Here is a 71,914-nt window from a genome sequence, read left to right on the forward strand (position 1 = left end):
CCTGCGTGCGATCTGTCATCTTTCGTTCCTTGTTTGTTGCCGAAAATCTGTCTACAACCTGCCATGTCTGCTGCTTGTCTGTTGCCTACGTGCGATCTGTTTGGTGTTGCGATCTATCTATTTTCGGCTCCGGTAAAGAGTTATCTCGTTTTCGGCTCCGGTGGAGTCATGTCATTTTCAGCTCCGGTGGAGAGTCATCTTGTTTTCGGCTCTGGTTGAGTCATCTCGTTATCGGCTCCGGTGAAGTCCTGTCATTTTCGGCTCCGGTGGAAAGTCATCTCGTTTTTGGCTCCGGTGGAGTCGTGCGGTTTTCGGCTCCGGTGGAGTCATCTCGTTTTCAGCTGCGGTGAAGTCATGTCGTTTTCGGCTTCGGTGGAGTCATCTCATTTTCGGCTCCAGTGAAGTCATATTGTTTTTTTTTTTGCTCCAATGGAGTTATGTGGTTTTCGGCTGCGGTGAAGTTATCTCGTTTTCGGCTCTGGAATAGTCATGTGGTTTTCGGCTCCAGTTGAGTCATTTCATTTTCGGCTCCGATAGAGTCATCTCGTTTTCGACTCCGGTGAAGATTCATCTCGTTTTCGGCTTCAGTGAAGTCATCTTGTTCTCGGCTCCGGTGGAGTCATCTCGTTTTCGGCTCCGGTTGAGAGTTATCTTGTTTTCGGCTCCGGTGGAATCATGTCGTTTTCGACTCCGGTGGAGTCATGTCGTGTTTTACTCCGGTGGAGAGTTATCTCGTTTTCTTGTCAAATTCAAGTTGGTTTATGCTATACCATTTCAGTTTGAGAAGAGGTGTTTGAAATATTTTAGATATTCAATAGTATATTTATATTTAAATTTGATCTTATCCGTAGATTAGATTACTTAGATTAAATCTATCAAGTCTGTTTTGCCTTACCTATATGTAACCCCTTAGTTTGATGATCAATAAGATAATCTTATTATTTTCCCCAAAATTTCTAATAATTGAAATCTCAAATCCTTCTTAACAACTTAGTTTACAACTTAGTTTATTGATTCATGTCAAAATTTTACATCTTGGATATAGTTATTCCCAATTTACAAACCAAAGAGCAAACCAAAACTTAAAATCCAACCACCTAAATATCTTCGTAATCCTAAAAAAAAAAAAGTGTACCAAAACCCCCAAAAAAACCAACTTAATTCAAACATAAAACAACCAAACACTTAAATGTTAATTAGGCTGTCTCCAATCCGCGCCCACATTTTCTGTGGCCGAGTTGAATCACAACTACTTCGCCGGCGCCGCCGCCAGCCGCCACGCCGAGGCGGCAATCAGCGGCCGTGCGTGCCAACCCAACATCAAACACCCGGCATTCTCCTCGACGCTGTACCCGTCTCCGCTCGCCGACAGCGCCAGCAGCATACTCGCCTGCTTGTACGCGTTCGACCCCAAATTCACGGGCTCAAACCCGGCCGCGCCCATCCGCGCCCGCCACTGCCCCAGCCTCTCGTGCCGCTCAACGCGCTCCTCGCCGTCGCACGCCACGACGTTGCATATCTGCCGCCCCAAGTACAGCTCCGTCATCACCACATCCTCGCTGCTCGCCTCGCCTGTCGCGGCGCACTCCAGCGAGTCGAACATCGTCGAGTAGTAGTGCAGCGCCTCGTTGAACCGGTCGACAAACGCGGCCCCGTTATGATTTGATTCCTGCTCGACAATCGTCACGACTTTCGGACTCAATCCCTTGATCGAACTGAGGAATTTCTCGACCGCGCCAGGTCGGGCGAGCAACCGGTGGAGCTCGAACACTGAATTCACCGCTAGCGTCTCGTCGTTGTGAATTTGCAGCGCAGTCGGATCGAAATTGGCGGATAACGATTCGAACTCGAATTCGACGCCGATCACTTTCGCCAACTGCGATAGCTTCCACCCGACGTCATGCCCGCAGCCGATGCCGACGCCGGTTAATCGGAAGCGCGGGGGGCCGCCGGGGCGGCAGGCGAGGGCCTGTAACAGAGCCGGCCATTGCATCCCCTGCTTCAAGCTGAAATCGATGACGTGGACTTTCGCGGCGGAGGAGAAAGCTTCGAAGATGGCCTGGTTGCTTGTGAAATGGGCGAACTTCAAATACGGCGCCGTTTCGAAGAAGTGCATCTGCAGGACGTCGGAATTGAGGTTTTCCGGCGGGTGGATGTTGTAGATCTTTCTGGCTAATGCTTCGGCGAAGTACGTCGCGACTTTTCTCATGGAGCCGATTTGGGACACGGCGAGGACGCCGACGTGCTTCACGAGGGCGTCGGCGAGTTTAAGGTTGTCTTGCTGGATGGCCTCTGCGCAGGCCATAAGTGTGTGGACGAGCCTAACGCCGGTTTCTTGAGAATCCACCACCACAAGCGGCGGCGGCGCCGCCGAGGAAGAGGCGGCGGTGGAGGAGGAGATTTCGAGAAATAGATCAGATCCGGCGGAGGATTTCATCCTCTTATTGCTCTCCGTCGCCGAATCGTTTGGGGAATCTTTGTTCTGGTTGTTGCGGATCGCCGTACGAGGAATCGCTGTCAGATCGTCGTCGTCGTCCATTAATTTTCCTCCGGCGGGTGTTATCTGGTTGCTGGAAGAAGATTCGGCCGGAATCCGAATCGGGTTCGGATCCAGGGAGTCGGAGGAGGTGCTGAGTTCGGATAGCATGGATTCGACCCACCCGGAAAGATCTGACGGGTTGTAATGAACAGTATCGGCGGCGAGGACCGACTCGCCGGCGCCATCGTCACTGGCCATCCCCATCGCCATCTCCAGCTGCTCGAGCTTCTCGGCGACCTCTGCCATGTCGGAAGACTTCATTTTGTAGCCCAAAACGGCGAACAGCTCGTCCATACCGGAATCCACTTCCATCGGCCACATTTTTCCGTCGTCGGCGCCGCCGCCGCACTCCGCCGCCGCCCCTTTCCCCTTCCCCCGATCACGATCCCTTTTCATCTCCAGAAGCAAAAATTACAGAGATTCAGTTTCTCTTTTCTTTTTCTTTTTTTTTCTGCAAATTAAATTAATTCAGTTTGGGGATGAGCAATCGATTGAAGAAACATGGATTGCTACGAGTGGGTGAAGTTGAAGCTCGTAAAAGCATATGGTTTTGCTTGGGTTTCTGCATCACTTTTTTTTGGGGGAATTACTTCGAATATTTTATTCAGAGTTTTGTAATAAGAGAAGGAAAGAGGAAAGCAGGCGTATGAAGAAAGGGGTCCTCGTGAAGACGGCTCGAGGTCCAAGAGAAGAACAAACTCATACACAACAGAAGGTGGGGTAGGGTGGGGGTGGGGGGGGGGGGGGGGGAGGAGGAGGTGGATGCCTGATGAGATAAGGAAGACAACCAGAGCCACAATATCAATGGATGGGTTTACTTTGTTTTTATATATATACATTTTAATCATATTCTCCTTCGCAATGGAATATAAAAGGCTGTGTTTATTTGGAATTGAATTGACAAGATTTGAGGGAGTATATTCGATCAAGAATTTATTTATAGGACTTTTTTTAAAAAATAAAATAAAATAAAATAATAAATTGAAGTATTCTGAATTTTTAAAATTATATTTTTTACAAAATTTTTTGTATTTTACATAAAAAAAAAAAAAAAAAAAAAAAAAAATTATTCAAATTATTTTACAAAACAACACACTCGAAAATTTTCCAAAGTTATTAAAATTATGAAATCTACCTGATTTATAGGGGTGTCAATTAAATTAGTGTTTTTGAGTAGCGTCTGAGATTGAGCCATAAAAAAAAAAAAAAAAAAAAAAAAATTCATCTGAACCCAAAATTTGACGTGAAAGTTTAGACCCGAATACGAAACGAATTCTTTCAGATGATTGACCTGAATTAATTTCAGGTCACCCAAAATTCGAACGAACCCGACACGAAACAGACCCGAAAAATTAAAAAATAAAAATAAATTAACCTAAAAAAATCATTTTTATTAATATAAATAAATTTTTTTTTAGGTCAATCCAAAACCGAAACCTGATCTGAATTTATATTTCGAGTTATGAGGTCAACCCGAAACACGACACTTATAAGTTCAACTTTGTACCACCAAGTTATTCCTGACGTGATCGGATTTAATTTTGATATTCCTACTGATTTGTTTGGTTATAGTTTAAAATTAATTTAAAATAGAATATATATTTAATTTTATTTTTCTTTTTTTTTAAAAAAAAACAATAGTATATTTTGTAATAACGAATAATAGTTTAAAATCGTTGATTTAAAACTCACATTACACCAAACAAGTCTTAAATATTCAACAATGTATAGGTTTGTTTGTTGTGATTTCAATTAAAAATCTACACTATTCACTGGTTGAATAATGCATTGTAGTATATATTGTGTTGTCAGATTTTTAAATAACATCAATTCAAAATTTTATAAGAACCACTCATTGTGAATATACTATATTTCATTTAAATTCTTGATCGGTGCTATATGAACAATTCCACGATACTTTTTGGTAAACATCATTTTATTATGTTCTCTTCTAAAATACTAATAAAATTATAGGCAAAATTGCTCATAACTCTCTTGTGGTTTTGAAACTCAGCATAAATTTCACATCTACTTTAAAAATTGCATGGTATCCTCTTATACTTTAAAAAATATTGCATGAAACAACTTTGTAGTTTCGAAACTCAGCATAAATCCCCATTTTACTTTCAAAAATTGCATGACGCTCATTTATACTTTCAAAAATATTGCATAAAACCCCCTGTCATGCAAAACATATAGATAGGAAATCATCTTCTTATCACATGAGGAAAGTTTCATGGTAGTGGGGTTTCATGCAAAAGTATAAGGGGGTACCATGCAATTTTTAAAATAGATGAGGAATTTACGCTGAGTTTCGAAATTATAAAGAGTTACGAACAATTTTGCCCAAAATTATATTGTACAAATTTTCTATGAACTATTTTAGAGTACCGGATCATATGTTGACCTGCATATATTGAGTTTAATCTCAATCTTTAGTTTTAAATTTAATTATTCTAATTAAATAAATAGTTTAGTAATTAAAAGTATTGATTAATTATTCTAAAATTTATTATATTACACTAAAATTAAATTTTATATTTAAAATATCACATTAATGTTTATATCACATCAAACAATTATTTCAATTCAAAATTTTACTATTCAAAACCAAAAAATAACAAATAAACACACCCAATTAATTTATTTATTTGTAAATTGTATTATTAATTTTGTGATTGATTATGTGACTATTGCATTGATTATATATTTTGTGTTTGCAAAATATTTTGTGTACTATGAGATTATTCGATAATTCCGTTCGCTTCAAACTTTAAATAATATTTGTACTCGATTTGATTTGAATATTTGATTTAAATTTTTAAAATACAAGGTTAATAATATAATTCAATCATTCGATTAAATTTTATCCTATTCCATTCAAAATTTTGTAATTTAAAATTTCATAAAATAATATTGGATGAACTTGATAAAAACATATGGTCTTTGTCCAACTTCAATATACTCTTTTGACTTCTTATTTTTGTAATAGTAGATTAAAAAGTAATACTTATCTTATTTGGTGAAAATTGTCTATTTAAGCTCGAGATAAAATTTTTTATTTTTATTTTTTAAAAAACATTTTATTAAAAACAAGTTATTGAAAAACAAATATTGCAAATGAATTGTAATTGATTCAAGATCAATTACATTAAAATTTATCGTGATGCTAATTTGTCAAAGTCGAAAATATTATCGTTGCATTGTATAAGAAAAATTAATATAATACTGATTGTGACAATCAATATATAAAAATTGGACTAACATATTAATTGAAATTATTTGCTAACAGCTCATGTGCTATTGGTTCATTTATATCATATGTTGCATTATTTTAGTCTAAATTATGTTTTGTTTGTTGTTATATTGTATGCTATCTATTAGTACTCTCTTAGTCTCTTAACGATTTAACCATTTTTTTTTTGGTTTGTTCCTTAATAAAATATTCATTTTTTTAACTGTATTTTATACTAAATTAAAAATACTCTTACAACTTATAATATATTACACAAATGTCATTACTTTTACATTACAAAATACTAATAAAATTATTTTAGTTTTTTATATTTTATTTATACTATATTCTAATATAATACTAATATTTTTAAAATTCCGTGCAAACAATAGGGCGATAGATAGATAAATGAGAGGAGGAGTAGTATCATACATTGTTAATACTATTCTAAATTATAAAATTCAAAGATAATAACTTAAACGCATATTATATATTAATTAAATATATTAAACAAAGCAATATATATAAGGAAGGTAATATTAAAATAAGTACTTGAAGTCTGATTTAAATTTCTTTTTACTATAATTTACATTAAAATATATTTTTAATAAAATGTTATATTCAAGTTATTGCTATTTAATTAAAATTTAAAATCAAAGTATGAATGGTGGTACTTGAACTCGAGATTTAGCTCTGATATCATTTCGAATTAATGATATATTAAAAAAATACATTATTAATTTATTTATTTGTAAACGAGAACTTCAAACAAAATAAATCCAAATATATATATAGTTAATATGCTCACTCAATAATATGCTATAGATTGTATAATAATTTATTAGTTACTTCAGCTTAGTTATCCTGACCATTTATATATATACTCTCTCCGTACAGTTATAAAATATATATATTTCTATTTTGGGACCTCTAATTACAAAATAAATATTTCATTAAATATCTCATTTATTTTTTCCACAAATACATTTACTTTACATCACATCATTATTTTTACACCAAAAAAACAACCGTAAAAACATTATTACACTAATTTTAACTACTCATTATAATTAAAATATTACTCCCTCTGTCCTATTTAAAGGATGTCATTTTCCATTTCCGTTCGTCTCAAAACAAGATTACTATTTTCTAATTTAGTAATTGTACTACCTACATAACATAATAAATACCCTTCCAACTTACAATATATTACACAAATGTCATTATTTTTATATTACACAATACTAATAGAAGTATTTTTGTCTTTTTTACTACAACCTATTATAATACTAATATTACAAAATATGTGTGCAAAAAGTAAACGATAACCTCGCACTATGACAGATAAAGTATTACTTTTTAAACACCGCGCCAAAAATAAATTTTTACTTTATGTTGATGGTGGGGTTTTAAGTTATGTAGTGGTGGGGCTCATGAGACAATTGAAAGAATTAAAAGAGCCGTGAGAGCACCGTAATACTTAAAAGATGATGCTTCGTATACCTACGCTATCTTCCTCTACCACTACAAATTCTTCCATTTCTTAAATATATATATATATATATACATGCATACACAAATATATACACACACGTCACTTCTTATTTAAGTGACTAAAAATCCAATTTTACATATTCATACATAAATGCAACATATTTAGAAATTTCATGCATGCATGGTTAAGGTTGAATTACATTGCATATGGTGTGTTTAATTATGAGTTGTATTTGTCTATTTTTTAAAAAATAATACTACCTTCGTCCCACATACCGTGTTTGCGACACTGTAGACACGGTATTTTAGGAATGAGTAATTAGTAGATAATTAAGAATGTATTAGTGAAAATAATTATTCTATAATATAAATAATTATAAATTAAGATTAAGATAACTAATTAGTTTAATTAAAAATTTTTTAAAAAAATTAAAAAGTTTAAAATGAGATTAAAATGTGTAATCATTTTCAAAAAAAAATGATATGGTATGTGAGACGGACAAAAACAACAACATAGACATGATACGGAGGAAGTAGTAATAATCGAAAGAGTTGTATTTATCTTTTGAAATTACATGATAATAATTTGATGTAATATTTTATAATATATATAATAATAATTTTTTTTTATTGAAAGTTGTATATGTAATAATTTGATGTAATATTTTATAATATATATAATAATAATTTTTTTTTATTGAAAGTTGTAGTTAAGCATTTTATTAAGAAAAATAAAAAATCAAATCAAACACAATATTGGTAAAATTATATATATATATATTAATAGATTAAAAAATAATAATATTTTATTAATTAGTGAAAGTATGTAAGAGTTTTTGATATTTTTATACTTTGACTTTATGTATAAAGTAATTATATATGTAATAACATATTTGTAATTTAAGTATAACTTAAGGGTATTTTGGTATTAATGTATAATAATTTTTTCTGAATTAGGAAATATATACTTTGAAGTGTGATGGACGATAATGATAAAATATATTACTTTGAATTGAGACGAAAAAAAAAAAAAATTTTTTTTAATATATTATAAAATTTTAAAAAACCTCTTTAATAATATAAGATGAAGGGAGTATAATATTAATATTAAAAAATTTATGTACTCCATCCGTCCCATAATTAGGTATCTTTTTATTTTTTGTACGTAAATATTAGTATTATATTATAATGTAGTAGGAATAAAATAGAAATGACTAAAATAACTTGATTAGCATGGTGTAATATAAAAATAATGGTATTTGCGTAATATATTGTAAGTTGTAAGGGTATTTGTAATGTGAGGTAGATAATACAAAAATTATTAAAAAAATAAATAGATACTTTGTTATAAAGACAAACAAAAATGTAAAAGATAAATACTTTGCTATTGGACGAAAAGAATATAAAAAATAAGCGAGATCATCTTGCAACATGAGATGGGGAGAATGAAAAAAAAATAAAAGAAAAATACATGGTTGAGCATCCCAACGCGCTCTCCAAATTTAGTCGGCAAAATTCCATAAGGGATGACCTGGCGGTGTAGGGGTTGGACTTGTGATCGTGAGGTCATGTGTTCAAACCTCCGACATCTTAGGTCACCTGCCACACATAGTTCGTTTAGTGTGATTTTTCCGTCGAGTCTGGTTTGCAAGGTATTAAGTTCGACCGGGAGTTTACCCAATGCACACTTTCGGGTCATCTAAATATATTTTCATTTTTTTTATTTAATTTTTTTTTTGTTTTTTTAAATAAAAGAAAATACTATTTTTCTATTTTTTTAATAAAAAAATAAATTCTTTTATTTTTACATATATTTTTTCAAATCTGTGCATCGATACGGACTGAGTAATACTGATAATAAATAAAAATAAGAAAAAGTAAAATTAGCGACTGAGAATCTGACGTAGGCCCGATTGGCCCATTCCGCACATGAACACTACGGGGACATCTAACTAATTCTCCCACGCGCTCAATTCGACTGTGAAAACAACCGCCTCACTTCAGTCGTCGATGAGGAGCGTGAGATGCACGTGCACACCTAATGGGCTCCACACCGTAATTAAGATGTCGACATCATCGATTGACGGGTACGGACCTTTCAACACATTTAGACAAAAATATTACGGGATATGAGGCAATGCGGCAGACGCCGTTACAGACTTTGCACAGAAGTCGTTACATTTTAATGTATATATTTAATTGGTACACTCTTCCGTTTTTAATAAATTTTGTAGTAATTAAAAATAATAAAAAATTTCGATATTTTTTTTTTTAATTTTATTTATAAAATAATTGTATAGATAATAATATATTTGTAATTAAATAAAGTTAATGAATTTTTTTTATATTAATTTATAATTAATTTTTTTAAAATAGAAAATGAATATTTATAAATGGAATAGACAGAAAAAATAAATAAAAAATGACACTTTAAATGGGAACTGAGAGAGTAAGGTTTTTGGGTTATACTCATAGTTTTTTATTTTAAATACTAATTTTAATACTCCCTCCGTCCACTTACAATGTTTACATGTTTTTATTTTAGGATGTCCAATTACAAATTTAACATTTCATTAAATAACCTGTTTTTTCCACAAATACCCTTACTTTACATCACATCATTGCTTTTACACAAAAAAAAAAGTAAGGGCAAAAATATCATTACACTACTTTTAACTACTCACTGTAATTAAAATACTATTATTTCTTAAATACCGCGCCAAAAGTAAATGTAAACATTGTAAGTGGATGGAGGGAGTATTATATTCTATTTAAAGGTAATAATACTTACTTCATCCTAATTCAAAGTATTTTTTTTATTATTATTTTTCGTTTGTTCAACTTCAAACTATCATTTCTAATTTTAAAAAAATTAATCATACACTTATACCAAAATACTATTATACATGCAATTACTTTATACATCAAATCAAAGAGTAAAAATGATAAAAATTCTTACACACTTTCACTAACTAATAAAATACTATTATTTCTTAATCTACTATAAAACTCCAAAATGCTCATTCGATTTGAAATGAAGTGAGTATATCTTTAAGCCGTCGGCGGCTACAGTGCTGAATTTTACTGTACTGAAAAACACATAGTGTCTGTTTGGCAGCACATGGTATTACTACATACAACACACAATATATGTTAATATAATACAAATCCATCTCATGAACAAAGACCACATACTATAGTCTCAACAGCACCTCGTGTGCTGTCTAAAAACACTCAGTATTATTACAGATAAAATATTGTATATATTAATAAAATATAAATACATGACATAAACTAACAGCACATATTATAATTTCATACAATATACACAATAGTTGATGTTAGCACATAATATACTCTAAAACAACACTTATTATTAAAAAAAAAAAAATAGCACATACTTTTATTATACACAACATATGTTGTATATAATAATATTGTATATTGTTTGTACATATAACACGTGTAAGTTGATTTTTTAAAATCATTACCCTAAGTAGCCTCTTTAAGAAATTGTAAAAATTAAATAATTATTATATAAAAGATCTTTTATTTTTGTATTTTCTTTGGTTGTTTAAGAGGAAAAAATTGAATGATTTTGTAGGTAGAGTTTCAAATTAAATAATTAATATATATATATAAATTTGTGTTCTTTCGTGCGTTTTATTATAAATTTTTACTATTAAATTTTTCTTTTTCAAAAATCAAATTAAATAATTAATTTTCTTTTTCATACTATTATATTACAAATCTATTTTACATTCAAAATATTACATCAATATCTATTTATATCACATCAAATAATCATTCAAAAATTCAAACAAAAAATTAAACTTATAAACATACTCGAGTGTGTTTAAATTTTTTACTTTAATCATATTTTACTTTAATTATGTTGTTCTTATTATTTTTAATATGCATAATATAATATCAATGGGCGAAGGTAGATACTGAAGCTTTGATTGAGCCCAAGGCCACGATAAACAATTAAATTTAATTTCTACGTATGCCTAAAAAAATGGTCGATTTAAATAACCAGAAATTATTTATGCTAAATAATGATTTGTTGCGGTATTTCATACAAAATATATTTTTTTTAAAGGTTTTCATTTGTTAATAATTTGCTATGAGTTGGACTAGTATCGGCAATATTCATTTCTCTACTTAATTTCGAGGTATTATATAGCCTTCCTATGAAATGGATTGGCTAGTAATAATTGGCCCTGATTTGAGGCCCAGTCCAGGCCCAATCACCATGATCCAATCAACCAAAAATGTTCGACACAAAAAAAATCTCCATTCGGCCCAAAAGCCCATTATAGGCTCAAGGACCAACAGGCCCCCAGCCCAATCCAAACCAAACCATACTTATGTCTTAAAAACTTAATAATTTTAATTTATATAATTAATTTAATCAAGGCATAAGTATAACGCTGAATTTAAAAAATTTAAGATTGCAATGCCCGAGATTGGAGTTATAAGAGATTTAACCAAATGAAATGATCAAGCTCTGAAGTGTCTTGTTTTGTAGTTGTTGTTAGTACGCGTTTATATAATATATTAAATAAAAAATAATTAGTTAATTTAATTATATTAATTTATTTTAAATATACTGTCATTCAAATTTATTCTATTTTTTTTTTGTTATCTAAATTTAATTTTATTTCTTCTAGTAAAAAAATACTCCCTTCGTCCCAGATACCGTGTCTGCTGCACTGTAGATATGGTATTTTAAGAGGGTGTAATTAATAGATAATTAAGAATGTATTAGTGAAAATAATTAAACTATAATATAAATAATTATAAATTAAGATTAAGATAAATAATTAGTTTAATTAAAAATAAAATAAAATTAAAAAATTTAAAATGAGATTAAAGTGTGTAATTATTTTCCAAAAAAAAAATGACATGGTATATGGTATGTGGGACAGACACAACGGCAACGTGTATATGATATCTGGGACGGAAGGAGTACTATTTATTTTTATTTTTTACCCTAAAACATAAAATTTTGTATTTTTATCTATTTTTTTTTTAAATCTTTGCCCGGTTAAATGAACACAATTGGACGAGGGAGATAATATAAATAATACAAAATCAAGATGAACTTAATATTAAAACAAAATAGATGGTGCCCCAAATTTAATTATAGATTGCACAATATGTAAAACAATGTCTTGATATTTTCTCTATATGCTACTAAATTAATCTCTATATATATATAAAAGAGATCAGTATGGGGTCCATCATATCAAATTTTTTTTGTCAAATTTTTTAATTTTTTGATTTTTTAATAAAATAAATATGTATTAAATATCATTAAGTATATCATAATTAATAAAATTATAATTAATATATTTTTAAATATAATAAAATAATTGATTTAATTTTATGATTAAAGTAAATTATAATTTTGTCTATTTATACCCCTAATTATATATAAAAGAGATCGGTGTGGATCACTCCACCAAATCTTTTTTTGTCAAACTTTTTGATTTTTTTTTATTATTTTTGATTTTTTAATAAAATAAATATGTATTAAATATCATTAAGTATATCATAATTAATAAAATTATAATTAATACATTTTTAAATATAATAAAATAATTTATTTAAGTTTATGATTAAAGTAAATTATAATTTTGTCTATTTATACCCCTAATTAAGGCTATTGAAAATGTAATAACTTTGAAATATAATTTTATTTATTTTTATAATTAAAATAATTATTTTAATAATCAATAAAATTAAAACTATCATTAATTATATTTTGTAATCTTAATATATATAAAAACGCAAATAAGTTTCATAATTATATAGTTTTTCTTTATTTTTTAATTCTTAAAAAAATTTAAAATTAATTTAATATTTTTTTTTAATTTTTATTTCTAATTTTTTCATTATAATTGATATTAAATAATTATATTAATTGATATAGTTATAATTGATAATTTATAAAATTATAATTAATTATGATAATTTGAAAATATATTTTAATTATATGTATAAAAAATGGATCTCATATCAATGTATTGTTTCTTTCTATTTTTATTTTTTTAAAAATAAATTTATATTAAATATTCATAATATATATACCATAGTAATATACATAGAAAATTTATAATTATCACAATCAATATATATAATTTGATAATATAATATAATATATATATAGAATATTTCTTTTATTTTAAAACTAAATAATTGATTTTATTTCATAATATTTGAAGTACTAATTTATTTTAAATTTTTTTTTACCTATTTATCTATATAAAAAAAAAATCTAACTCATACCATTTTTTTTTCTCACTATTAGTTTTTTAATTAAAAAAAAATTTATACTATTCAATTAAATATTCATAATTAATATACCATAACAATATACTTAATAATAATAATACTATTAATGATAATTATAATACTAATTAATGATATTAAAAATGAATTACTATTATTTTTAAAATTTTGGAAATTTTTAATAAATTTAAAACTAATGTAATATTCTAATCAAAATATATAATTAATGTTAATTATACTCATAATTAATAATTTTTAAATTTTTAAACTTTTATTCATTTTATAACTAATTTTTTAAAAAAATATTTTAAACATGCAGATTAATTATAATTATATTTGTAATTAACACATATCTTTTTAAATAATTAAATTTTATTAAACATAATTAAATTTATTATGAGTAAAATTAATTCTGACATTTATGATTGGAAGTTACCAAATATTAAGGACGTCAATTACGATCAATTAACGTCGGCATTAATGACGAATTTGATGAGAACCCAATGTCTATAAAAGACCATATCTTCACCCCATTTCAATCACACATCAACTTCTCGTCCTTTCATCCTCTCAATTTTCTTCATTTTTCCGATAATATTTTTTCAGCGAGTTTCCAGTTAATATTTAAATAACGTTTTTATTTTCCTTCACCACCCAATATAGTTGTTTTTTCCCTGCATTTTAATAATCGGAGTTCCAAAATGTTGTGATGCCACCTAATCTGAAGATGATGCTTCATATTAACGTATAATTTACTTATACTATATTATTTTATTTTTATTTTGTACTGTGTATAAATAATTTCATATAATTTTGTGTTTACAGATATTTTTGTATTATTTATTTTTAGGTAATTCATATATTAGTTTATATTTAATAATAAAATTAAAATTTAAAATGGATTTATTTTTATTTGCAATATTAATTATATTTTTGTATTATGCAGATTGCCCCCACATGACAAGATCAGTTTCTTATCCATTTCGGTCGCTTGTTCTGTAATTCTCTTAGTTTTTAGAAAATATTTTTCCTGTGAGTTTTTCTTCAATTTTTTGACAAAGTTTTTCTCTTCTTAGCCACAAAAACAGTTTTTTCCCTTAATTTTAGTTGATTGAAGTTCCAAAATATTGAGATTGTATCTAATCCAAAGATGATACAATAGTTTAAAGTATAATTTATTTATAATATTTTATTTTGTACTTTGTATATTAATTTCTATTTAATAATAAAATTACAATCAAATTGATTTATTTTTATTTATAATATATGTATTATATTATTAATACTTTTTCATTTAAATTAAAATTTCTCATTTATTTTAAATAAAAATAAAAATATTGATGATTTAATGGAGTTCTTATAATTTTATTCAAATATATTTGCGTATATATAAATTTTCAATAAATTTATACAATTTTTTTATTTTATTTCTTTATTTTTGATATTTTTATTAAAATAAATTTATATTAAATATCCATAATTAATATACCATAACTAACATATTTAACAAACTATAATTAATACAATCAAGAAATATTTTATAAATATAAAAGTTGATAAAATTATTAAGAATTTGATCCTATATATAGAATACTTATCTATTCAATTTAAAATTAAATAATAAATTTGAATTTAAAAAATAAATTTGCTATTATACATATATATATTAATTACATAACTATTGATTACATAAATTCTAATTTTTAATTTTTAAGAGAAAAGAATAGATGTGTTCTTTTAATAAAAATTTAAAGAAAACATAAAAAAAAAAATATATAAAAATATTTGATGAACAAAAAATAAAATATAAAAATGCCTGTATCGGTTTCCCACTAGTTATATGTAATGAAAATTTTCCATTTTTAATATTTATTATCGGTTAATCTCCGCCTATATTCTCATTTATTATTAATCAGATTTGGAAAAATATCAATTTTTTCTTTTTTTGCTTTAAAATTTCACAGACATTAACAATAAAAATCTAATATAGCAAATTTAATTAAATGTGATCGCTCAAATTTATGATCCTGCCATTATATAATCAACATTTGCAATACATTTTTTTTTTTTTAACAATTACATTAAAAAAGAAAAATTAATTTTATCATTTAAAATTTTCCACTAAACACATATTTACACCATATTAAAATTTTATTTCATTTTTTAAATCATTGACCAACCTGAAACGCAATCCCAAATTATAAAACAATTGGTTTGTATTTGAAGTTTGACTTTGAATATTAATTTAAATAGTATTTTAATTTAATATTTTATAAACAATCGTAATATATTTTGAATAATAAAAAATTTGGTTTGAAATACATACCAAAAACCCTTTGGTAGTTTGCAAATAACATTAATACATAATCTTCAGATTAGAATTTGCGATTCTATCGATTAATAATCATTAGAAACTCAATCAATGTTATCTACATTCCATTGTCGAGCATTAATCAGTTGCCTTTTTTTCACATTCACTCCTTTGCTTATATATATTATGTGTGTATGCGATTAATAATATAATATAGTATATTCCATAACCATATTTACATTTTCTTCATAAATTCAACACAGCCAGGTAAAATGATTTTGTTGCTTAATTTCATGTTCAATAGATGTTCAGACATACAATGTGGTTCTGTAATAACAAAAATTTGCAGGTTTTTTTTTTTGAGATACGATGAGCAGCATGAGGTATATAGATTTGTCGATCATGGGGCTTGGAGTGATCATTTCTCTACAACTTTTTCATATTGCCTACTCTCAGCTGGACGAGATTATAGAAGGGTGAGTTGGTTTAAATAGTCGATAAGTTTCTAGTTTATAAATAGAGTTTTTGTTTGACACTTGATTCATGTCGACTTTCATCGAATGGTATATATTAAGTTGTCAAGACTTTAGTTATGAATTTGTGAAATGGGATTTTGAAATTGAGTTTGAGATTGATGATCTTTCTTTCTTTTTTTTTTTTTTTTTTTATTTTGGGTAGCTTTTATTTACCCCTGAAATATAATTTACTTTTCTGCCTACTATGACATGTATTTATATAAGTACATACCAAAGTTTTGGATAATCAGACATGATTATTATGTATTGGCATTAATGTATAATTTCATCTGGATTGCAAACTTCAGGCAATTGCTGATGGAAAAACAAATCGAAGCTTCTGCCGCATATCGGTCTCAAAAGAACACCGATCATGTAAATTATTATTAGTGTAACTTTTTATTTATTTTTCGATTCATTTCAGAAGATATACCATGTCTGTAAATTGTTTTTTCATTCACTCCCTTAGGCTATTTCAATGCGATTAATTCGAGGTTCCATTACATATGTTGCATATCAAAATCTTGTAACACATAACTTATGTACTATGTTCCATTGCATATATTGCAGGTTGTAATAAGCAATGGGATTGTTAACTTAACATTGACGGTGCCAGAAGGTTATGTTTCGAGCATATCATACAAAGGGAGTGACAACTTGCTCAGTACCCAAAATCACGAAGATAATAGAGGGTGCGTGTGCGCACTAGTAATTAGCTCAATTTTAGATAATTTTTACTATAAACATTAATTCGAGCTACGAATATTTGTAGGTATTGGGATATGACTTGGACAACCGAAGGCAGTGGCGATAGGAAAGATAAGTAAGTTGTGTTCTTCAACATAATCATACTTTTTCATTGGCAAAAGACATATATAGATCATAAATTGTAATAGCCATTATACGAAAATCATTCATAGTGCAAAACATATATATATATATATTTGAAGAATATCACTGGAAGAAAAAAATATTTTTTGTAATGAAATATTTTTATCCTTAAATTTATTTTTTTCGTTACTAATGATATTAAAGGCGGAATTGATAACAGAATATATTAAATTTTATTCCTAAAGTTCACGTAACTAACATCATCTGTGTCTAATTTTCGTTACAAATATGTTAATATTATTATTATTTTGTAGTGAAATTAAGACATTATGTGTTACATGAAGATTTGTAGGTACAAGCTACAAGATTTTAGTGCAAAACGAGAAGCAAACCGAAATTTCGTTTACAAGGAAATGGTCAAATGGCAGCGAAGATGCTCCTCTAAACATTGACAAAAGGTTAAGAACTTCGAATCAATAATTTTTTATGCATATATACCATTTTCGCCTATTGAGCATTTGAATGATTTAGCAGATTTGTGTTGATGAAAGATTCTCCGGGATTCTATACATATACCCTAGTCGAGCATTTGGAAGGATGGCCTGCTTTTAGAATCCAAGAAGCAAGAATTGTGTTGAAATATCAAGAAAAGTACTTGCACATACTACCCCTATATAATTTGTTTCATTAGTAGATCCTTATACAGATTGATAGTATATGTGCTTTTCTTACATATATGATTATGAATTATTTATTACATATGTTAGGTTTAATTACATGGCTGTTTCGGATTCAAGACGACGCTTTATGCCAACACCCGAAGATCGTGATGAAGGAAGGTGTCAAAGTCTAGCTTTTAAAGAGGCTGTTCTCTTGACGAATCCATTGGAGAACGACTTCAAAGGAGAGGTACTTGTTGCATTTATTTGTCAGTATAACTTGATAATTAAGTAAAATGTATCACTATCTTGTAAAAGTCATTTTGGCATCGGAGATGTTGTACTAAGTTCGTGCTAATTTTAGTATATTGCCCCTTCTTTCTATGCTAATATACTAAACTTGTTGCTTATTTGGTATTGTGTCCATCACACCAAAATGACTTTTATGGGGTAGTGTATGAATACAACTTCTTGATTTCATTTTGGGATTAAGATGATACAACTATGGTTGAAGTGCGATGTGTGATTTAGGCGACACCTTTTAACTTATTTCGCGCAAAGATATTTTCAATAAATTTTTAAATATACACCTTGTACATTTGCATTATAGGTCGACGATAAGTACCACTACTCATCCGAAAACTATAAAAACAAGGTTCATGGATGGGTAGGTGATGGAGTTGGTGTTTGGATGATAACTCCGAGCAATGAGTTTCGCGGTGGAGGGCCATTCAAACAAGACCTTACATCACATGTCGGTCCAACAATGCTCAACGTACGTATTTTCATTTAACAAACTTCTCAACACGAGCAAATATGTGTTCTTATATCGATATTCTCTCTAACTATTTTAATAAAAGTTTTAGAGTATGCAAAAATCAAGAAAAACAAAAAAAATCTAGAAGTTCTTTACATTCTTTTTTCGAGTTTGGTTTCAATTTTTCTGATATACTTCACTACTTTTTATTTTCACTAACAAGCTCTTTGTGGCATGAATAGATGTTCACTAGCACACATTACGCCGGAGAATCTTTAGCCGTCGATATCCAAAGTTCCGAGAACTGGAAAAAGGTTTGGGGTCCTGTGTTTGTCTATCTCAATTCAAACTCTCCAGAAAAAGAAAATCTTTCCCAACTTTGGGATGATGCTAAAGAAAGGGTATTCACTAACATTTTTTATGATCATTTGAAGCTCAAACAAAATAAAACCTCACAAGTTATAACATTTTGTCTAATTTTTCTGTATATGTAATTGATTAGGCTCAAATGGAGGCAGATCATTGGCCATATGCTTTTCCACTCTCCAATGATTATCTTAAGTCGAACCAAAGAGGAACCCTAAAGGGCCAAATACTCGTGAATGATTGGTGTGTGCATAAATATATACATAAGTGTAATCTAGGGTTTATTAGGGTTTTCAAAATTTCTTCGATTAAATGAATTTAATTTGAAATTTAAATATGTTTGTTTTGCATTAGGTTTCGAAACAAGAGTGCCGTACCAGCAACATCAGCATACGTTGGTTTGGCCCGAGGGGGAGGCCTAGGATCATGGCAATATGAAAATAAGGTTAAAAATTCGAATATACACACATATATATATATGATAAGAGTTCTCCATTCTTATAATTCATGTCTAAATATTGCATAGGGTTCTAACTATAATTACAGGGCTATCAATTTTGGACACAAGCCGATGATGCCGGAAATTTCATTATAAAGAATGTGATACCTGGAACATACACCTTGTATGCATCTATTCCGGGGATCATTGGAGATTTCAAGTATTATTTAAACATCACCATTAAAGCAGGATCACAAGTTCAAGAAAAAAATATTGTTTTTAAAGCTCTGAGGAATGGTCCCACATTATGGGAGATCGGCATTCCTGATCGAACCGCGGCTGAGTTTTTCATCCCCGACTCAATATATAAAGTCCACAAATATCCACCACCACTTGAAAAGTTCGATCAATTCACAATTGATATTCATATATGATCAATGTCATGTGGTATTTATTGTTTTAGTCCTACATATATCTAAGCTTTCTTCTATGCACAATTTACAGGTTTAAAGAGTATGGGTTATGGACAAAATACACCGATCTTTTTCCCAAGGATGACCTAGAATTCACTGTCGGAAAAAGCGATTACGAACGGGATTGGTTTTTCGCGCAAGTTAATAGGTATGAACTACGAATCAACAGTTCAAATTCAGTGCTGGATCTGTTTTGTGAGAAGAAATAATAATTTTTGAAGAGAATCTTGAAGATTGAATAGTGACAAAATTGCTAGCTCAAGTAGCACATTAGTGAGCGATCAATGTTTGTTGATTGATCTAACAGGCAATCTGGAAAACAGTTCGAAGCAACAGTTTGGAAAATTGTGTTCGAGCTCAAACATGTTAACAAACAAGCAAGCTACACTCTTTGGCTAGCAGTAGCAGGAGCTCATGGTGCAGAAATCCAAGTAAGAATATTCATTCAATATACTACTTTACTCCCAAACTTTTGAGGGTTTTGATTATCATACAAAATTTTAGATGATATAGAAATCAGTACAAATTTATAGATAGAAGAATGAAAACAATAAATTATGTTCAATATAAAAATCTGTTAAAATTTAGACAAATCTCAAATACTTTAGATATATTGTTTTTTATTATATGGTGGTGAAATCATGCTGGATAATTATAAATTATATATATATATATTAATACTATTAATTAATTATATAAATTAAAAGTAATTAAAATATTAAGTATTCAACACAATATTGAATAAAAATCTGTCTAACATGTGATCTGTACTGTTATTATGTTACATTCGCTATATATAATTACATATATGTTACCTTTGCTACATATAATTACATATAGATACAAATCATGACCACACCATAAAATCATCTCTTACCGAATAGGAATAATATAAATTTTAATTGAAAGAGTTGTTGATATAATGTTAATGAATATATAAGTTTTTTAATGTAATATGAAATGAAAAAATAAGTATATAACTATGATATCTTTTAATAGCATAGTATGGTGTTTGAGTATCTCTCACTTCTAAAAAAAACAAAATGATTTTATATTTTCATTTGTTCATTAAGGTTTCAACAAAGTATCCATATGCTTGATGTTTAGTCTTGTATATTAATTTTGATTTTAGATTTTGGGTTTTTGCTTGAATAATAATTTTGATGTGATTTTTCTATGAAAACTAATATATATATATATATATATATTTATACGAAATCATAGTAATTTTGATATCATTTTTAAGAATAAATAAATAAATATTTATACGAAACCACGAACAATATAATACATAGTAAAGAAAGTTAAATCAAACTCCTAAGGGAACAAAACCAAAACTCCTTAAATATATATTCTTCTACCTCTTTTGTCTCGCTCGAAATACTAATTTCTGTATATATATATACAGCAAAACCCGCTTTCATATTTTTAATATACAGATTTGTGTAATGTTTTTTAAGGTACGGATTAATACTCCAAGTTCGCGCCCTCTTTTTTCGACTGGATTGATAGGCCAAGAAAACATAATAGCAAGGTCTGGTATTCATGGGATGTACAGATTATACAGCATTGTCATTCCAGGAAATCTTCTCGTCGATGGAGTGAATACAATATTTTTGAGACAAACTCGGGCTCTCGGACCCTTCCAAGCCGTCATGTATGATTACATTCGTCTTGAAGGACCAGCTGCCTAAAAGTGTATGAACATAAGTTGATCCTCTTAATTATGTATCCTACTCTTTTAATGATTAAAGAACATACAGTTTGCATTATTTCATTCAATTTTGAGCTTGATCATATGACATGTATTTTGCTTTTCATATGCACGATTATAATTATTTATATTATAGGATAATTATTTTCACTAATATATTCTTAATTATCTACTAATTACAGTCCTCCTAAAATATCGTGTCTACGTTGCAGCAGACACGGTATGTGGGACGGAGAGAGTATATAAGTAACATGGCATAAAATGACGACTTAGAGCATTATATCACAATAGTTGAAAGAAAAAACGTTTTCATTTAATGAGTTGTCCGGATACCTTTTGTGATCTAAGTGTTTTTTCATCCAAACATATAGAATAATACTTCCTCCCTCGAAGGTCACATTTATTGTATTTAACATTAAAAATATTTTTATATTTGTATAAATTTTAGTACAAATGTTTCTATTAGTATTATAAGACACTAACAGAGGTATTTTTATAAGTTTTTTTTTTTTAATTTATACTACGTTTTGATATAATAATTAATATTCAAAAATAAACTAAATAAAACTCTTAGAGCCGGGCGAATGTAGCAGCTTTTTCTCTCTTCGCACGGGAAGAGAATAAAAAAGAAAAAAAGCATGGATGTTACCTCAACTTTACCAGGTCTGACTCTGTGTACCTCGATTGTACATTATACTTTTGACAAAAAAAGAAAATACTTTAATTAAGTGTGAAACCTTCTGTACCATCACCATTGTGTTTGCTCTTTAATAAACTCGGATCCTTGTGCAACAAATTGCTTCAAATTCAATAGTAACCAAAAGCACAACATAGCATACAAAGTAACATATACTTTCTTCGTTCAATTTCTATTATTTTAAAGTATATTTATACGGGTTTTTAGGTTATTTTATTTTTATTATAAATTAACAAATTTGTCCTTAAATGTATGGTAGAAATTAAAAGTAATACACGAATGAAGGATAAAAATGTAAAATTTATGTTTAAAAAATGAAATAGGACAATAGTTGTTAGACATTCCAAATAAAAAAGTAGGATATTAATTTGTAGACGGATGGAGTATATTATTAGCTATATATACCCCTTAATTTAATTATCTACTTGAAAACTTTGTCGAGGCCGTTCACCATACCAATTCGACGACGACTTACAAACACTCCTTCAAACATTAATTATTCCGAAGAGATATATATATATATATATATAAATGTGTTCTAAGGGCATTTAGGACGTCCCTCTTGAGTCTTCCAGTTGTTGTAGCAAGGGCAGGTCTGCTTGTTGCCGTAAGTCCCCGGCGGCACACAAAGGCACGTTGTGCAGCATTTATGGCAGAAGAACATGCACGGCTTCCGGTGGGACGTCGCCGAGCACCGGTACGTGCATCGCGCCTTGCAATCTACATTTGTTTAGGAATTTGAATTTTTAGTTGAAATTTAAACAATAAAAAAAAAAATTGAATTAAAACAGTGTATGATATCGTACAAATAGTTGTTTATATAATATTTTGAATCTAAAATTAATTGTTAGTGTAATATAAAAAAATATATATATAGGTATTTGATTTGATATTTTTTTTTTAGTAAAAATTTTGAAAATTTGTCAAAACAACTACTCCCTCTGTCCCCCGCTAGCTATAGCGTCTCATTTACTGTAGACAACGGTGATATAATTGGTAAATAATTAAGAATCTATTAGTAAAAATAATTATTCTATAATAAAAATAATTTTAGATTAAGATTAAAACAATCAGTCTAAATAAAATTAAAAATATTTAATATGCTATTAAGTGTATAATTCTTTTGAAAAAAAAAAGTGACAAAATATGTGGATGGACTGAAATGAAAATGTGAACACGTAAGTGGACAGAGGGAGTAATAAATACCTTGAGGGCGAAGCCGACTGTATCCCTGACAAGAGGTGAAAGCAAATCGATGTTAATCAACTCGATCGTAACTAAATTAATATATATATATATATTAAATTTAAAAATCAGTTGCAGAAACTGACCTGAACAACGTCAGTGAAAGCACCCATTAGAAGCATGACTGCCATAACCATCAAGAACACACTTTTGTTGCAGGGTCGACAACTAGCCATGATCGATGATATATCTCTTTCTTTCTTTCTTTCTTGTTCTTGCAATATATGATCACACTAAAAATCTTGTCTTGGTGATGAAATAATTAATAGATCATATTCTGTGCCCAAATCTGTATTTAATTAATTTATAGGGAGAAAAAAGTGTAATTGGAAATTAGAAAGCAATATTTTAAGGCGTTGATTTGGGGAAGTTAAATTTGGACAATATGATGGGTGTAAAAGAATGTCCATCTTTTTGGATTTGGTTTTGTGGACGCGGAAACGTCGCCGTATTTGGTGTGCTAATTTAATTTTAATATTTTTAAAAAATTAATTTGATCACATTAAAGCTGTCTACCTTTGACCTTTGCCCATGTTAGTTGTGTCCTTCCTCCCTCCTTTTTTTTTTTTTTTTTTTTTTTTTTTTTTTTTTTTAAACAATTATCACAATGAAAGTCCTAACCCTTGACCTTTGTTCAATAATCAAATTAATCCTTTTATAGCACCAAATTAATTTCTAGAACACATCCCTTGCATATTATTAGATTTGTCAATTTGTCAAAACCTACCGTGTTAAATTTAAAATTCAATATTACGATGAATAGTACACAATGTGTCAATGAACAGTACGTGATATTACTACTTATCGTACATCATTTATATTAATATAATACAAATACAATACATAAATTAACAACACATGATATAATATTATTTAATTTTAACGCATAATATATTCTTATATAACACACATTGTATATTTTTATTACACACAACAAATCCTTCCCAACTCACAATACACTGTGTGTTCTTGTTATTTCATTACAATTTTATTTTTTTCAATACAACACACTTCTTACAAATAAAGAATGTGTTGTATAATTCATATGGTAGGTATACAAACTTTGTTAAATAAAAATATTTACTATCTATGTATTTTATATTCCCTCCGTCCGAAAAGAAGTGTCTTGAAAGTTAGCACAAGAATTAAAAAATAATAATATTTAATTGAAAGTGATATAAAGTAGAATGTAAATGACTAAAATGCCCTTGTTTTTTTTTTTAAGGATTTTAAAGAGTACGTTTAGAGTAATAATTAGATATAGTATGGAAAAGTAGGAATAATTTTGTTATAAAATAGAGACCACGGCTATTAAATAAGGAAACAAGACAATTATTTTAGAACAGACAAAAATAAAAAAACAAGACAAATCTTTTGGGACGGAGGGAGTATGTGCATATTAGTTCAGCGTTGATTTTCCAATCATTCAGTTTTAGATGATATTTAAAATACAATCCTATATGTATTTTTTTTTTCTTTTTGGATAATTCATGATTTGCTGATCCAGCCCGGTTGGAATCGGACAAGGCTTTCTGTAGGGATCCCAATCTACAAAACACCAAATACAAAGGAGGCGATTGTAAGGGGAAGAAAATGACGAAGGCCTTGGTGTGACTTGCTTTGTCGAGCGTCAGAGTGTTAGATTTGACCGAGAGGTTTATCCAGTGCCTGTTTTCGATAGCAACTGCGGATTCCACATCATAAAAAAATAAAAATAAAAATGATGAAAGCGGATAAGAAGACGAAAGAACTAACTCGTTACTCAATTAGATTTGTCACATTTCTTGGACTGTTCTTTTGTGGATTTTAGTATATGATTTTAATTCAAAATCTTTTTTCTTTTAAAAAATATCATATCAAGCAATTATTTTTTTATTTTTTTATATTATACTACAAATTTATTTTACTTTCAAAACATCACGTTAACCTCTATTTATATCACATTAAACAACTATTTAAATTTAATTTTTTATTATTCAAAAATCAAAACCCAAAAACTAAAAACCAAAAACAAATCCACCCTAAGTTTATTGGACTTAGAAAAAAAAATATATTATTTTTTTAATTTATTTTTTTATTCTATTAAAATTGACATAACCCAGCCCATTGTGAAACAAGCCCAATACAAAAATCTAATTCAGTCCAGAGTCATATTAAGCTCTTCGTCCAACTAAGAAATATACATTAACTTTTGGCTCGAAATTTAAAAAATAATAGTATTTTAATAATAATGGGTAGGTAAAAATAGTGTAATAATATTTTTACCTTTAGAAACAATAGCATTTTAATGATAATGGGTAGGTAAAAATACCTTTACTTTTTTTTTTTTAAGAGTATTATATAATTATTCAAATTTAAAAATTTAATTAAAATTTTGAACCAAAGTTCAAATTTCTAAACAAACATATTAGTTAGAGCTGACAATAGGTCGATTCGTGTCGGGTTGAATACTTTAAACGGGTTAAATTATTCAAATTTAACCCGACTCGTTTATTATCGTGTCGGGTTCGTGTTGACCCGTTAATTAAGTCGAAATTCTTGATTCAAATTTTTTTTTGTGTTGTTATGTTAAGCTAATTTTTATTAGTTTGAGTATAAATTAAATTGAATTATTTAAAATTGAATTTAGTTTAAATTAATTTATGAAAAAATTATTAAATTAAGATTATTTTATCTATATAATAAATATATTAATCAATATTAATATATTATAATCGGGTTTGAGTTGAGAACTTCAATCCTAACCTGACTTATTTATTATCGTGTGTCGAGTTCGACTTATTTATTATCGTGTGTCGAGTTCGTGTCCATCGTATATATAATCGGATTGAAATATTTAATCCAACCACAATTATTTGATGTTGAATTTGAATTGAATTGACGTGTCAGATAACTTTTATTAGTAACACGCCTAATTCGATCTGAGCTGAAAAATAATAATAATAAAATAAAATAAAATAAAATAAAAATTGTAATTATCCATATAATAATTACTCGTGGAGGTAAAATGCAGCCGTTGCTCAATTTCATGTGTTTATGGTCGCTGATGACGACCCGCCAAAATGCAGCCTTCTCTCGTCTCTCATTCCCTTTGTTGGCGTCTGAGGGGCCACAAGCTCTTGTGGTCGGAATTTCTTCAATCCTTCACGGGCCCGCTCGCTCGCTCTCAGTCCCACTATTAAATTATCGTCACTCATCTCACCGCTTTCTCGGATCTCACCCCTTCTTTTGGTCTTACCCACTCCAGGTGAGAGCGTTTCCTTACTTTTCAGCATTACTTACTGTTAATTTTGATTCTTCCATGTCACTTGGGTTTCTGAATTTCTTGCTCTTTTTGTTTGTCAATTTCACGTTTTGTGGTTTTTTGAAAACTCAAATGGAAGTCTCTTCGAGATTGTATTCAGATTATGATTTTCAGCAGCGAATTGAAATTATAATGCTGGTTTTGATACTGTGAATGCTTGGGACGAATTGTGTGCTCGATGCTATTTTAGAAAAATTTCAGTAACAGTTTAGGGTTTTCCGAGATTAACTATTTTATGCCGCTAGTAATATGTGGGTTGAGTGAATATTTATACACCTGCATAATTGATGATGCACACACACCCATAGGCTTGCAACATGTGCTAACAAATTTTAGTATGATCGAGTTTCAAAAAAAAAATAAAAAGCATATTGTGCCAATCTATAATATGAGTGAGGAAGTATGGAGCTTATGCTTATTAAATCCGAATTCGACGGTGAATTCGACCTTAGTCAAGGAGGTTGCGCCCCCAGTGGTAGTCCTGCTAGCCAATCAGCGGGCAGGGGTCGGGGAAGCCGGCCTTACGGGGCTTAGAACAGCGCCCCGAAAGCAAAAGACACTCTTATGGGCACATTTTGAATGAAAAATGTTTGTTCAGTCAAAAATGGGTGCAACCGCACCTATTTTAAGTTAAGGATTTTGGTCATTTACAATATAAGAACACATATAATCACAATTTTAAATTTATCATTCGATCAAAATTCCTTGTGTTTCATTTGGGTTATCTCGAAATTAAGTATTACAAATCCTAGGGGCGAATTATAGCACTTAAAAAGTATTTGTTTCATGATACAATCATTTATTCAATGTATTACCCGTGTGTTCATCTTAGCTGATGTGTAGGATGTTTACTGAATATTGAAGTTCATGTAGAACTAGAATTACCATCTTTTAATCATTTCCTTATACACGATGTTACTACATGAAATTGAATATGTTCTTGATAAAGATGATTATTATTTTCTTAATAACTATCCCTTTGCAATTGTTATTTGTATTTGCCTAAGTTTCTCATGGTTTCACTTTTATATCTTTAATTGAACTTCAAACAGTGAAGTAATTCTCTGGAAATGTCCAGAGTTCTAGGTGGAGTTCTGGCCTCTAAGCTTATTTGTGGTACATGTTTGTAGGGCCTCTTTTCAGTGGCCCGTGAGATTACTTGATTTCCAGTCATGTGCATTGAAGACCTCTAAATGCCCCCGGCAATGGAAGAAAATAGGATTCCTAATTCACATTAAAAGATAAGGGGAAATCTTCAAAGAAAATGAAGGAAAAAAGATGTGTTGTACATAGAGTGTGCTTTTCTATCACGCATTAAGAAAATTTAATTCCGATAGTGATAACTAAACTTATCTAGATGGTACTTGCTTTCACCAGTCTGACGAGACGTGCATATGAGATGTTTTCGAATTTTAGAGACTAAACGCTTTGTTACAGGGAAGAAAAGAGAATAGTTTTCTGCCTCTCTCTCTCTCTCTCTTGATTGAATAATGATTAATGCAGGAGAGATGGAGGGAAAACACAGAATATAATTTCATGTTTTAAAATACTTGTGTATGTTTAAAATAAACTGGAATGGCTGGGATGTCCACAGCATAATCCAATGCCAAATTTTTATCCGTACAGCTCTCCACATTTTGGCGTTAAGAGATTGACAATGGTTATTGATCATGTTGGTGGTGATGATAATGAGATTACTACTCTAAATATTTGGCTAGATTTAATGCTATAATATGTTATTGGTATCTTTGAATTCAGAGTATGACTTATCTGTTCTAATTTTGTTTAATGCCGTGTGCTTTATTCTGCAGCTTTAACTCCTGTGAAATTGCTGGTGTGGGGGACTCACTTTCTGCAACATTTTCCGGAGCTTCCACTGATCCAAGATTCATGGCAAAACCAAATGGGGCTGTCTGCTCTTCAGCGAAATCTCCTCAGCACCCGAAGTTATATGCCGTAAACAATAAACAATCCAGCAGATTTCTTTCACTATTGAAACTAAAGTTTTTGAGCAAGGGTGTCTCACCTCTAGGTGGAAAATTAAGTACTTCTGTTGGATCTCGCGGAACTTCTCTTGTTTGTAAGTCAACAGAGACACACAATACAGAAACGAAGGAGCGTCCCCAACTGTATGATGATAGTTCAAATATCTCCAGGTATTCCCGGCTTTCCTGAAAGAAAAACATTAAACTTGTGCATAAAATTGTTGGTTTTATAGTAGTAGGTTGGTTGCTTAATTCTGTTGTCAACTCTATCAAATGGCTGTCCCAAAAAGGTCTAAAAATCTAAATATAATTATCAAATTACATAATGGTTGCTTAACTTTTTTTCGTGGAATGGGCTGTGTTTGGTTTGATGATTCATTTGTCTGCCTGCTTCAGCTCTCAAAATGGAGCCGATCATATGAACATGTCATGGAAATGCATCTGTTACCATACGGGATTAGCTGAAGCATGCCGGTTTGTTTCCAACGATGCAAAATTCGTCAATGAAAGGGCTAGAAATGATATTGTCCTTCTTTCACGGTATGTGATTGTCGAATTGTCTAGCAAAAGTAATAATTCCATGCTCCAACACTCCCCGGATGCACACTGTTTCTAAAATTTTCATATATTTGCAATTTTCAATATGCAATTAAAATAATTTCTCTCTTCACAAGTTGCAAGGTGAAATCAAAATGAATATCCTTAGTTAACTTGTTCCTAATTCTCATCTCCTAATAGAGGAATAAAGAAGTTGGATGCTCGTGCTCGGAAAGATGTTGCATTCCTTGGTTCCGAGTTCCTTAAACTTGATGGTAAGGATTTCTTCGCTGGTGTGTGCTTTGTTTTAGTGAACCAAATTGTAAAACTTACTTTATGAATAATAGAGTCTGCATACTTTATCTTGATTGTTGGTTCTGTAATAAATAAATAATTGATGCGTATCCCTTAAAGTTTAAGATTTAAAGTGAGATGGTCAGAGATGGAATCTCCCGTGTTCGAGTCTCATTGTATCCATTTGCGGTTGTAGCTTTAAGGAATACGCATCATTTTTTTGTTTAGCTGTCCTAATTTTAAAAGATATGCATCATTTATTTATTTATTACAGAGCCAACCAACATGCCCACTCAAGTCCAAGATGAATATATGCAACATACAAATCTTGCGAATAGGGTGGTGGTACTCGAACACAGCACATTCCAGCTCTGATATAATGTTAAATGACCGTCTACTTAAAAACTTAAGCTTTAGAGGATACGCATCATTTGCTTTAAGGATACGCATCATTTGCTTTAAGGATACGCATCATTTAACAATGATTAATTTACTGGATCCATTGGCGCCCTTTTCTTTGGCAGCTCGGGCCAAGGAGGATACTGAAAAAATTGATCACAATGTGAAAAGAAGAGCCGAGAGGGTTCACCATATTGCCACTGTGAGAATCTCTCATTCTTTCCATAAAGCAAATCTAGGAAATACTTTTCGGTCTTGTTGCTGTTCTAACTATTTTCAGTTCGATTGCAGCTTCTGAAAAACAGGGCAGAATCAAAATTAAAAAGTGCTGCTGACAAGCACTGGAGTGATGGTGCATTAGAGGTGGTACAATTAGGTTTCGAATTTATGATGAAATCCTTATTTGAGTTTTGCTTCAATATTTCCGAGCCTATGTTTATTTTTCAGATCCCCCAAGAAATTGACCTTGCTTTCTCATGCGCAGGCTGATTTGAAGAGAGCAGACTTTGTTGCCAAGCAACGTGCAGTCGAGGATTCTCTGATGGCTTTGGAGGTATTATTCAAAGAGTGATTTTGATCAATTAAATCAGCACAAATAAACTTTTTTCCTGCACTACAATGGCCTCTGGATTGTTTTTATCAACCCAAGCCAGGCTACCCTGTCTATAAAGATATATATATATATATATATTGTTTTTTATTCTTTATTTAAGGATTCACATTTCTGTTTGTTGGAGTTGCAGTTTGTAAAAAATATAATAGATATGATGGTGACGAAAATGTACAGGTAAGTTCATTGACAATAATCTTTTATCATCATCTACACACATAATTATTAATCTAATTTACGTGTATTGAATGAATAGAAAAGAAGATTCTACAAACACCATCAAGAGCACAAGCCAGATTACACTCGAAAAGAATGGGATAAGTCTCGACTTTCCTCAGGAAATATCTGCAGATCGTATTAGCCACATTCAGGTTTGACTTATATTTAAATATAAGGAACTTCTAATTAACTGAAAACCCTTTTCGTGAGCCACTTTGTTTGTTGACTTATAGGAAGTTTATTGGAGTATAGCTTCTGCACTCTCCGAAGCTGACGGAATCGACTATACTGATCCTGAAGAGGTTTTAGTTCATTAACACGAAAGTTTGTTACTTCATAGCATTTTTTGTGATTCTTTTTCTACTTTGGTGGTTTCTGTTTGGAGCAGCTGGAATTGCTGGTCGCTGCCCTTATTGATCTCGATGCCATGGATAGTAAAAGTAGTGTATCCCTGCTAGCAGAGTGTTCAAGTTCGCCCGATGTCAGCACCAGGTAGATTTTTTAGTACTGGATTCAATGAGTCGATATTGCTCTTTCAGTGCTACTGTTAATCGAAAGAGCTTATTTAAAATGCCTTTTGAGCTAGAACATGTTCTAGTAACTTTCAATTGTGATGTTTTAATTTAAAATTGAATCATTTTGGGGCTGGTTTTATGAAATTAGGAACTACAAGACACTCCCCTTTTCGGTAGGATTGTTGAAATCATCTGAATTCTTATATATTGAATATTGTTAGGTATAAATTATTGAATTAGTAAAGCATGTAATTTGTAACATAAAAAAGTTGGATGCAACTGCATATTGCAATAGCTTGTGTACTATTTTAGGGTTCATTTACTTCGGGTTTTGTTTTTATGTATTTGTTTTAGTGTTTTGGAGGTGAGCGTTGATGTTTTGTATTAAAAATTCATTGCTGGATGCGATGTTTTGGGAGGAAATTCGAAGAGATTAAATAATAAAAAAAATAAATGTGAAAAGCTTTTGACGGCGCTTATAAAGTTTCTCAATTGTCTCTTAAGACATTTTGAAGAGCTTATAACCTCTCCTAAGCTTGAATAAGAACTACACAAGATTTTTGTTTGATGCAAATTCATAGCACCCGAAAAATATTTTCATACTTGTAATTTTGTTCTTGCTTATCTATATTGAGGTATATGTATATATATATATATATATATTTTTTTTTTTATTGAACGTGTTCTATTTTCATGACTTTAGCCTATTTCTCAGAGTCATTTCGACTCCACCTTCCCGGAGTTCATTCTCGGGGAACTCCATTTAACTTATTCTGGTGTATCCGCTCCATCTACTTCTTTTCTAATTTCATCTGCAAATAAATTGTCTCGAATCACCAATTTTCAGGAGAGCATTAGCTAATGCATTATCGGCTGCTCCATCAATGTGGACACTTGGAAATGCCGGCATGGGCGCATTGCAGGTAATATAGGGATACACATAGTCGAAATCTCTCTGCAGCCATATAATTCTGCAGTCTGGTAATGTGCACTGGCTTGCAGAGATTGGCACAAGATAGCAATCCAGCAATTGCTGCTGCCGCCGCGGAAACCATCTTCGAATTAAAGCAGCAGTGGGAAATAGAGGAAGGCGACAGCTGGAGGTTCATGATGAACCAGAACCCGACCATTCAAGATGACGACGATGAAGGAGATGTTGATAAACAATAGGAATGCAGTATTCAGTTTAATGTGTATGTAGAATGAAAGCTTTTTAGTATAGATTCAACCAAATAAATGAAACATATATATATATATATCTTTCTAGGATGTCATCCATCCTTCTCGTCGATTATGTTTCCCTTTTCCTTCGCCCCTTTCTCATACGCCTTCTAGCGAATGGTTTGAAAACTATGGATACCGTATTCGATCCGAACCTTAGTTCACAATTAAGTGTGTTTGTAATGAATGTACCGTTAGCTAATTGACGACTATAAGATGATTGAGTACGGTATACCGCTATGGCATCTATGTACACACATTATATATCTTTATATATCACATATAAACATGTTACGTATATATACATATTTGTATTAGATGGGGTTGGGTTGGGAAAATGGAGCTGAGGATCCGATGTCATATATATCGATGTATTATATGTCCCAAATTAATTGAAACACATGCCATAAAGGTGATATTGTTCTATATACTACTGATGGCCTTGAGGCTATTTCTAACCCCTCACTCCATTTTTGCAATTGCTACACTACAGTAATCTTCAATCATAAACTTAAATTTTTACTTAAAAAAAAGTATATTCCCTATGTATTCCTCTTTTATATTATTTTATATAACTTCATATTTATAAATTACACCCCAATTTTAATTATTTTTACATTAGATCCATACACATAATTTATAAATTATTTAAAAATTACATATATAAAAATTAACATTTATAATTAATAACTATTACAAATAAAAATTAAACATAACTTTTTACAAAGTAAAATTACACCTTAATTTAAAAAATAAAATTACATATCACTTTTAAAAAAATAAAAATTATATCACTTTTCAAACAGTAAAATTATATATCAATTTAAAAAATAAAATTATATATTACTTTCCAAAAACTAAAATTATATCACTTTTAAAAAATAAAATTATACATTATTTTTCAAAAAATAAAATTACATACAACTTTTTAAAATATAAAATTATATATCACCTACTAAAAAATTAAAATTACACAATACACAAAATAAAAAACACCACAAAAACACTGTGGATTCCTGCAAAAATGGGGGATGATCTAATATCTCCTTTTTTTTCTTTTTGTTTATTCTTTTTTTTTTCAAAAAGTGATATTGTGGCGCGGATGCGTCATTGCTGATGGTCTAATTAAAACTATTATAGAAATTCCATTTTCAATACATTATGAAAATACTATTCTTTCTATTTTGATATATTGGGGATGGTTATTGTGCTGATTTAAAAAATTACTACAAAAAAATTTATTTTCAATACATTATGAAAAAATCAGTAATTTTTTACATCAATACAAATTATATATATATATACACACACACACACACGAATAGCACACATTAATATTACATACACAACACATATTATACAAAAAAATATATATAAATAAAAAATAAAATTTAATTTTAAATGTTAGAAATATATGAAGTAATGTATATATAATTAAATATATTAGATTAAAAGAATAAATATTATAGGTAAATTATTAAATATATTTATATTAAGTATGGGGCTCATACTCATTATTATCACCGACCCTGACCCAGCCGCCCTATTGCAATTTTTAATTATTGCAATGATTGGAATACGGGTGTGTTTAGTTTTGAACACGTCCATGTTCACATAAATCCAGTAATATATTGTTTAATTAAAGCAATGTGCTCGTGTTATAGTTAACATGATCGTATTTATTCTAGATCATTTGTCACATCAGCTTCCATTATAGTCATGTTAGTCAATTTTATTTGAAATTTAAATTGTGGGACCAAAAATGATAATTTTTTTTTTTTTTTTGTATGAGATCAATTTTGATAATTATTTTTGGATGGAACCAAAAATAAGAAAAAATAGGTTTAATTGGGATCAAAATTGATTTTTACTCGAATAATTATTTATTTTAATTATATTTTAAATTTTATAAATATATAATTTTTTTATTTTAATTAAATTATTTAATTATTTTAATCTTAATAAATAATTATTTATATTATACTTCTAATTATATTTACTAATGCAATTTAATTATTTACTAATCAAAACTTCACATTCTCGTTTGTAAAATAGACAATGACTATAATAATATTGTGAAAGTTTGAGTTTCAAATTCAACTTGTGCTGGGGAATTGGATTGAATTTACACTATTCATTCTATTTTTTTTCCTAAAAATATCAAATCAAACACCTATTTTTTATTTTTTATATTATACTAAAAATCAATTTTACATTCAAAACATCACATCAACACCTATTTATATCACATCATACAACTATTCAAATTCAAAATTTTTACTATTCAAATCCCAACTCAAAATCCAAACTCCCAAACAAACACACCCTTAATATATTGTTGATTATATTTAATACTCCATCCGTCGTAGATAAGATGGACATGTTAATGTAAATACGAAAATTTAGGTAAAGTATAATTAGTAAGTAATTAAAAAGTGTATTAATAAAAATAATTATAAATTAAGATTAAGATAATTAATATTAAAAAAATATATTTTAAAATTTTAAAATATAATTGAAGTGTATGATCAATTTTCTAAAAAATGACAAATTATGTAAAACGGACGAAAATAGAAAATATGAAGAAATTATGTGGGACGAAGGAATTAAAATTGAAGTTGATTTACCAACCAAAAATAGTGTTATTTTCGTCCCTTTTCATATCTATTATTAACTATACATACATATGACTTTTTAGTTCCCAATGTATTTTTTATTAATGGAGTAACAATTTTCAATATATATATATATATATATATATAAGTTAGAATAACATGTTGAGTTTTTAAATTCAACATTGTTGAGTGTCATCTAAACTACTCCCTCTGTCTCAGATATCATGTCCATATTGTCGTTTTTATTTGTTCAATTTTAATTCACATTGCCGTTTTTATTTATTTTCCAAATTACTATGTCACTTTCTTTTTTTGGAAAATGATTACACATTTTAATTTCATTTTAAATTTTTAAATTTTTTTTAATTTTAATTAAACTAATTAGTTATCTTAATCTTAATTTATAATTATTTATATTATAGGATAATTATTTTCACTAATACATTTTTAATTATCTATTAATTACACCCCTCTTAAAATACCGTGTCTACAGTTTAACAGACACGGTATCTGAGACGGAGGGAGTATTAATTTAAAAAATTTTATTATTTGATTAAAATTATTAAATATAAATCAAAGATTGGGATAAGATTTAGGAGGTGCTGAAGTAATATAACATCATATCATACCCTATATAATATATTAACTCTCTCTGACTACGAGGTCTCATTTACTTTTTTGTGTATTAATTTTTTAATATTAATTATCATAGTATGTGTTTACTTGTGAGATTTGAATTTGATTTTGAATAGTAAATTTTTGAATTGAAATAATTATTTGATGTGATATAAATATGTATTGATTTGATATTTTGAATGTAAAATTTAATTTTAGTGTAATATGATAAATAAAAAATAGATGTTTAATGTGATATTTTTGAGAAAAACATATTGGAATAATAAAATATAAAACCAAATCACACAAATAAACACACCCATAGTACAAATAAATGAAAAATGACAAAAAATACTTATGTGTCTTATAATACTATTATACTAATAATATTTGTCTAATAAATTATACAAATATAAAGATATTTTTAATATTAAATAAAATAATACAGTAAATTAAATGAAATTCTCTAAAGGAATATATATATATATACACGTGGACGTATATGAATTTCCCAATGTGTATTTAATTGCCATGTGATCACCTCCAGGTCACCATCTCCCTGTCAGCTCCATTTATAAATTAGCGTAGATCTAATTGCTAAAAGAGAACGAAGAAAAAAGAGAAGAAGAAAAAGCAGGGAAAAATAAAATTAAAAAATAATAATAATACTATGTTGTCAAGTATCCTAAAATTGCCAACAATGGTATGGAGTTCTCCGGCAACGGCGACGACGATGAAAAAAAGATATATCCATATTATCGAGAACGTGCCGGATTTCTCGGTGTGGCTTCGCCACAGCTGCTGCGAATTATTCGACTGCTGCCGGTCATATGGATCGCGATGAAGATAACCGATTATCCGAGTTGTCCGGGGCAATCGGGGCAGAGCTCATGCCGAAACATGTGGCCGTAATTTTGGACGGGCACGAGAGATGGGCCAAGAAGAGAAACTTGCCGACCCAAAAAGGCCACGAGGCCGGGATCGATAATCTTAAAACAATTATACTCACTGCGAGCTCTGATTTCGGAATTAAGGTTCTTACTGTTTATGCTGCCTCTGTCGAAAATTTTCAACGTCCTCAAGTAAGTAGATTGATTTGTTCTTGTCTGTATTTGTATTTGTATCTTAGTTTGTTTTTAAATAATGATTGGATGTAATATTTTTTAAAAATATTATATACTTATAGAAAATATATATATATATATATATGAGAATTGCATGTTAAAATATGGGTTTGTTTGGTTTTATATTTGAATTTTGATTTAAAGATTTTTTTTTTTTTAATGTGAAAATAGTATTAGAAATTATATGATTGAATAGTAAAATTTTTGGATTTGAATCAAAACCAAACTCTCAAGAGATCTAAAACATAATATATTCATTATGAGTATATTTGATTTTCATTTTAAATTAAATTTTTACTACTTATCTTATATGGATTTTAACGAAAATATATAATTTTTTTATCACAAAATAGCATAATCAAAATATTATTTTAGTCAAAAACTCAATTCAGAATTTCAATTTCAAATCAAAACTAAACAAACTCTATAATGTTCTTGTTGAATTAATTCATTAAGTGATTTTATTTAATCTAATGATGAGTGATGGCAAGTTTAGTGGAGTAAGAATTGTAATTTAGATAATTTATTTTCAGGTAAATAGTGAATTATTGGAAAATTTATTGATATATATATATGTGTGTGCGCGCATCTATGTAACAATTTCTCATATATCATAACATGTTCCATTAAGCAATGTTATTATTTTATTGAAAAAGAAATAGAATATACAGGATGAATTACCGATGCCAAACAAAATTAGTTTATTATCAATTATGTTATTCTCATAATATTCTCTATTTTTTTTCTTCAAGATCGCTTACATATCATATATATTTTCATAATTGAACTTATCATTACTATGGTAATTTTTTTTTAAATTAAAAATAATAATAATAATAATAATAATAATCAATTTAAATTACTTACTTAAAAAATCAGCTAATATCATATGCGTGTGTATCGAGGCACAGGCGGAAGTTAATCACGTGATGGGCATATGGGAGGATTTCATTCGATCATATGTTATGGAATTAATACATCGGTAATATAACTTAAAACCCCTTCTACATGCTTATTATTACATTAGAATTTCTTTATTTCTCATGGATTATTAACACTAACTATTAAAATATTTATAATTTTAGGTGTTTTACGTCAGGATAAGAAACTGTAAAAATATTAGTATAAAAAAGTACAAGTATATCTTATATTAATATCAAAATCAATTATTTTAAAATTATATATAATTAAAACATACATCTCTTTATTTATATATATATATTGGGGATACAACTTTATATATTAAAAATAAATGACTACCATTAATATAAATACATTAATAAAAGGATATAAAGAAAAATAGATTGTTTTATTTCATTTTATATTTTTTACTCTACAATCTTTCATTTTTTTTTTTAGTCTAAAACATTGCATATAATAGTATTACATAGTCATTATCAAATATAACATCTAACACCTATTTAATTCAAACAGAAATAATTTGCGGTTCTCGATCATTGGCGATAGACCAAGACTTCCGGATTCGATACAATCTGCAATATTGGAGGCCGAGGAATCGAGCAAGTTCAACAATGGAATGCATTTTGTGATGGCGCTGAGATATAGCGGGCGTCTCGACATAACCGAAGCGGCCAAGAGAATTGCAAGAAATGTCGGGAAAGGAATAGTGCAACCACAAGATGTGAGCGATGAGTTACTACATCAACACCTAATGACGAGCTCGATCCAAGTTCCCGACCCCGATTTACTCATAAGAACCAGCGGAGAGAGGAGGCTCAGCAACTTCTTGCTTTGGCAATTGGCCCATACAAAATTCTACTTTGTCGACAAGATGTTTCCAGATTTCGACATGACCGACTTTGCAGAGGCCCTCACGTATTTTCAAGGTACAAAGAGATATTGATGCAAGAGCTATAGTTATGTTCGGAAGAAGAATTAAGTTGCGGACAATTATGAAGAGATTCGAGTTAAAAATATTACTCCCTCCGTCCCTTAATAAATAATTTATTTTTTATTTTGGTCTGTCCCAGAATAAAGTATCTATTTCCTTTTTAGTAACTGTACTATCTACCTAACTTTACAAATACTCTTCAATATAATTACTTTTATATTATACAATACTAATAAAAACTTTGTGTAAGAAAACGAATGGATAGATAAATATGAGACAAATGAAATATGTACTTTAAATGATCTTTCATCCATATTTTTTGTTTTTAAAAAAGGCCAACCATTATAATTCATTTCTAGTCATAATTTCTATATTGATAGATTCAAAAAATATTAATTTATATTCTATTATATATATATATATGTATATATATATATATTTATAAATAGCATTTTGTTGTTTTATCAAACTTATTTAACAATGATAAGAAATTTGATGGAGAATAGATTATAAAGCTAGCTCATAATGTTAGAATAGGCACATTATAGTAATTACAAATTTTGGGTTAGGTCTTATACATTAACCTTTATATGGGCCTTATTGAAGCCCATTGATCTCTGTTGAGGAATTTCAATTCAATCTAAGTCCATTTAACTAACAATAATAATAATAATACTCCTTCCGTCCCAAACAAGGTGCTACATTTAAGTTGGATACGAAATTTTAGGTGAGAAATATTAAATAGGATAATTGAGTAATTATATGATGTGATGGAGAGAGAAATGTGTATTTTATTTTTTTATTAGAGTGATGTGATGAGCTAGGGATATAGATTAAATATAATTAATTATTTCCTAATTTAGAAATGTTGCAGCGTATTCGGGACATACCAAAAAGAAAATATTGCACGATTGGAACGAAGGGAGTAATAATTTAAAATTGTATTATTGTTCTTTGTGAAAAATATTTGTTTAATTTTGTATGTAACAATCTTAATTATCTAGATCATTTATTAACAACTAAAGCCTATATATATATATATATATACATTTGGATCACAAGTGTAAATATAATTCAGCATATGCATACTTAATCACAACCATTAATCAATAAAACATAATTAAATCAATTTAAACATAATCTTAAAATTGAAGGTTAAGATTATTCTTGAACATGCTGAATTTATAACATTAGCATAGGATCTTCATATTGCTATGTATAGGGGTGGGTGTTGGTATCTGGTTCTATTTTTTTAAGTCCAAACACAATTTTTTTGTGTTGTGCTCGGATCGAACTTTCGGGCCGTACTTATTTTTGTCGTCCTTACTTTTATCCATAACAATTTTCAAAATGAAATCAAAACTAAAATTTGGTATTATAAATTGTATGTAATTAATTTATGTCAACTTCAGTAATGACATCATACATAACAATATTTCAATAACAAAAAGACCTTCTCGACTATAAATTAAATATATATAAGAATATTTCTACCTGGGCTTTATCAAATGATCAAAATAATAGTAAGAAATATTAAATACATAAATTATATTTATTGCATACGTATAGTACGTATACAAACATATATACTATATGTATATATCAGATGTAAAGTTTTATATTGTTATATAAAATTAAAAATAGGTAAAAAGGAGGTGGATCAAACGGTGATAGGTATTAGTTTATTTAATTTATTATATAATTAATAATTAAATATTTATTGACATAATTAATTATTAAATTAACACATCAGGTGATCCACCACCAAATAAAAATATATTAATGTGTCGGAAAAATCTTTTAAATAAGTTTGATCAATTATATGATGTATGTCAAAAAATAATAATCAATTCTTAATTAGATCTATAGATGATATGATGTGATTTCTTGGTCTTTTTCTTCTTTTTTTTTTTTTAAATTTTTTGTTATAGTTGATATTCTTTTTTTTTTATATATAAGTAAAATTTATTAAATTAAAATATAATTAATAAATATAAATCAGATCACTCAAAACTCCTTTATTTTAATTTTATTTACACTATATATATAATCACTTTTTTTATTAAAATTCTCCAATCTGAAAATTTTGTAGAGTTGAATAAAACGTTAAGAATGTGAAGTTTTAAGAACTTGGTTTAAGAGAGGCATTGTAGGAGGATAAATCAATGTGATATTTAGTTGAATTGAATAATATTTATGTTAAATAATGTTATTTTAAGTAATAAGTTAAGTTATAGGGTGGTTAATATTTTTTACATTTAGTTTTGTTATGTACTTTATTTTTTACTAATTCATTCAATTGTATTTATTTATTTATTTATTTTTTTCTGTGGATAAATATTGAAAATCATTTAATACTTTTATTCTGCTTCATCTTGCCTATCTCTTCTTATCCTTCAAATATATTTGAAACTTTTTTTCCTACTCTATCCTATACACTGTCCAAGGTATGGTGCATTATTTGATTTTTAACACAGAAATTTAGATTAATAGTATTAAATAAAATAAATTGAAAATTAGGTGTTCATAAGAAAGAATTGTATATTTTTATTTTTTTGTGATGCAATATAATAAAAGTTTAACTAATTATTTTTTATTTTGAAAATATTGTAAAATTTGTAAAACTGAACAAATAAAAATATTATTCCCTCTATTCCATCGGAATTGAACCTTTTGATTAGGGACACGGTATTTAAGGTGAGAATGTTTAATTAGTTAATAATAATTAGTTATAATATTATTATATTATTTTTTGTATAATTAATAATACTTATAGTTTTAAAGTAAATTTAATATATATGATTAAAAAAATAAAAATATATGTTTAAATATTTAAAAATTATATAGCAATTAAAAAATATATGCAATATGAATATCATTTTGTAGAGAATTAAATTTTCTATAATACAAGTAAATAAAAAAATATTTTTTTTATTTATAATTAACATAAATCAGTTTTATAAAAAATTGTGTAGTTTTAAATATAGATAAAAATATTTATTTTTATAAGAGAGAGGTAGAAATAAAGAGGTTTTGAGTGGTCCTACGTCATTTATATTTGTTAAATATGTTTTGGTTTAATCATTTTTACCAAAATAAAAATGTGTCAATTGTTACGGGATAAATAAAAATAGAGTCAATTGTGGTGGGACAGAGGGAGTATAAAATATACAGAAGGAGAGTAGTTTATATTTATATAGTAAGTGATGTGTTATAAATAAATATATATATATATATGTATATATATTACTATAGTAGTATATATTGAATAATATTAAGACACAAATAGGAGTGTTGTATATTTTTTTTTGTTGACAGTCACACAAATATAATTTAAGCAATGTTGGAAACTTTTGTTTGCGGATAAATAAGTTAATAATGTATTTTCATAATAACTTGAACTTTCAGGTGAGACGGTCATTATGCACATCGGATATAGTATTAGAGTCGGTCTCACTGTTCCCATTTGCGGCATATGCATGTGCAAGTTTCGAATATGTCCACTTGCACCTGAATGGACATGTTGGGAACTCCTGTTTGCTAAATAAATTAATGGTTCTTTGCATCCGACAAGCAATATAATTTATATATAACATTTTATACATTTATATTATGCAAATAGATCTATAGTTTACACCAAAATTTTAAAACATTATATTTCCTAAGTCGAAAAAAAAGATAAAGTAAATAAATTTATACATCAAGCTCTAAGTATTATACATCACAACTTTTTAATAACTTTGGCCTTATCTTCACACAATGCATTTCGTAAAAAATATTTCATTATAAAAGTATCACTTTTTTATTCAAAATATTTCATTATAAAAGCACTTGACCAAATCAATAAACTAATCTGAATAAATTATCAAATTATTACACAATATATAATCAGACCGGATCGTCTGTCCCGGGCAGAACCCTGTCCCGCTATCCCATACACACGTGTGTGTGTGTGTATATACACATGTATGTATATATAAATACTGTGTATGGGGAGCCATGAGAATATGGTTTGTTTTTGGGATAGATGATCCCATGAGATAAATAACACATCACTAAGTTACATATTAACTTAAAACAATTAGCAAATCGTCACAAGAGAGATAATATATATTGTGCTATTTTCTTTATGGATATTTGCTAACTGGATCAAAATATTATTGTAATGAAATCAAAATACATTCTGCTAAAATCGAAATATATTTTGTTTTATATAATTATAAAATGTGCTATTCAAATATGTGTTATATTCTACATCGATAATTTTCTTTATAAATATTTGCTAATTAGATCAAATCAGTATCACTTTGATTTGACCTCATCAACACAGTAACCGGAGCAAATATATATATATGCAGTAATTTTGTTTGGTTCTATTTGAAATCGAAATCAACATTATTCCGTCGGTATATTTTTCAATAAAACTAAACTTTAAAAAAATATATATCATATCATATTAAAATATTATTAAAACAAAAATTTAAATGTAATATTTCATTTAAAATCAATTTCAAATCACATCGAAACAAACTCTAAATATTTCCTTTATGCCAAGATGCCATCATTCATTTGTCTTAATATTGTAAAGACAAAAAGACGATTTTATTCGCAAGTTTATTGCATATTTAATTACGCATAATTAATAATTAGTGAATAAAATAATGTGCTTCCCTGGACATGATTGTACAACGTTGACAAAAAATTTTAAGTTGTTACATGTGATTCTGCACTTTATTAAATATCTCAGATCTCTGCTACAGTCACGATCTCGCCACTAATACTACTATTATTAAATTTATTTTTTTATTACTCAGATTTATATGTATATATTTTAACAAGCCTAATTTAAATAAATAAACCAGAAGTTGAAATCTAAAATATATTTATATAGTCATAGTCACACTGACTGCATACAACATTATTACAAACATTGTATTATACTCCATCTGTTATGCAAATGTGTGTTCATCTAATCAGATACAAGTTTTAATAAAAGTGAATAATAATGGTTATCTTTTCTTTTTATAATAAAAAAAAATATATAAAAATATAATAATTTTTTACGTAAAAAAAAACGAGAATATTTTTCAATGACAATCAAAAAAAAAAAAATGAGTATAAATTTGAATGAATATTTATGTATATGTATATTTTGGGAATTGCATAGTGTAAATGGAAGTGAATAGTACATGGCCAAGTTCGAGAAATTTTATTGCATTCAGTGTTTAATCAATTATAGAAAAAAGTACATCAAAGTTTGGAAAAAAGACAAACCTACTTTACAAATGAAGAAATCTTGTTATAAATAAAAATGTGTTTCAGATACGTTTTAGGAGTTTTTTGATTAATTTACAAATGATAAAAATATCAAATTGATTTAATTTGATTTAAATAAATATTAGTACATATTTGAATGGAGACTCAATTTTTACATTTCCTTTACCGGAATCAATGTATCTGTCTTGTCATTTTAATCCATATATTTTTTTATTTTTTTTAGAATTTAAATAGTATTGTAGTATACTTAATCCTTTGTTTTATTACAAAATATTTCAAAATTTATTTGCAAAAAATATATAGATACATTTATACTAAAAAAATATAGCACTTCCTCCGTTCAATAATTATGTATCTATTTATTTTTTCCACGGAGTTTTAGAAATATTAGTATTATATTGGAATATAGTAGGAATAAAGTAAAAATGACCTTATTACTATTATGTGATATAAAAGGAAATAGTATTTGTGTAATATATTGGAATGTTGTAATGATATTTGTAATATCATGTAGATAGTACATTTACTATAAAAACAAAATAGATACTTTGTTATGGGACAGACTAAAATAGAAAAATGAATATTTTGTTATGGGACGGAGGGAGTATAATAATTTTTAAATATTAAATATATTTAAAATATTAATTCTTTTTTTAAAAAATAGTTAACAATTCGGAGTTTGAAAACATTTTGGTATACAATAGTGTTTGTTAGAATATTAGACTAAAATTATTTATTTCAATCATAAGAATACGTACATATTTATAGTGATATATAAATCGTTTAAATAAGGCAAAAATTTTATGAATCTCTTAAATAAGATAACTACCATAAATATAATATATTGCTTCTAAATATATTTTAACACCCTTCCTCAAACTCAAGATATGATCGAACAAACTTGAGTTTGTCAAAAGTGACCGAAAAAGATATAGCCGAGATTTTTCACATACGAATTTGAATTCGCCAAGATTGACTGAGAGTGATGTAGTCATCTACCGGCTCACAGTCAAAAACAAAACTCTCAACATCGTTAGAGTTAGAAATAGAACTTGTTCGTTCACAACGGAACTATAGCAGAAAACAAGACTTGCTCACTCTATAGAGCTAGAGTCGGAAACAGGACTCGCTCGCTCACAACAGAGCTAGAGTTGGAAACAGAACTCGCTCGCTCACACCAGAGTTAGAGTCAGAAACAGGACCCCCTCGCTCTCAATAGAGTTAGAGTCGAAAACATGATTTTCAACGGCATTAGAGTCGAAAGTAGACTATGTCAGTGGAGTAGTAAAGACGAAGACGACATAAAAAAACAATATGATCGTAGATAAAAAAAAAATATACATTAATAAAATATAAAAATATATACGCGATATAACGGGTCATGGATATGCCCGGAGAGAATTTGGCTCTAATACCATGTTAGAATATAAAACTAAAATTCTCTATTTCAATCATAACAGTATATGCATATTTATAGTGATATACAAATCGTCTAAATAAGACAATAATTCTACGAATATCTTAAATAAGATAACTACCATAAATATAATATATTACTTCTAAATATATTTCAACAATCATAAATTAATAATGTTTATTATCTTTGTTCACTTGTAAAGTTTATATTTTCTATTGATGAGAATACTAAAATAATAATATTTAAATAATAGCAGTGGTATTTTTGTATGTAAAGATTTATTATTATATTTTTATTCTTTGTAATCGAATTTGTTGTAATGATATTAATCGGAAGTTTGTTTGATTATCGTTTGAAATTGATATGAAATAAGGTTTTGATTTGAGTTTTTATTTAGTTCGAACAGAGGGAATAATAATACTAATAATAATAATAATAATCCCTCAGTCCAACATATTATATCAAGTAATTTTTATTTGTATTAGTCTCATATTTCATGTTATTCATATTTTAATCTCATTTTAAATTTTTATTTTATTTTAATTAGACTAATTAATTATATTAATATTATCTTAATCTATAATTATGTGTACTATATATATTGTAATTAATTTTACAAATATATTTTTAATTATTTACTAATTATAATTTTTCTAAATTTCGGTATCTATACATTATATCTAGGACTGAAAGGAGTAATAATAATAATAATAATAATAATAATAATAATAATGTATTTCTATATATAAAATTTTACCATAATTAGCAGTAAAAAACATTGAAACTAGACTATTGAGAATACATCTAGTCTTTTATTATACAAATTTGCTAAGATGGTTTGCTAGGGGATACTTGGGATTGGGGTACACTAGCCAGTATGTGTGTATATATATATATATAATATGTCTGCATAAACTAGTATTTCACCTAACATGGTATGAAATAACAAATATATACATACTGTATATAATCTCTCTCTCTCTCTCTCTAGATATATATATATATATATCCATGTGAGAATTCAGCCGAATTATTGATTAGACAGACAGGTTTTGATAAATTAAATTATTATTTGATTCGATCATATGATGAAACCACCCTTCCCTTGCAGACAGCAATAATTTATTTACACAACATCACCAACTTCAGATCGAACCACCAATATATATATATATATATATATACACACATAATTTATTTTAATTTGTAGCAGAGATCTGAGTATAAATTTCATCCACAAATTCCAATTCCTCCCACAACCAAACATGTCGTCCACAGTTCTCAAAATGCCAACAACACAATCGATGATCAATCCTCCAATGATTCTGAGGAACCATAAGACATCTGCACCTCACACCGTAAAATCCAGTCACCGGCGGCGACCGGAAGCTGCCGGTTTCCGGCGGTCCGATTTTAGGGTTTCGGCAGCCTGCAGATTCCCTTTGTCTGCAGTAGCCATGGATTCATCTACAGAGGTTTCTGATTCTAAGGAGGAGGAGGAAAAGAGAATTAATAATAATAATAATGTCCTATTGCCGGAGCTGATGCCGGAGCACGTGGCGATAATCATGGACGGGCACGGGAGATGGGCGAAGGCGAGAGGGCTGCCGAGGGAGAAAGGGCACTTTGCCGGCCATGCCAACCTTAAGCATATCCTACTCAGTGCACAGTACAAATTTGGGATTAAAGTTCTTACTGTTTATGCTTTCTCTACTGAGAATTGGAAGAGGTCTGAGGTAATTATTTAATTACCTTTATTTATTTATATATTCAATTGATGAATTTCATTAATCTGGTTTAGTTAATTATATATATATATATATATGTTCATAATATTGTAATAATATGTATATGTATACATGGGAACAGGAGGAGATCAAGTTCTTGATGGGAGGGTACGAGGGTTTGATTCGATCATACGTCATGGAATTTATACAACGGTAATCAAATCGCTCCTATTTTATGTGTTATAATTTTGATATATTTATACATATATTGTCATTTTTCCATTGGTTTTTGTTTAGAATGTTTTTATTTTATAATTTATATTCTCTTCGATCAACTAAATAGGCAAGTATATATATATATATATATATATATATTTGGTCTTATAAAATTATGCTTAAAACTTTTGGATACAAAATATTATTTGTATCCATTTTTGTAATGGTAGGGTCGGAATTTTATAGGATTAGTAATGTTAACTTTTAGAGGCATGGATCAATCGATGATCCGGTCAAGTCAGCATAGTGTTGATTTGACCAAATTAGCATATACAACGGGTAACCATCTTATATTTATACATATTTTAACATATTTATAATACAAACCTATATTATATTATAACTCAGCAACATGTGCTGAGATATATAAAATATATGATGGTCTCTCATATGGTACATGTTGCTGACCCGATAAAACAAATACAATGTTAACTTGATCAGATCAGCGCAATTTTTAAATTAAACTAGTATGAGTGTAAGAAATATGTAAGGTCCGCAAGTAACATTTGTGTAATTGACGAAAAAATAGTAAATATAAATTTAAACAAAAAAAAAGGGTAAAATGACACATTTTTACAAGATAGAAAAATAATAAATTAAAAAGAATAATAGTATTATATTTCCGAATAAGTTTGTGTAAGAATAAAAACTCAAGCATTACACCTTAAATTTTGTGGAGATGGTATTTAGATAAATCGAGATGAAAAATAAAAATAAAATAATAACTAAACAAAAATCTATTCAAAAATAAATAATCTTGATAAGAATATAAACACATACCTCATTTTTATCGAATCTTAAAAAAGAGAATATGATATGAAAGAAAAAGAAACCAATCTTTTTTTACCTAAACAAGAACATGTTCGGAATGTGTATAGAAACGGGTTGCGATTCTCGGCCATCGGCGACAAATCGAGGCTTCCGGAGTCGATGCAATCCGCGATAAGGGAGGCGGAGGAGTCGAGCAAAAACAACAAAGGGCTACATTTTGTAATGGCACTTAACTACAGCGGCCGGCTCGACATAACCCAAGCGATGAAAAAAATTGCCAGGAAAGTGGAAAAAGGGAGCCTTGCAGCCGAAGATGTTAGCGATGAGTTGCTGCAGCAGCACCTGATGACGAGCTCCATCGACATTCCCGACCCGGATTTGCTCATTAGGACAAGCGGAGAGAGGAGACTCAGCAACTTCTTGCTCTGGCAATTGGCCTATGCCGAATTCTATGTTATTGACAAAATGTTCCCCGACTTGGACGAGGTCGACCTTGCCGAGGCTCTTGTTTATTTCCAAGGCCGACAGAGACGATTTGGTGGGCGTAGCAAAGAAGATCAAGAAAATCATCATAAAGATGATAAAATTTGATGTAGAGATCATTTCGATTGTTGTTATTGTTTTTTTTTTTTTTTTCTTCATATGTTTAGCAATAAAGTTTTCTTTGTTGGTTTTCTTTATTTGTTCATTGTGAAATTGGAGTGATCTTTGTGCTTTGAAGTTGTTTTCATGTTCTTGATTCTCTCTATGGTAAATGTGGTTTTCTTTCTTTTTTTGTCTTTTTTTTTTTAAAGATGCATATAAACATATAGTTTTTCAAAAAGACTTTGGAACTTCTAGAAATGACAAAATTTTTAGGGTTGTTGGAAAAAAAAAAAAAAAAAAACACTAACTTCAAAACAATTTTTTTTATGGCAACGGATAGAATGTTGAATTTAAAATTTAGCATTGCGCTGAAAAAGACATTTTGTGTTGCACACAATATTATGACAAATAATACATTGTATATATTAATATAATATAAATACATCAACACATCCGTCGGATCTGGTTTGCAGGTATTAGATTCGGCGGAGGGTTTACCCAGTGCGTACTTTCGGGAAGCGGTTGCGGGTTCCCACGTCATCCAAAAAAAAAAATACATCAACACATGCTACAATCACATACAACACACACAAGAGTTGATGTTAAAATATGACATATTCTTATACAGTACACGTATAATAATGAACAACTTTAATAAAAATATATGTTATTTGTATATATTATAGGTGCTGAATTTTTCAAATACACGCGGTAACTATTCAATTTATTTATACACAACTTCTAAAGTTCCAATTAAAAAAATAAAAAAAAAATGAACAAAATTACACAAGACAAACCTTAATTAAACTGATCTTCCTTTGATTATTGAAAAAATAAATTCAATCATAAAATTGGAAACAAATAAAAAAGTGTTTTGGTACCTGTTAGGTGTAAAACAACAATCAATAAATCCATCCCATCGTCATTGGCATCATCATCATCAATTTCTCTATAATTGGGAAACAAATATTGTATTACAATTGTATTGAAAAAGAAAATTATGAAATTATAAAATAATCTTACAATTCAAGTAACATAGCTAATTAGATAGTTGCTGGAAAATTTGTTGAAGAATCTTGATTGATATCTACATCTGCAAAATAAATATAAAACTATTAATATACTTCATTTTAATTATAATAAGTATGAAAAAATTAAATAAATAAAAACAAAAACTTTTTACTCTTTTCAAGTTCTTGTACAAGTTAAGATCATCATTAATTGTATTTTTGCACAAACTTAAAGGTTTGTTTCTTTAGCAATTTTTCTTAAATTTTATTATTTGAATTTTGTGTTTTTTGAAAAAAAAAAAATTATCTCACAAAATATCTCATAAAACATTATTTTCATACTAAATTCAAACTAAAATTTTTCCAAACTCATAACCAAAAAAAAAAAAAACACCTAATTCTCTACCTTTAAGCATTTCAAATTAAATTCTATCCAAAGATTAGAAATAAATAGAAAAAATATTTCAAATCCAGCTAGATGTAAAAAAACAATCAAGCAACTCATCCCAACATCTTTGTCATCGTCATAATTTTTACATAATAAGAAAACAAACGCATTACATATTTATATTGAAAAAATATTGAAGCAATATTCAAAAGATGAAATTATAATATAATCTTACGCTTCAAAGCAAAAACCAATTAGCTTTGTGATACCCGAAGTTGATAGAGATAAGTTGGGAAGAATATGATACATTGGTGTTGAATATAGATTAAATTAATTGAATATACCGTTTATATCAACAATGTACGCATTTTTTTTTTTCGTAAGTTCACTTGAAGGAACTCTAGAGTTAAATGTGTTGACCTGTATGGTCAATTTTATTGCGGGCTGGGGTGTCACAATTGATATTAAAGTCGGCCTGCGACAGTCCATAGTCGTTTACTGGACTATTGAGGGCCTAGCAATTGACAGATCTTTGAGGTGCAACGTGGACGTTGCATTCTTAAGTCGGGGAGGATCTGATACTTCATAGTTGAATACAGATTAAATAGACTACTCATAGGGCATGGATCAACTGTTGATTTGACCATATCAGCATATGCTATAGGGGTGATCAGTATATATTTATACATATTTTATCATATTTATAATACAACATATATTAAATTATAACTCGGCATATATTATTTTATAACACAATATATATTGAGATATGTATAAACATATATTGGTCACTCATATGACATATGTTGATCCAGTCAAATCAGTACAATACTGACTTGGTCGGATCAACATAGGATCTGCAGCACTACTCATATCAACAATGTGTATATTTTTCTTCGAAAATCCACTTGAAAAAACTTTGTAGTTAAGTGTTTTTGCTTTAGGATAATTTGAATAATTTTAGGATGAATGATTATCGGGAAATCTTTCAAGCTACACGTGAGTGGGGATAAAAGTGATGAAATATGTCATCTTGACCTATAAGGCCAGCTTAACCCCCGCCCGATTTGTATAGCTTACTGGCCGAAGTGTCACGTAGATAGTTGCCGAAAAAATTGTTAAAGAATCTGGATTAATATTTTCATCCGCAAAATAAATACAACATTGTTAATATACTTCATATAAGTTTTTTAAAAAAAAAAAATGTTTTGCTTTTTTCAATTTTTGCAATTTCCTTATACAAATCAAGATCATAATCAATTAGATATTTATCCAAGCTTAAATTTGAAATTTTCTGCCATTATCATTCCAAGAGAAATTCAATTAAAAAATATTATAAATTAATAGAAAAATATTTCAAAAAGATAAAATCATAATATAATTTTACACTTTTAAGTAAACCAGCCAATTACATAATTGCCATAAAAATTTTCGAAAAATTTTGATTGATATTTTCATTTCTAAAATAAACACAAAACTGTATGTTTGTTTTGTGATATTGTTAAAAATGAAACTGTGTAGGAAATAAAAAAAAAAAAATTAATATGTATAGTATATTAATTTTTTAATTATCATAAATACTATAATATTAATAAAAACAAAGAAACAGTTTACTATTTTCAATTTCTTCGATTTTTGGAATCTTTTTACAAGTTAAAATTAATTAAAAATGCCTTACCCACCCTTATTTGTTGTGTTGTCAATAAAAATATTGAAAATATATATAAAAAAATAAAAATAAAAATTGTACATTGCTTATTGTAAAGTCATCACCATATTTCACCATAAGTAGAAAAATATAAATAATATATTCATCCGCTCATTGAAATGGTTGACACTTTCTATTTTCGTCCATTTCAAAACAAGGTTACTATTTCCTAATTTAATAAATTTACTATATACCTAACATAATAAATACGCTTTTAATTTACATTATATTACATAAATCTCGTTACTTTTATATTACACAATACTAGTAGCGTATTTTCATCTTTTTCACTACAATTCATTATAATACTAATATTAAAAAATTTATGTGCAAAAAGTAAACGACAACCTTGCATCGAAACAAATGGAGTATTTTATTCGAAAACGCTTTTTTCCTTAAATATACATTTATATTTATATATATATATATATTCTTTTGAATTTCCCCACACTCTTCCACTTGCTTAATGGGCTTTCCCTCCAAGACGTGTTGGCTATACAATTCGAACCAACCACGTTTTCCATGATTCATAATATTTTATGCAAGAGTTGAGGTAGTCGAACAAGAAAAATTATAATTAGATATTGAAATTTTTACTATAGAAGAAAATTGAATTCAAAACAAAAAAATATATATATTTATAGATTCGCAAATCTTAAATATATATATATATACCCCAAAAATTAAGAAAAGAGAGATCTTGTAGGACCAAAAAAAATATCGGAACTCATTATTTTTTTAATAAGTTTGATTTGTTGGGACACTTCAAATAAACCAAATGACTTTTGCCAAATTCTAAACATAAGTAGAAAACGCGACGAAAATTTAAAAACAAAAAAACAAAAAAAAATCAATGTTCATCAAGAGGATTCAGTGGTTAATTCTATCGTTTACTTAGATGATAATAGATTAATAATTTAATTTATTGTTGAAAATTTAATTTATGATTAGTTTGTAATTGTCGAAACTAGATAATAGGTGACTGAGAAATGTATTGGGTCAAAATAATAATAAATTGTATTTATATTATTAATTTGTTTCTTTTGCAAAAATATTTTAATATATTTTTTCAAAAAAACTAATATATTCACTCCCCAATACTAGGTCATTCTTACATTGTATGTTTTTATTTATTATTATTATTTTTTTTTGGCTAACAATTTTGTGTTGATTATCAGGTATTGTAAATTTTATATTGCATTGATATTATATTAATATATATTTTATGTTATTATTAGAATTTATATTCAAATATCTGAACGTACAATAATTTATAAATTAAATTAATATATACTCAAGTTGTGATTGCAGCATGGCGCAGCATGGCACGTTAGCTAAAAAAATCAAGCAATTATTACATAATAATAATAATATTTTTATTATTATTAAATATATGTTGAAATATTTAAGCATACAATAATATATTAAATTAAAATATCCTCAAGTTGTCGATTGTGGCCTGGCACGTTAGCTAAATCGACTTTGACCAGAGATGGGTCTACTTAACTTTGACTGATCTTGTTTTTATTTAAACTAACATAATATATATATATATATATATATATATTAACTTTTACCTTTATTTAAAAAAACAAAAAAAAAAAAAAGATAAGCCCAATTGTGTTAAGCCCAATAGAGTAATGGGCTAATGGATCAAACTAAAGAAGTTTCCCGCTACAATATCTAACCTAACTTGTATCTAAGCTGAAGCGAGTTAAGTTGGGCTTAGACTCTTTTTTCGGCCCACTTAAATCTACAATAATCTTCTATTCTTATAGGGTAGTGGACCTTATGCCCTAGTTTGTTTGTTTTTTTTTTTAAATAATAATTTAATACTATCTATATCATACTCTAAAAGTTTTATTTTGCAAAAATATTTTTATTAATGTTTTATAATACTAATAGAAGAATATTTATACAAAAATTTATACAGATATAAAGATATTTTTAATGTTAAGTACAATAACGACAAAAAGTAAATATGACCCTTAGTGTTTCATTAGTGTAGAAATTTTATTAATTTTGATTTCAAAATTCACGATGATCTGGTAGTATTTAAACAGTTAAATAAAAAATTTAAGGAATAATTTTTGATGATCTTGTGATTATGATGTCATGAGTTTAAATTTGACCCCTAATTTAGTAAGTATGAGATCATATGTGTTAGAATATTTCATTTTTTAATTCAAATAAAATCTTAATACCAACAACAATAATAATAATAATAATAATAATAATAATAAAGAAGAAAGTGTATAAATACACAGAGCTTAGTTATAGCTGGATATTATTGATGGTAATAAAAATTCTTGCAAAAACCCTCGTGGGTGGTTTTTACCTATAGGGAACCTGGGGCTGGGGGTAAATGGCAATGGTATGCCCGAAGGCCGAAGCTCCCGATCGAGGCCTTCGCTGCCCACGTTTCTCCGGTTTGCATCTCTTTCCTGTTCTATCCATTGATCGATCTCTGCTCTGCCCTACTTTTGGTGTTAATACGTATCGATTAATCTATGCATATACGTGGCTCTACTTCCTCTGTTCAAGATTCATTCATTCATTCATTTGCGCTGCTTGCTCTTCCCTAACGCAGCCTTTCCATGGCGTTCGGTGTTTATGTATTTTCTCGTATACCTTGCTCTGATCCAATCTCGATTATGATCTGTTTAATTAAAATATCTCGATTTTGCAATTCTTCCCCTGTTTCTCCTCCGTATTTCTAGGTCTAATTATTTGCCCTAATCTTCTGTAAAATGGTAGAATACAATCTAATATTTATTTATTTACTTATTTTTGCTATTGATCGGCAGCCTGCTGTCTGTCTGATTTTGCGTGGAGGGGTTTCTGGAAGAAGTGGTGATTTATTTGGCTGTTGATTGTAACTTGGGATTAATTTTAACAGTAGGGCACAACAAACAGAGCGAGGTGATTTATATTGTAAGGTTCTTCTTCTATAGTGTGATGGTGTAATTATATTTTTTGTTTTGAAGTTTCTGTTGATTGTATTCTTCTTGGCAAGTTTTGTGGTAAAAGTCGATACATATATATATATATATATGCATTGAAGTTAAGTTAAGGTAAAAGGGCAAGTCAATGGGGGCAATGTAGTAAGATATGGATGTGATTATGAGCTATTTGTAGTTCTTGATTGAATTTGGCTCTAAAATTTTGAACTAATATGTAGCATTACTATCGATTTTGAGTTTAATGCGATGTTCTTAATCAGACCACACATTAATAGTTAGTTAATCGAATCTTGTTCAACTTCCATGTGAAGTGTGTATTCACTTGTTACTAATGCATTCTACCTCTGCTCTGTGCGACTTTTTGCTGTATACATGTTCTTGTTTTTGTCGGATTTACACTTACGGTTGGTATATCATGATAGTCAATATTCATTCTGTTTGATTACATGTGTGGCACAGTCTAAATTCGCTTATTAGCGTAAATTATGTCATCATTTGGGGCTAAGTAATTTTGGATGAGCTAGCTTTTAGGTATATTTCTTGCAAATAAGAATTTTCTCTATCGAAGAATTCTCTAAAAGTTAAATGTAATCGCGAAAGCTTTCCTAAGTTTTTCGCAACTTTGCTATACAAGTCAGCAACTTATTCGACAACTGGTTGCTGTAGCTATTGTAAGGTTTGATGGATTTAAGTAGAACGATTTCCGGGAGAATATCTGCATTCACATCCCAACTGATAACATCATATAAATGTCAATAGGGTTTTACTTAACACCTATATATACTTGTTGAATACTCTCTTTAAAATTAAGATCGAAACATACTAATGAAAATACTTGATTTGCCCTAGACACAAGTTTGTCGGGCTATATCACCAAATTCTCGTTTTCTGCGTGTATTTTTATCTTGATTTTACTTAATTTCGTTTCAACATTTGCTTGACTAATTGCGCAGTGCAGATGGCTGACGTAGCAAAGGATCTAACGGCGGGGAGTTTTGGTGGCGCGGCGCAGTTGGTATGCGGCCACCCTTTCGACACCATAAAGGTGAAGCTTCAAAGCGCGCCGGTTCCATCCAGTGGCCAACCACCCAAATACGCCGGGGCCATAGATGCCGTTAAACAGACACTAGCTTCTGACGGGGCGAGGGGTTTGTACAAAGGCATGGGAGCTCCACTCGCAACAGTCGCGGCCTTAAATGCGGTGATCTTCACAGTCCGAGGCCAGATAGAGTCGCATTTGAGGTCTTCCCCGGGCGCTCCTCTTACAGTCGGCCAGCAAGTCGTTTGCGGCGCCGGAGCTGGTGCGGCCGTTTCGTTTTTGGCATGCCCGACAGAGTTGATAAAGTGCAGGTCAGTTAAAAAATGCAACCGATTTTTCACAATCGATCAATTCGACTAATTTGAGCGTATTCAATTCAGATTACAAGCTCAGAGTGCAACGGCAACGTACGCCGGGCCGATGGACGTGGCGAGACACGTGATTCGATCAGAGGGCGGCGTTCTGGGTCTGTTCAAGGGATTGGTCCCGACATTGGCTCGTGAAGTTCCGGGAAACGCGATTATGTTCGGAATTTACGAAGCGCTGAAGCAGTACTACGCAGGCGGGCAGGATACTTCGCGTTTAGGAAGAGGGTCGCTGATAATGGCGGGAGGTATTGCTGGGGCATCGTTTTGGGCATTAGTTTATCCAACTGACGTCGTAAAAAGCATTGTGCAGGTCGACGACTACAAGAATCCGAAGTTTTCGGGCACGATCGACGCGTTCAAAAAGATCGTGAAGGTCGAAGGGCGTAAAGGGCTTTACAAGGGGTTCGGACCAGCGATGGCCCGGAGCGTTCCGGCGAATGCTGCTTGCTTCTTGGTGTACGAGGTATGTAGGTCTAGTTTAGGATGATTCTTGGATATTCTATGATCTGCCATTGTTAGAACTTGCTGAATGAATGAATTTGGGACAGTTTGGGGATCTGGCAAAGTTATCAGTTTTCTTACAGGCCTGTTTTGGATTTATTTATGTATGAAGTAGCAAATTCATTTGTAAATGAAAATGTTAGTAGGTTGCACTAGCTTACGTATGTTTGTTGGTTTAGCTAAAGATATTGAATTTTGTTTGATTTGATCACTGATTTTTTGTTTCTTTTTTTTTTTTTTTTTTTTTTTTTACAATTTGATTCAATTGTTGCACAATTTTATTTTATTTTTTTGGGCGATTTTGTAATTCAAACGACTAATATTTTAAAAGAAATTAGTTTTTTCATGGGAAATGATTTTTTCCACAAAATAAGAAATAATTTGTATAATTATTTATCTTTCATATTTGCAATACTTAAATCAAATTTATAAGTGATGAAATTAATATCATAATTAACATTCGTGACACATTGATTACTTTAACCACTAAATTAATCTAGACCATAGATGGATTTTAAAATTTAACAACTAAAATTTGTTTATTATGGCTCCATACCCGGACAGATATAACTATTACAAAACTCAACTTCAATTCTGTTCACCCAACGTTTTTGGATTTATTGATATTTTGGGTGTGATATAAAATATAATATTTTAAGTTAAATATATTTTTTTTATTTTTTGTAATAAGTGTTTTTTTTTATTTATATGTACGTATATTTTTGTATGTGATATAGATAATTATATAAAAAATATAAAATATTATTTTTTCATAATCACAATTCCAAAAATTTGTTGCACGGACGAAAGAACCCAATATTTCCTCCAATCTAGCCTCACAACAAAATAAACCACATATATATATATATATATATTACCCATATTTTTATAGCAATTCCTATTTTCTAAAATTCCCAAGCATTGCTACACCTGATGTTGACTCAACATGTTTTGGACATTCAAATCCAAAAAAACTTTTAAGTTTGAATTAATATCAATTTTCTTATTCATTAATTTTATTTAAATTTAACTAATAATTTATCTTTATATAAATATAAATATAAGTGACATAAATAATACTCTCTCCGTTTCAAAATTATAGTTTGGGTGTTTGGCACGAGATTTAATGAATATTGATATTATATTGATAGTGAATAAAAAATACGATAAAAGATTTTTTTTATCATTCTGAGTGTATTAGTATAAAAAACAGTGGCGATTGTGTAATAATAATGAAAAAGTAAAAGTAGTTTTATAATGATATGATTATTTATAAAAATAAGACTATTATTTTGGGACGGACAAAAATGAGAAGGATGGAGTAATTACTATTCTTTTCATCTCATTCAAATGTACTTTTTATATTTCTTTTTTTTTTTTTTGTAAAATAATACTCCCTCCATCCCAAAAGTGTAGTATTATTGTGTTGCACATAAGATTTAAGGAATATTGAAATTATATTGGTACTTGGTCACAAGTACGGATAAATGAATTTTTTATCCTTGTGAGTATATTAGTGTAAAAAGTAGTGACAATTGTGTAATAATAATAAAAAAGTAGAGATAATTTTATGGTGATATGATTATTTATGGAAATGAGACTATTTTTTTGGGATGGACAAAAATTGTAAAAAAAACTATTGTATTGGAACGAAGAGAGTAATATTTTAATATTAAAGTACGATAAATAAAAAAGTAAAGTAAAGTATTAAATATATTTTATTAAACTAGTTATAAAAAATAATAATATAAGTAAAAAAAAAATAGTAACAAATTAATTATTATTGATTAAAGAGAGTACTACTTTAAAAGAGAGTATTAGAATTTTAAATATTTATATAATTTTAGCGTACAAAGAGAGTATTAGTATTTTACTCGTTCCGTCGATTTTGAAAGTATATATTTGATTTTTATTTTTGATATTTGAATATTAATTATTATATCAAAATATACTAAAAATTAAGGAAAAAAGACAAAAAAAAAAAAAAAAAAAACTTCTATTAGTGTTTTATAATACAAATATAAGAATATTTTTAATGTTAAGTATAATGACACAAAAAGTAAATGTAAACTTATTAAATGAACGGATAGAGTATTATTTAGTGAAAGTGTATAAGAGAATTTTAAGATTTTTACTCTTTGTAGTCTATGTGTTCCATTTGTCTCGACTCAATAAACTATTTTTATCATTTTTGTTTATCTTATTAAAAAATATCAATTTTCTATTACAATAAAAATAATTTATTTATAAATATCAAAATATTTCTTATTTTTACAAAAGTATTCATTTCTTTATACTTGCAATAACAAAAATATTAAAAATTATTTTATAGACTACCATTAACCAATATATGTGAACTTATTTTTATTATAATAGAAAAGTGACATACTTGTGTGAAAGATGAAAATAATAAAATACAGAATAATATATTTTACTATATTTATTCAAATTTATGCTTTTTTTTTAATCGTTTTTAGTAAAAAAATTATATTATTTTTTATTATAAAAAGTAAAAGAGCAATTATTATCTAATTTCGTTGAAACTTGTCTCTAAATATTTAAACATGCCATTTGATGTCGAATAAAGTATATATTTTACATATCATTTCAATCTATATCTTCGTATATTTCTCTTAACTCAAAGTAATGTATCTTGTATATATCTTAATATGTTATATTTATACATCAATTAATATAAATTGTATAAAATATATTTATTTTTTATTGAATGGATTTGTATTGATTCTACACATATAAATACAACCTTAAATCAAATAATCTTAAATCTAAACATATAAATTCAGCCTTAAAAGTTATTTCATCTAGGAATTCTTTTTTTTTTTTAATAATTATTTTTATGAATAAAAAAATGGAAAAGCAAAACCTACAAACACATTATGGCCTTCAATCCAATAATTATTTTATTTAAAAAATATTGCCAAATTTATTTTTATTATTGTATTTAATTATTACTCACTATTCACATTTATTTTTAAAAGAATACCATTAACTTTATTACCATTTTTCTTTATTATTTTTAATTACTAACTAAATTAAAAAAATGCCTCAAACTATCATTTTATTTTTCCTTATTCAATAAAATATATATATATATATATTTTAAATTTTATTATTAATATTAATATGAATTAATTTGGAGGTATTTTTATTGAAATAGTTTTTGCTGAATATATGGCAAGCACTATTTTGTCCTTTCTCCCTAAAAGCAAACCAAAACTGCAAATTTATTTCCTTATTAGTTATTACTGAAATGTGAAGCTGACTCCTCCTCACTCACTCGCTCACTCACTCCTCTTTCTCTATCTCTATCCCTTTCTCTCTCCCTCACCAAATTCCTCTCACTCTTTTCCACACTTTCTCTCTCTAAACTTAACGCAGCTACGCCGCTGGGCTTCCAATGGCGACCGAAGGCCTCAACAAATCGACCTCGCTCCCTCCTTACCCACAGGTGAAAAACACCCCAAGATTTCTTCTTCTTCTTCTTCTTCTTCCCAGTTCTGTATAATTTCTGTTCTTTTGCCGTTTCAGGTTACTCCATGCTCTCCAGTTCGATTTTTTTTTTTTTTTTTTTTTTTTGATTTTATTTAACTGTAGTCTCTATTTTAATCTATTTCCTCCACATTTGGTGCTTCAATTTTAGATTTTACTGCGAGCCTTAAGCATTTCTGGAGAAACCCTTTTCGCGAGTTTTTCCGAAACCCTCAAATTTATTTTATTCGATTTAATTTAATTTAATTTTAATTTGCCTCCATGGAATCTAAGTTTTAGCTAAAGGCAATGTAGCTCTTAGTTTTACACAGTAATTGAGCGTTATAATCTCTACTTTTTTCTCCCCAAACCTTGAGACTTTAATTGTAAGGAGGGAATATGAAAAAGTTCGAAAATCTGGGTGTGTAATGGGCGTCACTTTTTCCCAAAATCCGAGCTCTTCGATTTCATAAAAGCCTTAATTTTTCGAACATATTCGAATACCTCAATTATCTTCCAATTCCACTTTAAGATAGAGATTCAAAATCTGACATTTTGCCCTAACCCTAATTTCTTCCTCTGTTCTTCAGATGATTCTGGAAGCTCTGGATGCAATGAAGCAGCCAGAGGGCGCCAACAAGTCATTCATATCGAAATACATGGAATCGAAATACGGTGAAATGCCGGCCGGCCACATGGATTTGCTATCCCTTCACCTGACCAGAATGACCGACAGCGGGGAGCTTCAATTCCTCAAGAACAATTACGTCCGGGCAGGCCTCGACGCGCCCCCTAAGCGCGGCCGAGGCCGCCCTCCAAAGCCCAAGGATCCCTTGGCTGCAGGCACCATCCCTGCTGCTCCTCGGCCCCGTGGTCGACCAAGAAAGGATCCCAATGCGCCTCCTGCCCCGAAAAAGCAAAAGCCTGCATCTGGCCCCCCTCCCATCTCCAAGACGGGGAGGCCGAGGGGAAGGCCGAGGAAGGTGAATGTGCAGGCAATGACTGATGGCGTCGAGGCGTGAGGTTGAAGATGAAGATGAAGCTGACTTGTGGTTCTCCCCGTACGTACGTACGTTTTCTTTTTAACTTTATGAGGTGCTTTGTGTGTGTTTTTTTTTTTTTTTTTTATGTGTTTAGTTTGGTTGGATTTGCGTAAAGTAGGTAAGTTTCGTTTAGGACTTAATGATGCGTAATTTGGTTGGTTTAGACGGTGGAGAGTGTTTGGTTAAAATTTTTCGGTGTTGTTTGTACTCTTACTCTAATGCATTTGTTGACGACGTTGGTGTTCCATGTGCGTACTTACCTTGTTGAAGGGGTTTGTTCTTTCTTGTTGTTTTCTTTTTAGAAGTGGTCCATTGTTGTGAATTATTGCATGTCTTGACGTATTTTTTACCCGTATTTCTTGTGGAAACCGTTAGTATGTTCGCGCGGACAACCTTAGCTTAGCATTGTATAAGTCCTAGTAATTTGACGAATGCGCGATCTCTTAGAGGTTAAAAGAATGGTGTTTGCTAGAGATTTTTGTGCGGATTTTTTGAAAAGTAAAGAGGTTAGTGTATTCATATGTGCTCTTTTATCGTTGTAAATAGGTGTTTTTTGCTCGTTAGAGAGCGGATTGTACCGGCATATAGGGGCATGTTTCTTTCAGGTTTTTTTGGTTTGGAAGTTTAGTTTTTTTTGGTTTAAGTAATTGTAAAACTTCGGGTGTGTTTGTTTGAGGGTTTGGATTTTGGATTGGGATTTGAATAGTAAAAAATTTGAATTTGAATAGTTGTATGATGTGATATAAATAAGAATTGATGTGATGTTTTGAATGTAAAATTGATTTTTAGTATAATATAAAAAATAAATGTTTGATTTGATGTTTTTGGAAGAAAAATTTTGTGGGAATAGTAGAAATCTCACAAAATCCCTCAAACAAACACACCCTTAATGTTTTGTGAGAAGAAAAAATATATTTTTATCGAAGAACATTCTGATCGAATAGCAAGAAACTAAAATAAAACCTCAAAGAACACATTCTAGGTGTTTCCTTGTGTCTTTGGATGTTTTTGGCTATTTTGAGTTGATTTATTGAATTGTTTGGATCGAAAAATAGTGATTTGATGCAACATTAGTGTAGAAAAAAATGTATTTTTTTGGCAAACATGAAAAAGGATGAGTTTGTTTGCTAGGACTCTATTCTTTTAACATTTTTTTTTTTTTTTCATGTAATATGATGTTATTTAAGAAAAATATATAATTTTCTCGTAAAATATTATATTAAATAACCGTGCAAATATAAAACACAACCACAAACAAAACACTCCATCTGTGTCTTTGTTGTGGTGTCGTCCTTTTTATTACCGGTAACTGAAATAGTTATCGAATGTAATAGTTTGTACATAAAATTCTTATATTTTTATACAAAACTATAAATTACATGATAACAAATCGATGTAGTAAGTTGCATCCGGGCGTGTAGGAAAATTAAGTAATGGTTTCTTGAAGAATTCACTATTGTCTGAATACGACATTTAAGTTTTGATGGATAATAATAATAATAATAATAATAATAATAATAATAAAGAGATTGATTACATTTTGTGATGCTGATTTCCTAGGACGACAAGACAATAGACAATATAGCTAAGATAGGATAGGAACATTCCCTTCACTTCGAGGAAGGGAAGCCAAGACATCAATCGGATAATTCTGTTATCAAATATGTCCTTGTCTTGTCTGATTGTCGTTGTTGTCCGCCTACGTGTTAGCATTGGTCGGTCTAAACTGAAAAAAAATTACCTCAGTCCCTTATCTATCTATGTATTTGTTTTTTGCACAAAATTTTAAGAGTATTAGTATTACATTAGGAGTGTGATATGAATAAAGTAAAAAAAAAAAAAAAAAAAAAAAAAGAAGAAGAAGAAGAAGAAGATTAAAATAACCTTATTTGTATTGTGTATATAAATGTAATGATATTTGTGTAATATATTGTAAGTTGTAATAGTATTTGCTAGAAATAGAAATGTATACTTTTTGTTACGGGACATATAAAATGACATTATTTTTTTGGGATTATATAGTTTGGATTGTTCAGCTAATTGGTTCGATTCGTTCAAAAATTGGAATTTCGGTTTTGGTTTGACTATAGTTTTCATTTTTTTAATTTCGGTTAAGTGAAATGATTATTTTTGTAAAATTTAAGCATATTTTGTATTTGTATATAAATTATTTTTACTGTAACAAAAAAAATATATTTTTGAGAGAAACAGATGAAAATAGTAAAAATAATATTTAGTTGGGATAGAAGGAATATGAGTTTGAGTATTTATATTGCACTCTATCGGTAATGTTTGCCCTAAATGTTTCTCTTTCATAAAATAATTCTAAATTTTGTTTTGTTCGATTTTAAACCAAATTGAACTGAACTAGTTAGTTCGATTTTGGAGATTTTCGATTCGGTTTTGGTTTCGATTTTTATCAACCTGAGACCAATCTAAATTTAAAATTTGATTCCCGACCGAATATACAACTATAAACCCACCTACCTTTAAACCTTAATGTATGAGATGAGATGAGATATCATATATGTTAAAATTAGTTATTGGATACTCTTTCCGTCCCTTAACAATTTATCAATTTTTTCATTTTGGTCAGTTCATAACAAAGTATTCATTTCATTTTTTTTTTAGTAATTGTACTATCTACATAATATTACAAATACTCTTTCAATTTACAATATATTACACAAATGTCGTTACCTTTATATCATACAATACTAATAGGGTTAATTTAATTCTTTTATCTTTAGTTCTACTTTATCCCAATATAATACTAATATTTCTAAAACTCCGTGCAAAAAGAAAATTAATATATAGATATGGGACGGAGGGAGTATATTGTTTGAGGTCATATCATGCTTTCGAAATGTATAATTAATACATTGAGGGTGTGTTTACTTTGTAGGATATGATTATAATATACTCCATCCGTCTGCCAAATTTATTTTCACTTTCTTTTTTAGTTCATCTATTGAATTTATCTCATTACTAATTTTGGCAAAGTCAACAAATAAATATTTAATTATTACCTTTTATTCAACACATATTTACAACAAATACCAGTAATTTTTATTACATTCTCTCTCTTCGTTTAGTTTACTTTTTAACTAAATTTTCATAAATACCCTCAACTACATATCAATTTTTAATAAAATATTCATTTTTCTTAATTCCTGTGCTGAGTCCAAATGAGCTAATTTTAATGGACGGAGGGAGTATGTATTATTTAAATGAATCATATGATAAAATAAATTAATATGTACTATAAAAAATTAATAGTAAATTAAATATTAATGAAATATAAAAGTCTTTTTACATTAATTATACTTTAATATTTTTTAATACAACCTATAACAATAATCTTTAATTATAATATTATTATATCGACTTTATTTTATTCGAGTTATAATAATGCATAGTAAACACATGATTAAGTTGTATAATATAATTATAAATATGTATATATGTATATATTAGTAACTCATTTTCTTACCTAATTTTAATATAATGGTGAATTAAATCATCTTGGTTAAGAAAAGATTTGATCCTACAGTTATTTATTTAAGATAATAATAATAATAAAGGTTTTCAAACTTTTAAATTATAATAAAAACATCTGAATTGAGCAGAATTGATCATGTAATAACATTTATTTTATTTTATTTTATTTTATGTTAAAGTAGTATAGAATTTAAAGTTTGTGTATTAGACCATACGATGAAAATGAAATCTCATTTTTCACTTAAAAAATAGAGTGGAGCTATAATATGTAATTATATTTTTAAAAAAATGATTAACTGTTTTGTAAATTTTAAATTTATATAATTAAAAATATATTATTATAGTTAATATATATAATATTTATGTATATATTAAATAATTATAAATTTATATATTATTTGTAATATTTTTAATTAATAAAAAATGATCAATTTTACTATATACTACATCTATCACTTAAATTTTGAGTATTTATTTATTTATTTTTTGTCTATGACCTAAAAGCATCTCCATTTTATTTTTTAAGTAAAGATTATATCACTTTTTTTAAGCAACGAAAAATATTAAGATATAAATCGTATATATTGGTGATAATATAAAACAGTTAAAATTGAGAGGAATTTATAAGCAAGTAATATAAAATAATACAAAAATAAAATATGTAGGAAATTTTATCCTTTAAAATAAAAAATTAAAGTTTATAATAATTGATGTAAAATTAATGCATGTCAAGACATGTATGCAACCATAAGAGTAAAAATTCAAAATTCTATGTAGCCGACTGATTCTAAAGAAATATCTAATACCCAAAAAAAATAAATAAATAAATTGCAATGAGAAATGACAAAAAAAAATATGGCCTAAAATGGAAAAAATATCATGACAAAAGGTGGTATTCATTGCAAGTTTTGTTGTGAAAAAAGTTGTACTTGAATTGACGCAAAATTTTTAGCTCAAAAATTTATCATTTACTATGGATTTATACCCGACATAAAAAGTCAACTTTTTCGTTATATAAATGATTAAGAATATAATTAACTATATTTTTGTAATAAAAATCACAATAAATCTCTTGTCTAGAGTGAGAACCCATGCCCTCAATGGTTAAGATCATCCGAAAAATGCACACATAATGCTTGCTTATGTTGTACTAGCTATCTAGGTTCAGTTAGAGGATAAACTTGTTGTATGTAGTTTATTCTAATAAGGGTTTTTGGGGAAGGTGAAAATATTGTACGGAAATTAGAAAATTATATTATTAATCATCAAAATAATGAGTCATCATAAAACAAATTCAATAAATTAAAATTTAAATAATATAATCCATAGATAAAACTAAATATAAATCTAAATTTACTAAATTTAAAACTGAAATATTTAAAATATTTTAATAAGGGACCGTGTGGATTTATTACCAACAGTTGTGGTACTTGTCACTATTGATGTTGCGTTCATACACGTTGTTGTAACCATCATTGGTCTTAAGTTGTCGTTGGTTGTCTCTCCCTCTACGTCGAATACTATCACTATTTTCGTTTGACGTACATCCTATGCTCGATTTTTTTTTTTTTTTATGGCAAGCCAACTATTGCTTTGCTGTAAGTAAAAAATTACCTTCTGTGTTTGTGGTTAGTGTATTTGAATGTAAAAGAAATCAATCATCAACACCTTTGAGACCACCGGTGACTTTCTTGATGGATAAACTAAATAATGATGATTTGTATTTCAAATCAAAACGAAATATAGACAGATAGCCAATAATATATATACATATTATTATTAAAATATTACAATTTTGCGCATAACACATTTGCATTAATACATTCAACATTTTCAACATATTGAATCAAAAACTTTAAAATAGCACAATTCATATTACGCACGACGCAACAACATAATATAATCTCATTAAATCATACTATCAAAGTATAAACCTAAAACAATTTTATTTATTTTTTCAATTGAGACATTTTGACAAACACCTGTACGGCATACACATTACACTTACATACACCGCGCAATTATCTATGTATACATATATATATATTTTTGCAGAAAGTAACGGGAACAAACCATGGCAGACTTGAAAGAATTCTTCAAGTGATGGTTTAGCCAACCAATCATGTTTGTTCAACGAAATTTGATCACTTTTTTCAGCTCAACCTCACATTGTTGATTTCGAATATACAAATTTGAGGAATTTGTGTATTATACTACCAATTTACAAAACATAGCTTATTATCAAATTTTGAAATATGTATGAAGTATTTTTTTTAGATGTTAGATATGATAATATAAAAAATAATATTTTATGTTGATTTTTTGAAAATAAATAATTATATTATATACTATATTGTATTAATATATATTATATTTTTATTATAATATTTATGAAAATTATTCTATCTAATTGTACAAACCCTATTATCAGTAATAAACATACAACGAATACACAGAAACGTTGCTTTTTTAATTTTTTAATAATGTATTTTTCTTATAATGAATAATGTATTTTTATAAAACTAACATGTAATAAAAAAAAAAATTGCTTAAAACTGAAATAAATTGCAATAGAACTAAATTATTATTATTTTTATTTTTAATATCATATTTATTTCTTTAATATTTAAGGAAAAGTATTATAAATTGATTAATATTATTGACAAATTAAAGAAAAGAATTGAAAAAAATAATAATTGCATTCGGATCAGCATTGTAATTGCATTAACTTTTCATGCCATTCGAATTATTATCGGTAGATAATAGTTATACTATATTATTTAAATTTGCAATTTCCTTTTTAAATTCTTTTATTTGTTTGAAAACATATGAAATAATTTAAATATTAAAGTTTGATAAAAATTCAAAAGAAACGCATCATCTCAATGCTAATCATTTTCAGGTGAACACACGACATTAAATGTTAAATGTAAAAATATAAAGTATATTTTGCATTGACTTGAATAATGTTTATAACTAGTAAGAGTGTATAGAATAGCCTATATATATATATATGAAAATTTTCAATTGAAAATCTAGACTTTTATTGTCTATTACATTAAAAGTTTATATTGATACATTATGTCCACATCACTCGTTGGAGCTATGGTTAGTTGCAAATTGAAATAGGTAGTTATGAGTTTTTTTTTTTAGTAACGGTTTTGTTCATTTAAATAATTTTTTTTATTGACATGATTCTCAATATGTAATATACATTATATATATATTTACAAAAAATAATATTTAACACAAAATATTAATTTATATATTATTTATATAATTGTTCATATTTAAGGTAAAAAGTCAACTTAAGTTAAAATACAAACATATTATTTGATTGTAAATTGTATATGATGTAATATGTATTTGATATGATTAAATATAGATTAAAAATATAGTTTTTATTTTGTTTGTTTTTTATTTTGGTTTAAAGGAATTTTTATTTTATTTTATTTTTATTTTTATGTAAAGTATAGAGAATTATATAGATAATATGAAATAATGAGTGTGTGTAATATATTAATTTTTTTGGAGAAATATGTTGAATATTTTTTACAAAAAGAACACATCAATGTTTAATGTTAAATTAGAGTACTCCAGTCTAAACGTAAATGCCGTCACATTTTTTATACTATTTCTATTTTTCTTTTCTATGCTAAGTGTCATAATCATTTTTTGGGGTAAACAACGTTGACTACTGATGTTTATAATATTAATAGACTATTTTATGTTCTCCATAACGTGAATCCTTTTGAGCAATTATATGATTAGTCCCATAATTATAGTATATTATACCTATTTGGTTATGTGTGCTTTGTTCTCATCATGAATTGACAAATCTACAACCTAAAGCTTGTTTATATTACTTGTTTGCATATAGGGTAAAACACAAAAAATTTATGCGCTGAGATCCTATATCTAATAGATTACATAAATCATATAGTGTCACATTTTGACAATATATTTCTTTTTCCACTTTATCAAAGCTTAGCATACCATTTGGCTCGTCTTATGTGTTTTTTTTTTCTCTAATTCTTTTCCAACACTACCTTATATGCATCACAGTTCACTGATCGATCCGTCTTACCACCGTCTGTTGAAGTCAGTCAACTGCATCTCTTGACCTAATGTCTCATCTTGAGTCCCTCACAAAGTTTTACTTATTTCACTTGTATAAGTAGACTTTTCGTCCACCTCATTGACTATCATTGTCATTAAGCCATTTTATTTCATTATAAGTCTAGGTCATTTCGTGAAATGAATGCTAATCCATTGTGGAAATAACCTGTGATTGAGGAGCTACATATTTTGAAAAAAACTCATACTTAGGATTTGATAGATTTCTTTTTAGCGAAATACCTATTTAGATTTTCTTTCTAGCAAAATACCTATTGAGTGCAAGTGAGTTTTCTAAATAAAAAAAAATTATAATATTGTTAAGGGTTATATAATGGTTAAGGGTTAATCATAGGAATATAAAATTATTGATTATAAGGAGTTTTTTGCTCTAATAACTCGTCTTGCTATTAATCATTATTTCTTCATAGTTGTTGTTGTTAGTTGTTGGTTTTTTCTTCACTTAGATCATAAAAAATATATTTTCCATGCAACTCTTTTTGAGGAAGTTTATATGACTTTTATTTTAGATTTTTCATTTTTCTGATGGGGTTTATCATTTATTTTACGCTTTATTTAAGTTGAAGCAAGCCCCTTACGCTAGGTATGCCACATTTAGCTCTATCTTAGTGAAGTGTGATCTATTTGACTGTAGTGTTCTTGTGGAGGATTCGGACACACAATGTCAGGAGTGTCGCTTAGAAATTAGGGCTCTTCTGTTGCGATTTGGGGGTGCAGCATACATATACCATCCTCCGTTGTTCCGTTCTCCAACACATATACGCACATTACATGTTTCAATTGACATAGTTATTTAATTCATATATATGCTCCGCAATGATGAATAATAGGATAAAATGTTTCCTGTCTTCTTTGTCCCTTACCCTCTCTACCTTTCTCTGTCGTCAATTTTAATTCCATGTCCGAAGCTTTCTCAATGAATTATTCTTATTATTCTTATTATTATTATTACATTGTTATATATATACGTAAGAGAATTTTGTTTGAATATTGTGGAATTAATTTTTTATGTTGTGATTCTGATATGACCTGGTTTTTTATGGATTTTAATGAACTTTCTGGATACTTTTTAAATCACTCACCTTTGGTAGGTGATGATAATTTCTACATCAGAAAAGAGAATTCTAATATTGTTGATTTGGGGCTACGCTTAAAGGTCTTGCAAACCAACACTTCCTATTCATCGCTTCCTCATAGTAACAACATTCTTTTTCGTAATTTTTTGAATTGAAAATAATCGTTGAATGTGATATTTTTGTAAGAAAAATGAAATTGAAAATGTAAACTAATATTTTAAATGTAATTAATGAAGGGAATTATGAAGAGATGGAAGAGTGGCATCATCTGCAGCCTGGTTCGAAAAGGACAACAAGTTTAGACTGACGAAATAATGTTAAGAAACACGGTTGTGGCAAAGATGAATAATCCAATTAGGGAATTCAAAGCAAGCGTCGTTGGACATACACGAAAGTTAACATGAATAGAATGCTGATTGGTAGGAAAATATGCATATATTACTATAAGGATTATTTGAGCCTCGCTGACCGACTTGAGGACATGGTTTGTAATCTAATGCGTCCGCAATAACCTTTTAGACATCCTCTACTCTTGAGTTTAATGGGTGTCGATTTTATTTTATTTTTATCAAGACAACAAATAATGTATAGTCTGAGGTTGTTCGAGACTAATTCACATTTCGAATTATTTTCAAGAGTTAATGCCGTATGTGCATAGAGTAGACCTCGTTTTTCAAATTCAATAGCTTGAACATTTGCTACATATGCAAGAAGTTATAAACCAATATTCATATTTTATTTGTATACTTTTTAAATAAAATTTCAAAGATAACATACTTGCAATGATCTTACCAAAGAACATCTCATTTTTAAATAATCATACATTTTCTTTCACTTTCATCGGAAATATTTTTTCCATAATATCAGGACAGTCTTCCGATTTTTTATTAGAAACCTTTTTTCGGTTCATTTGAAAATTCTGGCCACTTCAGATTGCATGTAAATGTTATAAAAATAAAAAATAAAAAATCTGGAGGCCTAACTATTCTACATATCGGTAGAGCACCTTGATAATGTTGAATCATATTTCTTGCATTTTCTGTAAAAAAAATTGATGGCAAAATGATCCGCATTCCTACGGAGCTGGCGTCCATATCTCCAACTAGAACAATATCCTCAAGATCTTTGTACAAATTTGCACGAAATTGGCTTTAACGTGTCTTCAAGTAATTCAATCGTTATTGCTCAATTGCAACTAGGGATGAAAATACGCCAGGTCAGGCCAGACTTTGGCTAAATAGGCTTGGCCTGTTTTAAAAATATCTGGCCTAAGCCTGACCTGAAAGCCTGAACCTGATTTTTTAAAAGTCCGGTCTGGCGTACAAGCCTATTTAAAAAACTACATAATATTTTTATTTATTTATCTGCAAATTTAGTTAGAAATAAAAAATAAATAAAGTATAAACAATTATTTAATATATACACAAGTTAAAAACTTCTATTTTTTATAATAAATTTATAATTAAAATTATTTAATAAATATTATTAATAGATAGAAAGTTATTTTTAATATATAATTATAAAAAATATTTTTATAAAAAAATAATAATATTAAATATATTGGCCTGTTAATTAAATAAAAAGGCTTTAAAATTTTTTTTGACCTGATATTTTTAGTAAATAGATCAGGCGAGGCTAAGCTTTATATAGGTCAGGCCGTAGGCCCTGATAGGCGGTCTGGTCTATTCCCATCCCTAATTGCAGCATAACAATTTACTGCAAGTTCGTTGAACATACGTCCTCCCTGCAATACGGTTTTACCTTATGATACTCTAT

General features: G+C 28.6%; 9 protein-coding genes across 19 annotated transcripts; 7 read left to right on the plus strand and 2 right to left on the minus strand.

Annotated features, from left to right (window-relative positions):
- Positions 1–953: 953 nt before the first annotated feature.
- On the minus strand, positions 954–3,266 carry LOC127248648 (DELLA protein GAI-like). The gene has a single exon (XM_051271103.1). It carries the CDS (start codon positions 2,933–2,935, stop codon positions 1,250–1,252), a length of 1,686 nt encoding a protein of 561 aa, XP_051127060.1. The 5' UTR covers positions 2,936–3,266; the 3' UTR covers positions 954–1,249.
- Positions 3,267–16,278: 13,012 nt separating this feature from the next.
- On the plus strand, positions 16,279–21,610 carry LOC127248504 (uncharacterized). The gene is made up of 15 exons (XM_051270866.1): positions 16,279–16,352; positions 16,700–16,766; positions 16,962–17,083; positions 17,164–17,214; positions 17,567–17,680; positions 17,757–17,873; positions 17,990–18,131; positions 18,492–18,656; positions 18,881–19,039; positions 19,141–19,247; positions 19,359–19,449; positions 19,551–19,843; positions 19,948–20,064; positions 20,224–20,347; positions 21,377–21,610. The coding sequence occupies exons 1-15, from the start codon at positions 16,279–16,281 to the stop codon at positions 21,608–21,610; spliced, it is 1,977 nt and encodes a 658-aa protein (XP_051126823.1).
- Positions 21,611–22,658: 1,048 nt separating this feature from the next.
- Positions 22,659–23,899, minus strand: LOC127248783 (protein RSI-1). Its single transcript, XM_051271306.1, has 3 exons — positions 23,659–23,899; positions 23,534–23,558; positions 22,659–23,047 (listed from the first exon to the last, which is right to left on the minus strand). Exons 1-3 carry the CDS (start codon positions 23,746–23,748, stop codon positions 22,866–22,868), a joined length of 297 nt encoding a protein of 98 aa, XP_051127263.1. The 5' UTR covers positions 23,749–23,899; the 3' UTR covers positions 22,659–22,865.
- A 2,768-nt stretch (positions 23,900–26,667) lies between these two features.
- Positions 26,668–32,956, plus strand: LOC127248676 (senescence-associated protein SPA15, chloroplastic-like). Of its 3 annotated transcripts, none has more exons than XM_051271139.1 (13): positions 26,668–26,819; positions 28,688–29,032; positions 29,258–29,401; positions 29,600–29,673; positions 30,217–30,293; positions 30,383–30,454; positions 30,576–30,644; positions 30,835–30,878; positions 30,958–31,072; positions 31,154–31,222; positions 31,309–31,412; positions 32,283–32,358; positions 32,438–32,956. In XM_051271139.1, the coding sequence occupies exons 2-13, from the start codon at positions 28,767–28,769 to the stop codon at positions 32,603–32,605; spliced, it is 1,278 nt and encodes a 425-aa protein (XP_051127096.1). In that variant the 5' UTR covers positions 26,668–26,819; positions 28,688–28,766; the 3' UTR covers positions 32,606–32,956. The 3 variants fall into 3 exon arrangements, with proteins under 3 accessions (XP_051127096.1, XP_051127097.1, XP_051127095.1); XM_051271140.1 differs by lacking the exon at positions 26,668–26,819 and adding an exon at positions 26,856–28,548; XM_051271138.1 differs by lacking the exon at positions 26,668–26,819 and having other exon boundaries at positions 28,565–29,032.
- Positions 32,957–36,505: 3,549 nt separating this feature from the next.
- LOC127248791 (uncharacterized) lies at positions 36,506–39,074 on the plus strand. Of its 2 annotated transcripts, none has more exons than XM_051271318.1 (3): positions 36,506–36,968; positions 37,922–37,992; positions 38,445–39,074. In XM_051271318.1, exons 1-3 carry the CDS (start codon positions 36,717–36,719, stop codon positions 38,872–38,874), a joined length of 753 nt encoding a protein of 250 aa, XP_051127275.1. In that variant the 5' UTR covers positions 36,506–36,716; the 3' UTR covers positions 38,875–39,074. The 2 variants fall into 2 exon arrangements, with proteins under 2 accessions (XP_051127275.1, XP_051127276.1); XM_051271319.1 differs by having other exon boundaries at positions 36,506–36,920.
- Positions 39,075–46,746: 7,672 nt separating this feature from the next.
- LOC127248751 (uncharacterized) lies at positions 46,747–49,005 on the plus strand. Its single transcript, XM_051271268.1, has 3 exons — positions 46,747–47,292; positions 47,426–47,496; positions 48,438–49,005. Exons 1-3 carry the CDS (start codon positions 46,822–46,824, stop codon positions 48,919–48,921), a joined length of 1,026 nt encoding a protein of 341 aa, XP_051127225.1. The 5' UTR covers positions 46,747–46,821; the 3' UTR covers positions 48,922–49,005.
- Positions 49,006–54,321: 5,316 nt separating this feature from the next.
- On the plus strand, positions 54,322–57,103 carry LOC127248925 (mitochondrial carnitine/acylcarnitine carrier-like protein). 8 transcript variants are annotated; one of them, XM_051271498.1, is made up of 5 exons: positions 54,342–54,450; positions 54,566–54,636; positions 54,829–54,955; positions 55,938–56,334; positions 56,404–57,103. In XM_051271498.1, exons 4-5 carry the CDS (start codon positions 55,943–55,945, stop codon positions 56,876–56,878), a joined length of 867 nt encoding a protein of 288 aa, XP_051127455.1. In that variant the 5' UTR covers positions 54,342–54,450; positions 54,566–54,636; positions 54,829–54,955; positions 55,938–55,942; the 3' UTR covers positions 56,879–57,103. The 8 variants fall into 8 exon arrangements, with proteins under 8 accessions (XP_051127454.1, XP_051127460.1, XP_051127453.1 ...); XM_051271497.1 differs by lacking the exon at positions 54,566–54,636 and having other exon boundaries at positions 54,322–54,450; XM_051271503.1 differs by lacking the exon at positions 54,566–54,636 and having other exon boundaries at positions 54,322–54,450; positions 54,829–54,943.
- A 3,071-nt stretch (positions 57,104–60,174) lies between these two features.
- On the plus strand, positions 60,175–61,709 carry LOC127248949 (HMG-Y-related protein A-like). The gene is made up of 2 exons (XM_051271546.1): positions 60,175–60,361; positions 60,972–61,709. The coding sequence occupies exons 1-2, from the start codon at positions 60,311–60,313 to the stop codon at positions 61,401–61,403; spliced, it is 483 nt and encodes a 160-aa protein (XP_051127503.1). The 5' UTR covers positions 60,175–60,310; the 3' UTR covers positions 61,404–61,709.
- An 8,377-nt stretch (positions 61,710–70,086) lies between these two features.
- LOC127248505 (uncharacterized) lies at positions 70,087–70,649 on the plus strand. The gene is made up of 3 exons (XM_051270867.1): positions 70,087–70,223; positions 70,413–70,416; positions 70,497–70,649. Exons 1-3 carry the CDS (start codon positions 70,087–70,089, stop codon positions 70,647–70,649), a joined length of 294 nt encoding a protein of 97 aa, XP_051126824.1.
- The last annotated feature ends 1,265 nt before the right edge of the window (positions 70,650–71,914 follow it).

This window comes from Andrographis paniculata, unplaced genomic scaffold, assembly GCF_009805555.1.
Source record: "Andrographis paniculata isolate CXL003 unplaced genomic scaffold, ASM980555v1 Contig34END, whole genome shotgun sequence".
NCBI classification, from domain to species: domain Eukaryota; kingdom Viridiplantae; phylum Streptophyta; class Magnoliopsida; order Lamiales; family Acanthaceae; genus Andrographis; species Andrographis paniculata.

Excerpts from the sequence above, each read along its gene's own strand:
- LOC127248504 (XM_051270866.1), top strand. The coding sequence starts at position 16,279 with ATGGGGCTTGGAGTGATCATTTCTCTACAACTTTTTCATATTGCCTAC. Across the intron at positions 17,215-17,566 it reads AGTGGCGATAGGAAAGATAA|ATTTGTAGGTACAAGCTACA; the intron begins GTAAGTTGTGTT and ends TGTTACATGAAG. Across the intron at positions 19,248-19,358 it reads CAAATACTCGTGAATGATTG|GTTTCGAAACAAGAGTGCCG; the intron begins GTGTGTGCATAA and ends GTTTTGCATTAG.
- LOC127248505 (XM_051270867.1), top strand. The coding sequence starts at position 70,087 with ATGACCTGGTTTTTTATGGATTTTAATGAACTTTCTGGATACTTTTTA.
- LOC127248783 (XM_051271306.1), bottom strand. The coding sequence starts at position 23,748 with ATGGCTAGTTGTCGACCCTGCAACAAAAGTGTGTTCTTGATGGTTATG. Across the intron at positions 23,559-23,658 it reads CTTTCACTGACGTTGTTCAG|GGATACAGTCGGCTTCGCCC; the intron begins GTCAGTTTCTGC and ends ACCTCTTGTCAG. Across the intron at positions 23,048-23,533 it reads CAGTCGGCTTCGCCCTCAAG|ATTGCAAGGCGCGATGCACG; the intron begins GTATTTATTACT and ends AAACAAATGTAG.
- LOC127248925 (XM_051271496.1), top strand. The coding sequence starts at position 54,387 with ATGGCAATGGTATGCCCGAAGGCCGAAGCTCCCGATCGAGGCCTTCGC. Across the intron at positions 54,451-55,937 it reads TCGCTGCCCACGTTTCTCCG|TGCAGATGGCTGACGTAGCA; the intron begins GTTTGCATCTCT and ends CTAATTGCGCAG. Across the intron at positions 56,335-56,403 it reads ACAGAGTTGATAAAGTGCAG|ATTACAAGCTCAGAGTGCAA; the intron begins GTCAGTTAAAAA and ends TATTCAATTCAG.
- LOC127248791 (XM_051271318.1), top strand. The coding sequence starts at position 36,717 with ATGGATCGCGATGAAGATAACCGATTATCCGAGTTGTCCGGGGCAATC. Across the intron at positions 36,969-37,921 it reads AAAATTTTCAACGTCCTCAA|GCGGAAGTTAATCACGTGAT; the intron begins GTAAGTAGATTG and ends ATCGAGGCACAG. Across the intron at positions 37,993-38,444 it reads GTTATGGAATTAATACATCG|AAATAATTTGCGGTTCTCGA; the intron begins GTAATATAACTT and ends TAATTCAAACAG.
- LOC127248648 (XM_051271103.1), bottom strand. The coding sequence starts at position 2,935 with ATGAAAAGGGATCGTGATCGGGGGAAGGGGAAAGGGGCGGCGGCGGAG.
- LOC127248949 (XM_051271546.1), top strand. The coding sequence starts at position 60,311 with ATGGCGACCGAAGGCCTCAACAAATCGACCTCGCTCCCTCCTTACCCA. Across the intron at positions 60,362-60,971 it reads CGCTCCCTCCTTACCCACAG|ATGATTCTGGAAGCTCTGGA; the intron begins GTGAAAAACACC and ends TCTGTTCTTCAG.
- LOC127248676 (XM_051271138.1), top strand. The coding sequence starts at position 28,665 with ATGCCGTGTGCTTTATTCTGCAGCTTTAACTCCTGTGAAATTGCTGGT. Across the intron at positions 30,294-30,382 it reads GGGTTCACCATATTGCCACT|CTTCTGAAAAACAGGGCAGA; the intron begins GTGAGAATCTCT and ends GTTCGATTGCAG. Across the intron at positions 30,645-30,834 it reads ATTCTCTGATGGCTTTGGAG|TTTGTAAAAAATATAATAGA; the intron begins GTATTATTCAAA and ends TTGGAGTTGCAG.
- LOC127248751 (XM_051271268.1), top strand. The coding sequence starts at position 46,822 with ATGTCGTCCACAGTTCTCAAAATGCCAACAACACAATCGATGATCAAT. Across the intron at positions 47,293-47,425 it reads AGAATTGGAAGAGGTCTGAG|GAGGAGATCAAGTTCTTGAT; the intron begins GTAATTATTTAA and ends ACATGGGAACAG. Across the intron at positions 47,497-48,437 it reads GTCATGGAATTTATACAACG|AAACGGGTTGCGATTCTCGG; the intron begins GTAATCAAATCG and ends GAATGTGTATAG.